Raw genomic sequence first — 60,948 nt, 5'->3', positions numbered from 1 at the left:
GAGGCCGGATTTGAACTCAGCTACTCCTGACTCCAGGGCCGGTGCTCTATCCACTGTACCACCTAGCTGCCCCTGCTATCACTTATTCTTAAAAAGTTAACATCCCAAAATAGTGGGGAGTAATTCCCTGGCTGTGTGTGGCCGGAGGAGTTTAGATAATTGAACCTTAGAAGAGCAAATGTTCTATTTCTAGCCTCCCTCACCCCCAACTATGGAAAGTATATCTTATCTTCCCAGGGAGAGTGTGTAATGTAATGTTTGTCTTTGAACTTAAGAAGAGTGTTTAAGAATAGAAGATTTGATGAAAATTGAAAAGAAGCAAACCTTTCACTTAGAGGATTCAGCTGTCCCTCACATCAGTGCTGATCACCTCCCCAAATTCTTCAGCAGCAAGTAGCATTGCAAACGATTTACAAAACAGGTTAGAAAAGAGAGCTTTTTAATATTAGATGAATCTTGCTTTACTAATAATAATCTTGCATCTCATGTTGTGGCTTCAAAAATGGCAAGGCAGCAAGTGGTGAAAACGTCTACCTAGTTTTTATGGCATGGTTTTTTTTCCATCTTGACAGATGTTTTTCTTTCTTTCATTATTTATATAAAATTTTTTTAAATTTACTTTAGACTTAAATACAAAATGATAAAAGAAAAAAGTTGTCATGTACACAGGATAACATAGGATTCAATATAAAACAATAAATTTCCATTTCAAGAAAACCTATGTAATAAATAGTACACACTGTCTTCAAATCTGCCCAGCTTTTCTTTGCTTCCTTCTTGTTTTTCTTTTGTTCTCTGCTGTGTACTTTTTACTTTATTATTTCCCCACACATACAACCTAAAGAAGGTTGAAATTGTGTGTGTACATATATATATATATACATATATACACTCATATATATATATATATATATATATATAAGACCGTACTATGCTTGTTTCTACTCATCATCTGTTTCTCTGAAAGTGGATACCATCTTCCTTCACAAGTACAAGTCTTTCCATCTTTTCCAATTCAACCAGTTCATCATCTCCTACACCAAAGCAATATTCCAGCCCAATCACATACTCTCTGAGAGATTGTCCATCAAAGTTTTTTCCCAATTTTCTGCATTCCTTCTATTCTTGGCTATTATATAGGTTTTATTTATACAAGAAAAATTTTATTTAAAATAATCTAAATTATCCATTTTACACTTCAGTAATGCTCTTACCTTATAGTTTAAGGTCTGATACTGCTGAAACTACTTCCTTTACATTTTTTTTCCTGGCTTCCTTGAAGTTCCTGACCTTTTAGTCTTCCAAATGAGCTTTGCTATTATTTTTTCTAACTTAGTAAAAAACTTTTTTAGTAATTTAATTGGGATGACATTGAGTCCATAGATTAGTTAGGTAAAATTGTCATTTAAAAAAAATAATACCAGCTTTACCTACCCATGAACAATAAATATTACTTCAGTTATTTGGATCTGAGTTTATTTGTATAAAAAGTGTTTTGTGTTTATGTGTCTGTTTTGGCAGGTGTACCATAGATGTTTTTTCAAAATAGAACTATACCTGAATCCAGGGGTTCCCCATGTTGTCCATTTCCCCACTTGGACTCACGTGATATCCCCTTGCTTAATTGCCCTTTAAACCATTTTATTACTTTACTGGGGCCTATAAAAAGTGCTTTCTAAATATGACAAGCCCTGAAAGGCTGAAGGAGAGAGTAATCCCTGGAGCTGTAATCAAGAAATCTGTAGCTGCTCCCACTGGGGCCCAGATCTTCCGGAGAATTGGAGAAGGAGCCAAGACAACATGGGGCGTTACACAGGGAGAAGCTGTCGCCTGGCTCTGATGTGCTTGGTGAGCCTGATTCTCTTTGTGATGGAACTAACCATTGCATACATTGGCAACTCCCTCTCCTTGGCCTCCGATGCCTTTGCCGTCCTCTCTCACCTCATTTCCATGATCATAGGTTTGTTTGGGGTCCGGGCCAGCACAATCAGACAGAACGAGAAGAGCACTTATGGTTTTCCACGGGCTGATGTGCTGGGAGCATTTGGCAACTCCATTTTTGCTGTGGCCCTGATGTTTAGCATCCTGGTCGAAGCCATCAAGAGATATATCAACCCACAGAAGACAGAAGCAGCCCTACTGGTCCTTACTGCTGGGATTATTGGGCTCTTCTTCAATGTGCTCAACTACATTGTCTTTCTAGACTGCTGTTACTGCACTGCCAGCAGGGCCCAGGGAGACACTGAAACAGGTAAATGGTGTAAGGGTGGCACCTCTTCATTTTGTTGCTGTGTGTCTGACCGAATTCATACCCAACTTCTTACCATCGTCCTCTCTGGAAAATTGTGCCCTGTGGATGTTAGGCTTTTTAAAAAAAAATTTAAATTAAGAAAAAAGTCTTATCTGGGAAGAAGAATTTTCATTCTCAACTTCCTAAAGAATTGAATAAGAGCAGGCTATTTCCACAGGATCAAGGAAGGGGCCTAGGAGATCATCTGATCCAGCCTCTTCATTTTACAGATTTTGTAGGAACTGGGTCCCAAAGAGGTTGTGACCTGACCAAGGTCATACAGGCTGAATTTGGGACAGGATTCAAACTCAAGTCCTCTAACTCCATATCCAGTATGTGTTCCACTATACTATGTAGTCAGTGCACGTTAGGCTCTTCTTTGAGCTGGAAGGGACTCCAGTTTTAATTTATTCCTACCCTTTCAGACAAAAAACAGGAGATTGAGACAGGTAGCAAGAAATGGAAGGATAACCTCAGAAGCAGTGTCAGCCATTTGAAAAACAAAAATGATCATAGATCAAAGAGCTATCTTTAAAAAAAAAACATTGTTTAACTAGATGTGAAATGATGACGGTTGAATTTTAGAGGAACAATCTCTGGAAATTGGGTTAAAAAGTATGAGACCAAAGGGGAAAAAAAATAAAGAAAAAAATAAAGCTCCCCTTGCTTTCCTCCAAACACTTGTAACCAAGTGGGGAAAAATTGTTAAGATTGACAGATGTCTAAGAATATTTTGTACAAATGAAGAGGAGAAATGAAGAGGCCTCTCATTTAGTAAGTCCTTTGTTTTTGAGCAGAAAACTTCACAACTATTTGAATGTATATCCATCATCCTGGGTCTGTTACATTCAAGGAAAATAAAAATATTATTTGAATGTGGATTTTCTGAAAAGACTCAAGTAGGGAAGAGAGTCCTACCTACCTCATTCTGTAAAAAAGAAGATTGCACTAAACCTTGGAATAAAGCAACGGATATAAGAGGCTTTTCATTCTGAACAGTGTATCTTATTTTTATTACCATGGGAGGTTTTTTATTAAAGCTATTTGCAGAAGAGAAAATTTCACAAAGCAAATCTACCAATAGCAGCCTTTGAATAACATGGTGATCCAGCCTGGGTTCTTTCTAAAGTATTCATCTGGATGTTGAGAATTGTAAGTTTGTTTGTTTTCTTCTTGCTTCATGCTTTTTAATCCTCTCTCACTTGTTGGGACTTTGCATACCAAGACTGATGTGGTAGAAATATTTACAGGACTTGAGAATAGGCATGGATACTGATAGATCATGTAAATGTAGGGGACTGGTGTCTTAGCCAATTTCTATCTCAACTTGCCTACTGATATTATCATACAGTGTGCTAGGCATTACAAATCAGTCAATCAATAAGTATTAAATGCTTAATAGGTGCTAGGCACTATGCTAAACATTACAAAGAAAGGCAAAAAAAAAAAATCCCTGATCTCAAGGAGTTCAAATTCTAATGGGGGAGACAACATGCAAACATACAAGCTACATACAGGATAAATTGGAGTTAGTCTAAGAGAGAATCTCTGTTTTTGCTGTGTGTCCTGTCCTAAAGTTGTGAACATTCTAAAGACACACTAACAGTATACCTTTGAGTGATATTTGACATAGAATGACATAGAATGACATAGAATGACATAGAATGTAGGATTTGCAAAACTTAGAGTAAAAAAAGTGTTAGAAGGATCCATTTGATTAGAATATGGGAAGAGAATATATAGACAGTGGACTAGGATTTCCTTGGGAGATGTTTGCAATCATGTATGCTAGGTTAAAGTTAGAATGAAGTATATTCTTCCCCTCACCAAAGGAAAGCATAATTAAATTAGACTGTAAACTCTTTGAGAGCAGAAATTGTCTCTTGTATATTTCTGTATCCCCCAAGAGCTTAACACAATGCTGTTTACATACTAGATACTCAATAAATTTTTAAGTGACTAAATCAATACATTAACAAATTAGAGTGGTGGCTGTGATTCTTTCATGAAGAATAACTACTGATTAACTGAAGATTTTATATCTGATTATGTAGGTCATTATGTGAAAATATAGCATATTTTCCTATGTTAGAATTAAAGCAAGGCGGTAATAGTTGGCTAATAAACAAGAGCCAATGTCAGAAGTGTCAAAAGGATTCTAATGAACACATTTTCTATTTATCTCAGCTGTTACACTGGTTCCAGTTTTATCTTTTTCTTAAAATATATTATAAATATCTATGTACCTATAAAATAACAAAAGAAAGTTACCAAAGTCCTCAGGTTGGAGAAGGTAAAACAGACATGGACTAATATGGAAAATAACATGGCAATGCTTAGACATCTGTGACTCATTTATTAGAAAAGGCCAAAATATTTGACTTGTTTCATCAAAGTGCTCATTTTTGAAGGAGTGTTTTGCCATTTTTATTCCCATATTAAGATAACAATAAAAGACACAAGGCCCATTTTTTTATCCTGGCCTTTGACCTTCTCATGCTGAGCAGACCATATGGGTCCCCCTGGCCTTAATTCTTCTAACTCTCCTAGGGTATAAGACAAAAGAAAATATTATTCATCTTCCTTTGATCCATTCCATGCTAAGTTAGTCTTTTTTGTCAAAACAATTAAGTACTGGGGTGATAAGAACTATCAAGCTAGACATTTAGTTTTCCCATATTTCATCGTCTCTTTTTATATTCTGAGCCATATTGGCATTGGTTTTATTAAACTAAATGACCTATATATGAATAATCCAGTGTCTGATGTAAACTCTTCACAAGTATTCCAAATTTTTTTAGAAGTGGATAGGGTTATTTTTATTAGAAATACCCCATCTGGATTCTTGTTATTCTTCTCTCTAGTCTCATGTTTGTGATGTTTTTAGTTATCTATTTTAATGTCAATCTCCTCCCTACAAAATAAGCTTCAAGTGAAGAGTAAACATCAAGGCCGGATGGATCTCTTAAATTGATAGAGTTGCGTCCACTTCACTTTCCTCATAAAAATAAAGGAATCAAATGCATCTTCTTCTTGATTTTAGTATTGATTGGTACTCACTGTTAAATGTGATTTTTAAAAAAAAATCAGAGACCTCATACTCTAGACTGAGGGGTGAGGAAAAATGTCTACATTGCTAGAACACTAGTATGGTATACTAGTTTTTAAAATGTTATTTTATTGGGACTTTTTGTTTTGACACTGCAGACACATCCCAACAAACATGTAGGCACAACCACCATGAGCACATTCCCCCCAAAACAGTTAAGCAAAACTGACACAAAGAATGATTACTATTGATAGCATATATTTCTTACCATTTTTGTAGTTCTTAACTTATAACTTATAACATAAAAGCAGACTATGTGTTTTGAACTTTAATATTCTCTACCAATTATTAAACATTTTATTTTACCTTTTCTTTGGCATAGATTTAAAAAAATAATTGATAGTATTTTTTAGTCTAGCATTCCATATCATGTAGAGTTGTCTGGAATTCTTTCTATTTAAAAATAAAATTTTTGGTTAGCATATCTTCAGTGGTTTTCATTCTATATTTGCATTCTTTTTTCTATGTGACTTTTCCCCATCCTACTGTACACATATGGCCAAGGGAACTGGAGTTAATTAAATTTGAATGAGAGAAAAAGAAAAAAGTTATTAGGCTCACCAAGGTTTCAAAAAAATCTGGAAACAAAGAAATTGCACATTCTATTCAGATATTAGAAATCCCTGGGTAATTGAGAGGGGTGAAATTGAGCAGCTAGAGCAAGGTGACATGAAAATGAATTGATGAGAGAGACCAGGAGGTTTGGATGGTACCTAGCTGAAGTGGACCTTCTGAATATCTATCTAGCTTTAATTAAAGAAACGATGGAAATGAATGAGTTTTAAATGGATCAACTGGATTTCTTTACAGTTTGAACAAAAGTGAAAGGTAGAGTTAAAAAAGAAAAAAAGAAAGAGTGGGAGGGGGAGCAGAATACACAACAGGTTCAAAGTCCAAAAGCAGAGGCAGTGAACACTATCCTCTAGGAGAGGTCTTACAAATTACAACCTTCTTCCGATTTCTAGGACCACAACACAATTTACTGACTCTGCTTAAGTTGTCTAGTTTTCATTAAGCTTGATTTATTTGGTTTTCAACATTTGCTTTTTCTTCTGTTTTGGGTAACTATTCACTTCTGGATTTGCTTCTCCTAAATTGATAGATGTGCTTCCTTAATTTGAGATTGGGCAGACATCCTAATGGAAATTGGCTTTTCTTTTCAACTGGAGGCAAATTTCTACTGTCTTTTGCTGCTTAAGTCCCCATTATTAGGGAATCTTTTTGCCCTATCTAGCAATATGACTGAGAACAGAGCAGGATCACAGAGCTGGCTTACTCCATCAATGGACTTTGAAATGTACTTCCAATAGGGAAAAACCCCTTTCTTTTAAACTTTGTAAAGCTTTGCATTTTTAAAAATTAATTTCCTTTTGTTACCTTTTTTTCCCTAAATATTTACTCTCCCACCTAGGGTGAAAGTACTTCCACAGACCAAGCAAGGCTGTCAGATGTAGAATGATCTGCAATCTCAGCAATGCATTTTTTTTCAACACTGTTTGACTTGTTGCTTTGGCAAACTCTGTTTGTGACATTTATCACACAAAATCAGAGAATTTCAGAACTGGAAGGGACCTCAGCAGTCATCTGGTCCAACCCAGATTTAGACAAAAATCCTCTCTCTAATATTTCTAACAAGTGATTATCCAGTCAGGTTGGAAAAACTCCACTCACAAGGACCCCCATTCCACTTTTGGACAGCTCTGATTGTTTTTTTTTTTTTTTAAATCTTATTTGTTGATTGATTACTTTTTTTTTAAGTGGGGCAATGAGGGTTAAGTGACTTGCCCAGGGTCACACAGCTAGTAAGTGTCAAGTGTCTGAGGCCGGATTTGAACTGAGGTCCTCCTGAATCCAAGGCCGGTGCTTTGTCCACTGCACCACCCAAGCACTGGCCCTGGATTCAGGAGGACCTCAGTTCAAATACAGCCTAGGCCAGCTCTGATTGTTAGTTAGGACAGCTAGATGGCTCAGTGGATAGAACACTGGGCATGGAGTCAGGAAGACCTGAGCTCAAAATCCAGCCTTAGTTACTCACTAGCTCTATGACCCTGGGCAAGTTTGTTTGCCTTAATTCACTAGAGAAGGAAATGGCAAATATCTCTAGTATCTTTACTGAGAAAACTCCTTACAGGGGCCTGAGGAGTTGGACACCACTGAACAACAACAACAACAACAACAACAATTGTTAGAAAAGCTAAATTGACCTCACCTCAACTTCCACATGCTACTCAGGGTTTTGCCCTCTGGGGTCAAGAGGACTGAACAAAATATGATGCCTCCTTTTAAAAGATTCGCTCCTGGGATATATGACACTGTTTTGTTATCGTTAAGTCATTTCTCAGTCTTGTCTGACTCTTTGTGACTCCATTTGGGGTTTTCTTGGTAGAGATACTAGAGTGGTTTGCCATTTCCTTCTTCAGCTCATTTTACAGATGATGAACTGAAGCAGCGTTAAGTGACTTGCCCAGGGTTACACAACTAGTAATTAAGTGTTGGAGGCCAGATTTGAACTCAGGAAGATGGGTCTTCCTGACTCCAAACCCAACACTCAAACATGTAACTTTCTTTTTTGGTTTATTTCCTACAGGAAATTTTATTGACAATTAGTTAAGCAAGGTTCAGAAAACTAAAGGTAAACCTTTTTGTATAAAAAGAGGAGGGTAAATGGAAACTAGCTTACAGCCTCTGGCTGTTGTTCCTTGAGCCTTAAAGGGCTCCTACATAAAGCACTATGGTAGGCACAAAGTCACTGAAACTGCCTATGAAATGTTGGGTTTTCTTATTTTTGTTGATTTCCTTTGGTTTTTTAATATATTCTTTTCATTTCTGAATATATCCCTTATTCTTTCCCTTGTCAGTAAGCTATTACTTATGAGGGGAAAAAAAAGAAACAAAAGAAAAGAGAGCAGTTTAGTAAAAGCAGTAAGAGAAATTGTGTGGTATATTTAATAGAGTTGCCCTTGCAGCTGGGTGGCAGCCCGGGATTCAGGAGGACCTGAGTTGAAATCTGGCCCCAGACACTTGACACTTACTGGCTGTGTGACCCTGGGCAAGTCACTTAACCCTCATTGTCCCACAAAAAAAATTTTTTTTAAATAGAGTTGTTCTTGGAGCCTTTGGATTACCTGTGCTCAAGCCCCATCTCTGATAAATACTGAGTATATGACCCTGGGTAATTCAGTGCTTATGAAATTCCCTAACATTCTAAATTTCAAAGAGGGTGCCAACCTGCATCAATAGAGAGAGTTTCCTCACAATGGAGTCCTCAATATTAAGGAAAATCACAGATCCAGTCCCTGTCCCTAGCCCTTAAGAAAATTAGTTAACATGTCATAATCCAGTATTTCATACTCATAATTTTCCACCTCTGCAAAGAGGGGAAGGGAGCTGTGTGAAATTGCTCCCTGAGGATTATCACTGACCTCCCTACCAAATCCAATGTCCTTTGCCCAGGCATTTGTTATGGTTCAGTCTTTTTGATCATGCTTGACCCTTCATGACCCTATTTGGGGTTTTCTTGGCAAAGATACTAGATCAATCTGCCATTTCCTTCTCTAGTGTATCCAGCCAATCCATTTTGTCAGAGGTTAGATGACTCACCCAGGGTCACACAGCTGGAAGTGAGTGAGGCTGGATTTGAACTCAGATCTTCCTGACTCCAGGCCCAGTGCTCTATCCACTGAACCATCAGCTGCTTCTCTTCTCAGTCATATAGAATCATATAATTTCGGAGTTGGAATGGACCTCGGTGACCATCTAGTCCAACTCATACCCTTAACATCATTCCCTCTATATTCACCAACCTCTCTGTTATTTGATGGTGACTATTTCTATTTGACATCCTCTATCTAAACATTGACTGTCTTCTTCTAGACCTAACTGATAACTTTCCCCAGCTTTTCTATTTCTGTTTGTTGTCTCAATATCTGGGAGTTGGGTTTGAATCCACACTGGTCCTCACCACTTACATCTAATCAATCCACGATTCCTTAATATGCCCTCTTAGATATGTCTGTTCCACTTAGCTTCTACTGTTAGTATATAAGAAACAAATTTACACACATACAAACACATGTGTACAAAATGTTACTGTCATGTTCATTGTTTCTTTGTATTTCTTTCCCCTCTAATTAGAGAGTAGGCCTGGCTTACATTGAATTTTAAATCTATATAGAATGTTTCCACTTGCATGTTCTATTATGAATTTGCTGAATTGTATCTTTGCCAAGAAAGCCCCAGATGGGGTCACAAAAAGTGGACACAAATGAAATGACCAAACAACGGCAAAAACTTCATTACATGACCCTTCTACTCCAATAAGACTAAACTAAATGCTATATACACTCTTGATGTTATTTAAATTAGAAAACATTTATTAATTCTTGGAAATTAATTACCCTTTCTTCAAAGGACCTTCCAGATAACAGCTAAGGACAATTACTATTTATTTTAGTGCCAGCAATATGCCAATTGTAGATCAAAGTCAAGTAAGTGTCAGATAAGACAGGAGGAAAGCCTGAGAAAACACTGGGAAATGTGCCCTATATAAATTATTCCCTCAGGAACTACCCAACACAGCAAACGTGCTTGGCCAAACAGTAAAAGCTATATAGAATTGAAAATATGTTACAGTCAACACACAGATCACTCAGAGCCTGAGGATTCAAACAAATAATCCATTTAATAATAATAATAATCCATATATACATATAGTGTGTATAGTACACATATATATACAATACAATACATATACACATATATAATACATGTATACATAAATTCCAATATATATATATACACATACACACATATATACAAATATTCGTGTGTGTGTGTGTGTGTGTGTGTGTGTGTGTGTGTGTATGTATTCTCAATGTGGTTAAGGAGCAGTTTTAGGAAGATAAAGGCAGATAAGAGCCTCCAGCAAACTGGTGAAAAGCAATTGGCAAGGAGGTTCCTGAGGTCTTAGGGGTTCCCCACCAAGTTCCAAAAACTACTCTCTCTCTTTTTTTTTTGGTCATTCATGCAGATATTTTATTGAATACAACTTGTAGGCTCAGCCTTGGATATATTAAACATACTAGTCATTCAGTGACTGAATTTTTTTACTTTTTAATAAGATGTTTGAAGTTGTATGGGCACAACTCAAAATAAATCTTCATTAAAAAACTTAACAGGATGAAAACAACTCAATGAATTTGTTTTCTGAATTCTGGGGGTGGGTTTAGTTGGTTTTTTTTTTTTTTGATGGAGGTTTCTGAAAAACCAGAGAATACTAGTTATTTGTTTTTTATTGATATTTTTATTTGTTTTTTTTTCTTTTGGCGGGGAAATGAGGGTTAAGTAACTTGCCCACGGTCACACAGCTCATAAGTGTCAAGTGTCTGAACTCAGGTCCTCCTGAATCCAGGGCTGGTGCTTTATCCACTGCGCCACCTAGCTGCCCCTTCTTGATTTTTTTTTTTTTTTTTGCGGGGCAATGGGGGTTAAGTGACTTGCCAGGGTCACACAGCCCAGTAAGTGTCAAGTGTCCTGAGGCCGGATTTGAACTCAGGATCTCCTGAATCCTGGGCCAGTGCTTTATCCACTGTGCCACCTAGCCGCCTCCCCCCGCCCTTGATATTTTTAAAGTTTTGAGTTCTAAATTCTATCCTTCCTTTCCTCCCTCTCCTTCCCACTCCCTGAGATGACAAGCAACCAGATCTAGGTTATACATGTGCAATTATGTAAAACATTTCATGTTAGTCATTTTATACAAGAAGACATGAATAAAAGAAAAAAGAGAGAGAAATAGTATGCTTCAGTCTGTATTCAATCAATATCAGTTCTTTCTCTTTTTCTGCTTCACCACGAGTCCTTTGGGATTGTCTTGGATCATTGTATTGCTGAGAATAGCTGTCATTCACAGTTCTTCATCAAACAAAATTGATGTTACTACTAAAAACTGTTTATACTCTTCTTGCCCAAAGGTACCACAGTTTGGTTCCAGATCAATCCATATTGGGGCAGAGTCAACTGAAACTACCCTTAGGTCCATACTAAAACTTCCTTACTTGCAATAATCTCAGTTAGCACACCTCCTCAGTTATACCAATATCCTGGCCTACAAGATGGTGATTCTTGTGGGGACAAATAATAACACTTAAAGTATCTCTATCAAATAATGAGCACCTAGGGGCAGCTAGGTGGCGAAGTGGATAGAGCACCGGCCCTGGAGTCAGGAGGACCTGAGTTCAAATCCGGCCTCAGACACTTAACACTTACTAGCTGTGTGACCCTGGGCAAGTCACTTAACCCCAATTGCCTCACTAAAAAAAAAAAAAAAGAAAAAAAAGAAAGAGAGATCCTTGAGAGTCAGGACTGTCTTACTTCTCTGTATGTATTATTAGTACCTAGCATAGTGTTTTGTATAATGTAAATGCTTAATAAACATGTCATTCATTTATTCACTAAGAAATTTGAAGACCTTACAGGTTTCAGTGATTTTAAAAAATTACTACTGTTAAATTAAGGTGTGTGGGGGGGGGCAGCTAGGTGGCACACTGGATAAAACACCAGCCTTGGATTCAGGAGGACCTGAGTTCAAATCTGTCCTCACTTACTAGTTGTGTGACCCTCAGCAAGTCACTTAACCCTCATTGCCCACCCCACCCCCAGGCAAATAAACAAACGAATGAACGATCGAACAAATTAATTAATTGATTAATTAATTAAGGTAGGGAATCAGAACAGAGTGATAGATCTGAGAAGCAAAGAGCTGGTTAAGAAGATGGAGTCCAGAGTTTGGAGCTCTGGACCAGAGGCATAGAGAGATTCAGCCAAGGAGGACACTCATTTTGAGGTTCTGATAAACATCTCAAACTCAACATGCCTAAAGTACAACTTCTTATCTTTTCCCAAAAACCCCTCTTCCAAACTGCCTTATCTCTGTTGAAGGCACCATGATTCTTACTTTCTCTGAGACTGGTATTATTGGCTTCACCTTCAACTCTTTTCTCTCATCCAACACAATCAATTGCCAAACATTGCTATTTCTACCTTCATTGTATCTTTCACATTCCAACCTTTCTCTTTACTTACGTAGCCAGTCCTTTAGTTCAGTCCTGATTTATCTATCACCTAGACTATTGAATGGCCCCCTACTTGGTCTCCCTGCCTCAAATCTCTCCCTGACTTCAGGTCTTCCTATACACTGTTGCCAAAGTGACTTTCTTATGTGTTGATGTGATATGATTGTGTTACTACTCTACTCAATAAATTCCAGTGACTTCCTATTGCTTCTAGAATCAAATGTAAAATCCTCTGTTTAGCTCTTAAAGTCCTTCACAATCTGTCCCCAACTTATCTTTCTGGACTCATTGTACATTATTATTCTCCCTTCTGTAGTCCAGCCAAAAGGAGCTTTTTTTCCTGTTCCTCACACATGGCATTGTCTCCATGCCTTTGGACTAATTGCCTCCTATCCTGGAATTCAATACTCCCTCACTTTTGCCTCATATTACTGAGCAACTGCCATTCAATGGCATATAAATTTAAGAACCATAGTAGTGGCAGTGCTCTCCCAGCCTCAGAAACCAGTCCTAGTTCTTTCACAGTGCCAGTAGGCAGCTATCATCCATGACAATAACCCTTGTAGCCCAGTGTGATGTTTAAAATCTAAATTGTGGTCGCCTTAAATTAGAGCTTTAGCACCAGTCCTTGGGCATTAAACATTATTAAAGCATATAGATATTCCCATGGAGTTCAGAAAGTTAAGAAAAAAGCCTATTTAGCTTAGAGTTCCAGCCTGGTCTGGTCTGGTTCTTCCTCAAGTCCTCTGCCACAAGCCTGCTTCAATCACGAACTCTCTCCAGCAACTAATTGTGGAAGCTTTTATAGGTCTGGAACAGAGGCGGTCCTTACACGCTGCTTCAAGCTGATTGGTTGGCATCATCCAAATCCATTGGTTCTGAAGGTATTCTCAAGGTGTGATTAGAATCCAGCTAACTTGAAGTAGGCTAATCAGCAGTTAATCACTCTCACTTGATTCAATCAGTCTAGATTAATCTCCAGGTGGGTCTTTGAGTATCTGCTGAATCTCATTATTTCATCACACCAGCACTACTTCTGCTGGTGTTGTAGCCTCCACCTCCTCAGCTTTCACAGCTACAGACAACCCAGAAAAGATATTTCTCTTTACCTGGTTGAATATCAGAAACAGATTTGGTCTATCAATGGAAATGACCCCAAGGAAGATATAGCCTTTGAGGACTCACAGTCACCTCTGTATTATGATAAGGCATTATAGTCAGAATTTAGTTAAGGAGGTAAATATCTGATAAGAAGACCGACTGGCCCTTGTTTAGTGAATGGCTAAATAAGCTGTGGAACATTTATGTTATGGATTTCTGTGCCATAATAAAATGACACCATTTGCTTTGCTGATGTACCCCTAAGGACCATGGGAAGGGGCCTTCTGACTTGTAGCAAATAGATCCTATTGTGTGCTATGCATCCCATTAGAATGTGAGCTCCTTAAAAACAGGGCCATTTCTTTGGTATTCTTAGAACTTAGTACAGTTATTTGCACATAGTAAACATATAATAAGAGCTTTTCATCCATCCAGTCATTCATTTGTTTCCTCCAACATTCATTCATAGAATCTCATTTCCTTCAAAACTCAGCTCATGTCTTCTATATAAAACTTTTCCTGATCTACCTAACTGCCGGTACTATTTTTCCCAGAGTACATTTTATTTGTTTGTATTTATTCCCTTATATTTTTTCTGAATATCCTTATACATATACTTGTTGACTTCTCTATAAGAATTATGATACATGAGGGTAAAGATTGTTCTATCCTTTTTGTAGTTGTATCTCCAATACCTAGCACATACTAGATGCTTAATAAATATTGATTGAATATAGATTTAATTTTTTAAAAGTTTTAAAATTGGAAATGCGACGGGAAGGGAAGAAATCCCAGATACAGTTACTAAGACTTATTCCACAGAGTATCATATATGACATAGGATGAAGCCTGCTAACTCAGAGAAAATATGCAAGGGACAGTAATAGTACTTATAGACTCATATATATAAATACACAGAATATGGGTATTAAAGTGAAAGGAGGCAAGTGACTTTCTGGAACATGATTGCCTGAGTGAAACATAACAATGTCATAGATTAATTAAGAGGGGCAATGAGGAGGCATTACAATAATTAAAAACCTATGGAATTTAACTTCCTTTACCAATACATATCACAACCCCTTCCATATCTAAAATCAATCAACAAATAGTTATTAAGCACTATGTGCAAGGCACTGGGAATATAAAACCATCAATCAATAAGCATTTATTAAGGATTTGCTTTGTGTCCTGCACTATGCTAGATGTTTGGGGATACAATTATAAAAGCTAAACAGTACACAGACCCAAGGAACTTACATGTCTGTGTGGTAAAATATGAAAGTTTTTAACAGTCGGTTAGGATAACTGAAAGACGCCAGTTTTTCAAGGACCACCCTTTTGGGGAGGAGATGAACAGTCCGCCTGCTGCGCATGTCAGACTGCCTGCCGGGCTCTTGACTTCTGGGGTGGAGAGAACGGGAGTAGGCCTTTTTGCCTGCTTGGCGGGACTCCTGACGGCGCAGCACAGATGGTCTCTCTCTCTCCAAAGGTGGCCTTTTCGGTTTGGTGAGTTTTTATAAGGAATATAGACTAAGCCTAGACTTAAGACGATTTGTATTGTATTCCTATTTTCCTATCCTTCTAATCAACATCACCTTGTGACTACCATACAATAAAGGCTCTATCTAGGAAACCAGAAGCTTCTTCCATTTACTAGTCTGGGAGATAATTAAGGGAAAGTTAAGTAGGGGAGATTTATGATCTAATATCCAATTTTATTCTCACATCTGAGTTGCAGTGATTCCAAAAATTCATTACTTGCTGACCAATTTCCCTGCATGAGGAACCTCCCAGGCATAGCCAGGCTGGTTTGATGTTGATGTTTGAAGACTCCCAATAAGATAGGACCTGACAGAGCTTGTGTTCATTGGTATATAGCCTTTGAGAACTCAGAGTCACCTCTGTATCATGATGAGGCATTATAGTCAGGATTTAGTTAGGGAGTAAATATCTGATAAGAAGACCCACTGGCCCATTGTTTAGTGAATTCTAAGTAAGTTGTGGAACATTTATGTTATGGATTTCTGTTCCATAATAAATGATATATGAAGAATTCAGAGAAGCTTGGGAAGACATAAAACCTATATAAGGTGAAGTAATTAAAACCAGAGAGAATGACATCTACAATGACTGTAACAATGTAAATGGACAAAACAGTAAAAATCAAGATTGAACAACATGTAATTATTATGACTGAGCATAGCTCTAAAGACGAAGTTAAGAAAATGCATCTCCCTCACTTCTTTGGAAAGGTGGGGGGGGGACTATGGAAATGGATCTCTTTGGGGTATAGTCCTAATAGTGGGTCAAAGTAGCTTGGTCAAAGAGAATGCACAATTTAGTAACTTTAGAGATATAGAAGTTTCAAATTGCTTTCCAAAAAAGACTAGGTCAATTCACATAACTTTACCAACAGTACATCAATGTTCTTATTTCCCACTTCCATTTGTTAATTTTCTGTTTTGTCAATATTGCAATCTTATCCATGTGAGGAGGAACCTCAGAGTTGCCTAAATCTGTATTTCTCTAATTTTAGTGATTTGGCTATACACCTTCTCACAATACTGTTTTTAAGTGTATAAAATAAAATATGTAGAATTACAAAAGAACCTCAATGTTAGTGAAAATAAAGAGGTATTTTTTTCCTAATCCAGTTCTTGGGCTTCATGTTAAGAATCCCTGGGCTAGTTGGCCTCTGTGATGCCTTTTCAACTCTAAGATTTAGTCATTCCTTAAGGAATGCACAAAATTTCCAATCAGAATTTCTCCTGGGAATATTATAAATTGACTCAAACTCCAAAGAGTTGTGAATACCATTCAAGCACATCATTTTTTTGGGTGGCCATATGGCATAGATGGAATTGAGAAGGGCATAATAAGAATAGTGGGTAGTAAATGGTCCAATTTGGCTGCACTGTACACTGCATGATGAGGAGTAGTGTAAAATATTGGGAAGGTCAATTAGACCCAGATAATGGAAGGCCCTGAATCCCTGGTTAAGGTGTTTGTAATTCACTTAGTTAGGAAATAGAGAGTCAATAAAAGTCTTTGAGCAGGAGAGTTTCAGTGATCTGAATAGTGAATTAGAAAAGTTTCTCAGGCATTGATTTGGAGGATGGATTCCTTTAAGTGGAATGGAGGAAGGCCATTTAATTATGTGGTTTTAACAGTAGCCCAAGTGAGAGGTGAGAGAGGACTAAATTAAGGAGGCAACTATGTGAAGCAAATAAGAAAATGGGTATAAAAGATGTTGAGTGGAGTTCAGCCTAGTGCAGGCTGAACTAGCACAGCCCCAGCCCCAGACCCATTCACAGAAAACCCGGAGCAGGCATTGGGAGCTTCTGAATCAGTAGTGGCAGCAACTGCTTCTGGAATTCAGCCCACAGATGGTAAAGGGGTCAAATATTTGGCCAGAAGGAGATGACAGGGCTCTCTTTACTAGCAGTGAGGCAGGATCCTGGTTTTTTGCCCATACTTAGATTCAGGTCACAGTCTTGGATGGCAGTCCCAGAAGGGGGAGGAGCACAAGCACACCAGAGTTTGCATCCACAGTGTAATGGGATTCTGTTCATAGCTCCAGTGAAGAAACGTAGGCCTGTGGTTGCTTGCCAACCTGAGCAAAAGCCAGGAGAGTAGTAAACATGCCTCTCCTTAAATAATACCACTTTGGAGGGACTAAAAACTTACAAATACCTAAAAAATATCTCTGAAAACAAACTACCTGAAGCTTGGGACAGTACACCCTTTCACCCTGGAAGTAGGTTCCCCACTTTAACAATATGTTAAAAGTCAAGAAAGGCTGGGAAAATGAGTAACCATAAAAAAATGCTGACCATAGAAAGTTTCTTTGGTGACAAGGAAGTTCAAAATACACCCTCAGAAGAAGATAAAAAAGTCAAAGCTCCTATATCCAAAGCTTCCAAGAAAAATATGAGTTGGTCTCAGGCCATAGAAGCATTCAAAAAGGACTTTGAAAAAATAAAGGAAGAGAGGTAGAGAAAAAATGAAAAAGAAATGAGAGTGATGCAAGAAAATTATGGAAAAAAAGTCAACTGTTGATAAAGGAGACACAAAAAATACTGCAGAAAAAAACACCTTGAAAAACAGACTAGGCCAAATGGTGAAAATGGTACAAAAAGCCAGTGAAGAATGCCATGAAAAGCTTAATTGGCCAAATAGAAAAGGATGTACAAAAAAAAAGCTTTTTGAAGAAAATAACTCCTTAAAAATTAGGATTGAGGGGCAGCTAGGTGGTACAGTGGATAAAGTACCAACCCTGGATTCAGGAGGACCTGAGTTCAAAGATGGCCTCAGACCCTTGACACTTACTAGTTGTGTGACCCTGGGAAACTCACTTAACCCCTATTGCCCTGAAAAAAAAAGGAAAGAAAAAAATAGGATTGAGCAAATGGAAGCTAATGACTTATGAGAAATCAAGAAACAATAAAGCAAAACCAAAAGAATGAAAACATAGGAGGCAATGTGAAATATCTCCTTTTAAAAACAACTGACCTAGAAAATAAAGCCAGGAGAGATAATTTGAAAATTTTTGGACTACCTGAAAGCCATGATCAAAAAAAGAGCTTAGACATCATCTTCTAAGAGATTGTCAGGGAAAATTGCCCTGATATTCTAGATGCAGAAGGTAAAGTAGAAATCAAAAGAATCCACCAATCACCTCCTAGAAGAGATCCTAAGATGAAAACTCCCAGGAATATTATAGCCAAATTCCAGAGCTCCTAGGTCAAGGAGAATTTACTGCAAGAAGTAAGAAAGAAACAATTCAAGGATTGTGGAGCCACAGTCAGGATAACACAAGATTTAACAGTTTATACATTAAGGGATTGGAGGGCTTGGAATATGATATTCTGGAGGGCAAAGAAACTGGGATTACAACCAAGAATCACCTACCCAACAAAACTGATTATGATCCTTCAGGGGAAAAAGTGAGAATTCAATGAAAGAGAGGACTTTCAGGCATTCTTGATAAAAAGACCTGAGCTGAATAGAAAATTTGACTTTCAAATATCAAATATGCTCTAGAGAAGCATAAAAATATAAATAGGAAAAAGAAATCCTAAGGGATATTAAAAGGTTAAACTGTTTACTTTCCTACATGGGAAGATAATACTTGTAACTCATAAAAACTTTCTCATTATTAGGGCAGTTGGAAGGAGTATATTTAGACAGAGGGCACAGGTGTGAGTTGAATATGAAGGGATGATATCTTTTAAAAAATGAAATTAAGGGGGAGAGAGGAATGTACTGGGAGAAAGGGAAAGGGAGAGGTGGGATGGGGTAAAATATCTCACATAAAAGAAGTAAGAAAAAACTTATACAGTGGAGGGAAAGATGGGGGAGGTGCTGGGGAGTGAGTGAGCCTTACTTTCATCAGAATTGTCTCAAAGATGGAATAACATACACACTCAATTGGGTATGGTAATCTATCTTAGCTTGCAGGAAAGTAAGAGGGGAAGGGAATAAGTGTGTGTGTGGGGGGGTGGATAGAAGGGAGGGCAAGATTGGGGGAGGGACAGTCAGAAGCAAAATACTTTTGAGGAGGGACAGGGTGAAAGGAGACAGAAAATAGAATAAATGTCATGGGGAGAAAGAACTGATGGTATCCAAATACAAATTGAAGTATAATTTTTTTTTTTTAGTTTTTCTTTCTTTCTTTCTTTTTTGGTTTGTTTTCTTTCTCAACCTAATATGGAAATGTTTTGCATGACTACACATGTATAATTTATATTGGATAGCTTGTGTTCTTAAGGGTGGGTGGGGAGGAAGGAAGGAAGAGAATTTGGAAGAAAAAGTTTTTAAAATGGATGTTAAAATTGTTTTTACATGTAATTGGGTTAAAAATTCTAAATAAATAAAAATAAAAATAGAAACATTGAATTAAAAAACAACAACCCATAACCTGTAAGATTGTCATAGGAAATTTTTGTTTCTTGAGTACTTGTGATCAAGGTCCTTACCAGTATTGCATTTATTGTACATTCATAGTGCCTTAATATAATATCAATCCTTATTTAAAATGGATCAATTACATCATTCTTGAGTATTTCTGATCAAGGTCTTGCCAGTACTGCATTTATTGTACACACATCGTGCCTTGATATAATGTAAATCCTTCAAAAATGGATCAATTACTTCTTTTTTTGCCTTTTAAAAAAGTGTTTAGGTTAGAGGTTTATTATTCTTGCCAACCACCATATTTTCCCTCAGAAAGCCAAAAACATTTACCACTACTTTTCTTTGCTTTTTTTTTGGTGAGGCAATTGGGGTTAAGTGACTTGCCCAAGGTCACACAGCCAGTAAGTGTTAAGTGTCTGAGGCTGGATTTGAACTCAAGTACTCCTAACTCCAGGGCTGGTGCACTATCCACTGTGCTATCTAGCTGTCCTTGCTTTTTTTTAAAAAAAATAAAGTATTTTAATATTTTCCAGTTACATGTAGAGATAGTTTTCAACATTTATTATATAAGATTTCCAATTTCAAATTTTTTCTCCCTCCCCCACTCCCCTAGACAGCATCTCTCTAATTAATAGTAATTTAGAGCATGTTTTTTCATATGGCAATAGATAGCTTTGATTTCTTCATCAGAAAACTGCCTGTTCATATCCTTTGACCATTTCTCATTGGGGGAATGACTTGGATTCTTATAAATTTGATTTAGTTCCCTATATATTTTAGAAATGAGGCCTTTATCAGAACTACTGGCCATAAAATTGTTTCCCAGTTTTCTGCGATCCCTTCTTAATTTTGGATGTATTGCTTCTGTTTGTACAAAACCTTTTTAGTTTTAATGTAATCAAAATCATCCATTTTGCATTTCATAATATTCTCTATCTCTTGTTTGGTCATAAACTGTTCTCCTTTCCAAAGATCTGAAAGGTAGACTATTCCTTCTTCTAATTTACCTATGGTATCACCTCTTATGTCTAAATCATGTACCCATTTTGACCTTATTTTAGTATAAGGTGTAAGATGTTGGTCTATGCCTAATTTCTGCCATACTATCTTCCAGTTTTCCCAGCAGTTTTTGTCAAATACTGAATTCCTATCCCAGAAGCTGGAGTCTTTGGGTTTATCAAACAGTGCATTACTAATGTCATTTACTACTGTGTCTCCTGTGCCTAGCCTATTCCACTGATCCTCCACTCTATTTCTTAGCCAATACCAGATAGTTTTGATGACTGCTGCTTTATAGTAGAGCTTCAGATTTGGTAGAGCTAACCCACCTTCCTGTGCATTTTTTCATTATTTCCCTTGATATTCTTGACTTTTTGTTTTTCCAGATGAATTTTGTTATTTTTTTTTCTAGCTCTATAAAATAATTTTTAGGTAGTCTAATTGGTATGGCACTGAATAAATAAATTAATTTAGATAGAATTGTCATTTTTATTATATTAGCTCAGCCAATTCATGAGCAATTGATATCTTTCCAATTATTTAGATCTGATTTGATTTGTGTGAAAAGGGTTTTGTAATTGTGTTCATAGAGTTCCTGGGTTTGTCTTGGCAAGTAGACTCCCAAGTATTTTATTTTACCACTACTTTTCAATATAAACCTTACTTCATGTGGACTGGTGTAGTCATAGTAGATTTCATGGAGGAGTCAGTATAAAAGCTAGATCTTGAAGGATGAATAGAATTTGGGTAGGCTTGAAGTAGGGGAAGATATTGTAGTATAAGGGACCAGCATGAGCAAAGATAGAAATAGGAATAAAGATGGCATGTTTAGGAGACAGTGACTATACATCATCTTTTTTCTCCATTTATGGTTTGACTCATTTTCTGAGAATGTCGCCTTGGGCTGTATCTTGAGCTCTTATGTCGTTTGGAACACATTATTCTAGCTCCTACTGTGGTTTTTGGTCGGAATAGAATAATCTTGTGTTATTTGAATTTACTTTCCTTAATATTTGAAGGACTTTCTCCTGATCACTTGTGGAATTTGTTATTTGTCCATAGAATTATTCAGTCTAACCACTAGGTGTCTTGTGGTTTGCAGTATATGGTTTCTTTCTGAAGGCAATTTATGAATTTTTAAAATCGGCCCTTTATTTTCTGTTCAGAAGTTCTGGAGAGTTTTTTTAAAATTATCATTTCTTGCTATATAGTGTTCAAGATATTTTAACTTGGCATTTCTTTTGGGAGACCTATAATCCCTAATTTGTCTCTACACATCCTATCTTCAAGATCAACATGTTTTATTTATATAGAGATCATACTTTCTTTGAATGTCTTGCTTTTTTACTTCTTTTCTTCCAAATTGCTCTTCAGTTCCATGTATTTGCCTTTTCACTTTTGCTCCTCTTTTTTCAGATTGTTCTTCATGTATCTGCATTCCAAAATCAATTATCTTCTCTCTCATTTCTTTGATGAGATTTGCCACTCTGTATTCAATTTTCCCCTATTCTTCCAATTATTTCTGTTATACAAGCTATACATTATGCTTTAACTATTCTGTAATAATTATTTTCTGAACCCCCCTCCCAATCTTCTGGTATGACACCCCCCCCCATTTTATTCTGTATACAGCTGGTTTTAACATAGTTGTTTGCAAGTTGTCTCCCCAATTAGACTGAACTCCTTGAGAACAGCAACTGTCTTGGAGGTGATGTGATGATTTGCAGTGAATTGCATTTAAGTGAGGGAGGGCTGTGCAAGGTCACCAAACTTATTCTCTCCAGAGACTTTAGAGCCATATAGGTCCAGTGGCAAGATATATATCAGGATGACTGGAGATGGACCTGGCTGTTTTTAAGGCAATTGGGGTTAAGTGACTTGCCCAAGGTCACATAGCTAGTCAGTATCTAAGGTGAGTTTTAAACTTAGGTTCTCCCAACTTCAGGGCAGTATGCTATCAACTGATCTACCTAGCTCCCAGAAGTCTTGTTAAGCCTAGGCTGGTTGACTACTTGTAGGGTATGCCCTGGTGGATATTCCTTTTCAGCTATGGGTAGAACTGGACAGTCACCCTGATAAAGTCCTTTCGAAGTCTGAAATACTGTGATTTTGTGCTTCTTATGTTTAATAGTCATGGAGTCCATTGCTCCCTCTACTATATCATATTCTCTCTTTCTCCTTTTCCACAGGAAATAAGAATAAAGTTGTATTTAAATACAAATCCTGTGTATTTATCTCAAAGAAACAATATGTTATAGTGTAAAGAGCAATAAGTAAACCTGACTTTGAATCCTAGGTCTGCCAATGAATAGTTTTGTGTCCTTGGGTCAGCAAGACAATAAACAATTATTAAGTGCCTACTACATAGGTACAATGTCAGGGACTGTGCCAAATGCTGCAGATATAAAGAAACTGTTCTCAAGGAACTCACAGGCTGATGGGGAGACCACATACATTGCAAACTATCATGCATAAACAAGATACATACAGGATAAATTGAGTTAATCAATAGACAAAAAATACTAGAATTAAGAATAAATTCTTCCTGTAGAAAATGAGATTTTAGTTGGGACTTGAGAGAAACAGGGGAAGCCCAGAGGTAGATGTGATGAGGGAGGGATTTCCAGAATGAAAGACAGGAAGTGAAAATGCCTGCAGTCAGGAGATAGAATGTCTAGTGGGAAGAAAAGCAATGAGGCCAGTTGTCACTGGATCACAGAGTGTGTGTTGAGGTCAGGGGTTGGTGTAAAGTGAAAGAAGACAGCAAAAGTAGGAAGGGACCTATTATATAAGGCTTTGAAAGTGATTTTATATTTGATCCTGGTGATGACAGAGATACTGGAGTTTATTGAATGGAGTGGGGCCAGATGAGGTATGTGACATAGTTAGATTTGTACTTTAGTTGCTTAGTGGAGGATGAACTAGAGTGAGGGAATTAGGCCAACCATCAGCATTAAAATATTTCAGATATGAGGTGATAAGGGCTTGCATCAGATTGGTGGCAGTATCAGAAGAGAACGGGGCATAATGCTACAGATGTTATGAAATAACAATATTTGGCAGGTGATTGGGTATGGGGGATGAGAGTGAGGAGTCAAGGGTGACACTTAGGCTGTGAGCCTTGGTGTCTGGGAGGATGGTGGTATCTTGATAGTAATACGAAAATTAGGAAAGAGGAAGGATTTGGACAGAAGGATGAGTTCCGTTTTGAATGTGCTGAGTTTCAAAATGTCCAATAAGCAGTTGAAGATGTGAAACTACAGGTTAGGAGAGAGGTTAGGGCTGGACAAATAAGGATGATGATCATCAGCATGGAGATGATAATTGAAATCATGGGAGGCAATGAGATTATGTCAAATAATATAGAGGGAGAAGAAAAGAGGGATGAGGACAGTGACTTGGGAGATATGTATTGTTAACAGGTGTGACCTAGATGAAGAGCCAGCAAAAGAGACTAAGAAGAAGTGGTCAGACAGGTAGGAGAGTCAGGAGAGAGCCATGTCATTAAAAACCTAGTCACTTAACATCCTTAAGCCTCAGTTCCTTACTTCATCTAACAGGGTTGTTGTGAGAATCAAATGAATTAATCACTGTGAAGTACTTTGCAGCTAGGTGGCGCAGTGGATAAAGCACCAGCCCTGGATTCAGGACAACCTGAGTTCAAATCTGGCCTCAGACATTTGACACTGACTAGCTGTGTGACCTTGGGCGAGTCACTTAACCCCAATTGCCTCACCAAAAAAAAAAAAAAGAAAGAAAACCTCTTAAGGGGCTTATATTATTATTATGTCAGCTATAATCCAAATTGGGTTCTACTTGCATTATTATGTAGTCAAACATGTACTTAGAATATATCCAGTGTCAAAGCATAGAGATGATTTTTTCAAGGCTCTATGACTGATTCCTGGTTATTGAAGTATTTTATTGGCATTAAGACAAGTGAGCTGTTGATCATCTGTACTAATGGGAAAGGCACATTTAAGATGATTTTAAAACAAAGATAATGTACTCCTCTTGGCTTCTTGTGGCAGGAAATACCCCCACAGAATAGGTGATCAGAAGTTAACTAACATTATGGAGATTGTGTATTTACTCTGTCCACTTGACAGAAAGTCATTCTTGAGCTGCTATTAAGTGAGGGGGAAATATTAACTGAATTTGTACTTATCTCTCCAACCCCTCCTCTACTCCCTCTTCCCTGCCATCTACTGGCTATATGACTCTGGGCCAATGCTTTCAATACTCTAAACAGCTTTCTAAGACTTAAGTTGCAGAAAAGGTGCCAACTTGTAATGGTGGAGAAAGTTTCTTCATCTGGAAGGTCTCTATACCAGTGGAATCACAGGTCCATTCCTCATCCCTGTCCCTATGTGTCGTCATCCCCTCAGTTCTTGAGTTAAAGCTTCCTTTTACTATGCTTTGCTGGGATGCTGTGAAGACAGAAAAAATGGAATGTAAGGACTTTGATCTCCCAGGAAGAAAGATTTTTTTGTAAATGAGAGCTATTTCTGTTGGAATCAGTGTTATTGTTTTTGGGAACCACACTATCAAAAGGGAGATTGTTTTTCTTGTGCAGCTTCTATGTGAACTGAAAATATTTCAAAAGCTGACTTGGGAAGGTGGACTTTTCACCATCTTATGGGGAACCAATCTCTAAATTAAAATGGTGACAATCCCTTATAGCACAGTAGACTAGAATCGGAAGACTTGGATTTGAGATCCGAATTTGCCACTTATTAAATGTATAGCCTTGGGAAAGTTATTTAAAATACATGTATCTGTATATTTGTGTGTTGTATCTGATCCTCCATTTTTTCATCTGTAAAATGGGAATATCAATATTAGCTCTATCTTTGTCATAGAGTCTTGAGGGAAATGCTTTGGTAAATTGAAGCTCTCTAGAAATGTATGCTAATAATTGTAACTACCCTCCTTCCACTATGCACATTACCACGTGATGGCACTGGCTTAATTGGATTTTTCTAATAGGGCCATAGCTACTTGCATCGAGGGGGACTGCAACCATAATGACCAAGTGCTTTTGGAAAATGACACCTTCTTATACGTCAAACATTCCATCCCCTTCATCCTCTTAGCAAAAATTCATGACATTTTCCATTGAGTTGCTTGAGAATTCCAAGTATATTTTATTCTGTTCTTCCTGGATCATGCATTTCATAGGCACTTAGGATCATAGATTTAGAGCTGCATGGAAGTCATGGATTCCAATCCCCTTCTTTTACAGATGAGGAAACTGAGGTTCAGACAAGTAACTTGTTTAGCATTGCCTAGCTGATAAGTGTTTGAGGGAGGATTTGAACTAAGGTCTTCCTGTCCAGCATTCCATCTATTACAACAGGATGCCTCTCATTTGCAGTAGTTCTTAACATTTTCACTTCATGGGATAATGAAGTGGAGAATCAAGGGACTTGGGTTTCAGTCATTATTTGCTAAAGCCAACTTGATTCTAAGTTCATTTATTTAGGAAAATGGGGAACAACAGCCCCTAGCCCTTGTTTGGAATGTATTTCCTCCCCACCTCTAAAAATTCCTCATGTTCCTTCAAGGGTCAGGCAATGCATGGGCTGTTCAAGGAGAACTAGAACCTCTGGTGTTAGGGCTTGCCAAGCCCTTTCAGGCCTGCTCATCCACCTTTGGTGTCTACCTGGCACTCAGCTTTCATCTATGGCTCCCAAGAAGTTATAGCGTGAGACTGCTAGTTGGCGCAGTGGATAAAACACCGGCTCTGGATTCAGGAGGACCTGAGTTCAAATCCAGCCTCAGACACTTGACACTAGCTGTGTGACCCTAGGCAAGTCCACTTAATCCTCATTGACACCGCCCCCCTCCAAAGAAGTTGTAACATGCACAGCAGCTGCTCCCTAGTAAATCATCTTGGCAAACAGGCTGAATCAAGTTGAGTGTTACCAATGGGCCTCAAACCTGTCAGTGAATTAGGGGGTGTTCTACCCCAAGCATGTGAAGACTTCCCCACAACAGAATGGGTGAATGAGAACAATTTGTTCCATGGTCATAAAGGTGGTTGAAGCAGGTGCTATGGAGTGCTTAGAGCTTGGTCAGATATCAAAGATGCCAAAGTCATCCACTGTATCCCGGGCCAGTTGTCTTGACTTTGTCTTGCCACTGGACTCTAATGACTCTGGAAGAGAGAGTGAGTTTGATGACTTTGTGCATCTCTAACTCACTTAAATTTAAATTATAGGGGCAGCTAGATGGCGCAGTGGATAGAGCACCGGCCCTGGAGTCAGGAGGACCTGAGTTCAAATCCGGCCTCAGACACTTAACACTTACTAGCTGTGTGACCCTGGGCAAGTCACTTAACCCCAAATTGCCTCACTAAAAAACAAAACAAAACAAAACCAATTTAAATTATATAAGAGTTAAGACATTACCCCTTGATTTTTATTGGTTTTCTTGAAAATGAAGGACAAACAATACCTCCTACATGAAACTTTTCATGATCTCCATCTTAGAGTGTTTTCCCAAATTACCTTGTATTCACTTTGTATCTATTTTTTAGAGACATCTCCACTCTAAATGCTCAATATGAACTATTTGTGTTTGACCTGTGGTAGAGCCTTTTAAGCTCATATTGGTCTAATCAATCATAGTTGGACATACTGCACCTTGACCCCAACATAGTGACATCATTTTGGACTTCTTTGAGAACAAAGGACAACTAACCAATCTATTTTGTGTGAATTTAAATGTGTGCATGTTGTATCCTTCCTACTAGAATGTAAACTCTTTGAGGACAAAGGACCATGATATTTTATCTTTGTAATTCTAGTGCTTCACATGGTGCCTAGCACATAGTAGGCATCTAACAAATGCTTGCTAATGGATTGATTCAGTATTTCAATTATTTCCTTAATATGAGTACTCCCCTCGACAGAGGCAAAATGCAACCCATGAATGTCTTTTCATATATAATTTTCATTCATATTTCCCTTTCATATAGGTTCTATCCAAAGGTATTGGAAGCCTTCTGTTTTTTTCTAGGATTTTGTGACTACCAGTGCAAACCCTCAACTCTCCATTGGTTATTCTTCATTCTTGTTCCAAAAATGACTCATCTCCCTTTCTATTTATACATGTGATTGTGATATCTGTCAGGCTCTTTCTCTCATGAGTCCTGCTTATAGCTACCATACATCTTTTTCATACATTAAGCAAACATTTATCCAGTGAATGTCTAGTGGATGTCTCAAATTGGATGCTGTATAGACATACCAAATACATGTATAAAACAGAACATTATATTTTTCCCAAAATACTATCCTCTCCCCAACTTTCTTATAATTGCCCAGGGTAGCACCATATCTTCCTGTCACCCAAGTTTAGAACCTGTATCATCCTCAACTCCTTACACTCACCCAAAATATACAATCGATTCCCAACTTTTCATATCTTCTTTCAACTCACCACCCTAATACAGGCATTAACCATACTTTGCTTATAATACACACACACACACACACACACACACACACACACACACACACACACACACACACACACGCACACACACACACACACACGCACACACACGCACACACACATTTTTTTTTTTTTTGCCTATACTATTGCAATAGCCTTTTAACTAGTCTTCCTATCTTAAGTCTTTCCTAATTCCCATCCATTTTCCACTCTGCTGGCAAGGTGATTTTTTTCTAAAGTATAGATTGGATCATGTTACTCTCCTGCTCAATGACCTTCAGTGGCTCTCCATTACTTCTAGGATCAAATATAGGCTACTTTTTTTGATCTTCATAACCCAATTCCTTCCTTTCCAGGTTTTTTATGACTTTACTTTCCTCTACACACTGTTTCAGCAACATTGGCCTTCTTGTATTTCCTTGAACACGACTCTCCATCTCCTGTCCCTATCCCTTTATACAAACTCTCCCCCATTACTGGAATATTCTTCCCTCTTCCCTTTGCCTCTTAATTTTCTTAACTTCCTTCCAGACTCACTTCAAATTCTACCTTCTCCAGTAAGCCTTTCCCAGTCTAGTTGCCTGCTAATGACTTCCCTTCTCTGAATGTCTTTCAACAACTTTGAATTTATCTTGTTTGCACACCTAATTATTTACATATTGTTCTCCCCATTAGAATGTAAGCTCCTTTATGACAGGGACTATTCCACACCCTCCCCCCCCCCAAATCTTGTAAAAATGAATGATAAACATATCTTTACATATAATTGTGGAAAAAATTTCAAATCCCTTTCAGGGGGCAGTTAGGTTGTGCAGTGGATAAAGCACCAGGACCTAGATTCAGGAGGACCTGAGTTAAAGTCTGGCTTCGGACACTTGACATTTACTAGCTGTGTGACCCTGTGCAAGTCACTTAACCCTCATTGCCCCATAAAGAAAAAAATCCCTTTCAAATCTCTTGTATCTCCAGCACTTAGCACAGTGCCTCCATCTAGTAAGCACTTAATAAATGCTTGTTGACTTATAAGATACTGTGCAAGTGGGGGCAGCTAGGTGGCACAGTGGATAAAGCACTGGCCCTGGATTCAGGAGTTCCTGAGTTCAAATCCGGCCCCAGACACTTGACACTTACTGGCTGTGTGACCCTAGGCAAGTCACTTAACCCCATTGCCCCATTAAAAAAAAAAAAAGATACTGTGCAAGTGCTGGGAATACAAAGATTAAATATGATGGTCCCTTCCTTCAAAGAAGTTAGATTTTCCTAGAGGGGATAAGCATGTACACAAATAAATATGATGAAAGCTATGAAGGAAGAGGAAGGAAAAGGAGAGGTTCAGACAAGAACTCCAGAAGAGGAGGAGGCAAAGACTACTTTCAGTTGTGAAAATAAGGACAGAGTATAGAGGAGTCGTCACCTGAGTTGAGGAAGAAAAGAGTATTGAGAGGCAAAGATCAGGAGGGAGTATATGCCAGCTATGTCAGGTTCAGGGAACAACTAGTCACAAAGTTTGGCTGGAATATAGAATTTGTGAAGGGAAATAATGTGAAGTAGGACTAGAATGGTAATGTGGAGCCAGATTGTAGAGAGCCTTATATGTTAAGTAGTTGGTATTTTTTTCCTTAGAGGAAATATGGAGCCATGGAAGGTTTTTGAACAAGAGGGGGATATCTGGAAGGCAAACCTACTGTCAGACCTGTGCTTAAGAAGATTATTTGGGGACAGCTAGGTGGCTTAGTGGATAAAGCACCAGCCCTGGATTCAGGAGGACCTGAGTTCAAATCTGACCTCAGCCACTTGACACTTACTAGCCATGTGACTTTGGGCAAGTCCCTTAACCCTCATTGCCCTGCAAAAAAAACAAAAACGAAAACGAAAAAAAGAAGATTATTGGGCAGCTGTGTGAAGGATGGATTAAAAAGGATAGAGGCTTGAGGTATGGAGGGGCCATTAGGCAGCTATTATAATAATCTGTTTTGGAGATAAACAGGGCTTGAACAAGATTCATCTAGCATCATTATGAAAATTGTGGGTTTCTTAAAACCACTAATTTTTTTTAAAAAAAAGTTAAGATTGGGGGGCAAAGCTAGGTAGCACAGTGGATAGAGCACTGGCCCTGGAGTAAGGAGGACCTGAGTTCAAATTTGACCTCTGACACTTGACACTTATTAGCTGTGTGACCCTGGGCAAGTCACTTAACCCCAATTGCTTCACCCCTCCCTCCCAAAAAGCTAAGATTTGGCTGTTTCTTTGTTAAAGTGAAAAATTATCCACTTCTCCCACCCTAGTTTACCTGTTTCAAAAATCTAGACTTTGAAATCGGTTTTTCTCAAAGTAGAAGAAAAATTTCAATTCAGTTCAAATACACAAACATGAAATATTTACAATACAGACACTGGGAGAATGTCTTCATGGAACTTATTGGTTATTGGGGGATATGATACATACAGGTCCTGTGCTAGGGTGGTGGCTGTTGAAAAAGAGGACTGTGAGAGATTTTCAGAGGTAGGATTAATAGGACGTGATAGCTGATTAGATCTGAGAAGTGATGGAGAAGAAAGAGTCAAAGATAACCCAAAGGTTTTGAACACAGGAGACGCTTGACTGATTGTGCTACTGATAGGAACAGTCAGTTGCAAAGGATGTTTAGAGGGAAAGATTATAAGCCTCAGTTTTGGTCATAGTGATTTAAAAGTGCCCATGGGGCAGCCAAAGAAAAAATAAATGTCTGTCCCATAGTTGGAGGTACAGGTCTGAACTTCTGTAATGTAAACATTTTCTTTATCCTACTTATACAAATGAATGCTCAATTAATGATAACTAATCTTATTGATAAGAATTAATTAAATCAATGAAACCATATTAAAACATTCAGGGATTCTAGGCAAATTACAAACTAATTCTGCCTTTTAGCATTCCCCTTCACTCTAGTGCCACTTACCCAGGCTTCTAAGAAGATATTAGACAACTTGTTGAGTTATATTTATTATTGATTGTTAGAAAAAATAAATGAGTGTCAAGGACGCAGAAGTCATGATCTCTCTTCTCCTAGGGGGAAACTGTACTGTACAATCCTAGCCTAAAGGCACCTAAGAAACCTGGAGACCCCTTTTTCTTTGCATATGGCTTTCCTGTGATCCCAGCCCTAGTCTCTGACACAAGTCTTGCCATCTGCACCTAGGGTGAGTGACTAAGCAATGTTCACGTGATCTAGGTCTGCTGATCTTGTGCTTTTCTTCTAGTGCTTAGTCACACAGAAGTCCAATTAGCAATGATAAATGTCAGTTGTATCAAGTAAGCTACAAAAAGCATCCCATCTCTTGCTGCTATTGACTTGATTATTAAAATGTTAATCATATACTAAATATTTTGAGTTGGTGAGGAATGAACAAATAGGAGGTGGGAGGCAGGGAGGGTGTGCTGTTTCTGATATAATCCTCTTCTTTACATTTGGTGGTCAACTGTTCAATGGCAGTTTTTGTACACACATATTCTATCTTTTCTCTAAGCCTATTATCAACCTCTGAGACATTTTTTATTTCAAAGAGTTCATAGAATCTCAGAGGTGGAAAGAACTCAAAACTCATTTATTCTAAAAAAAACCCCATCATTTATTCTAACCCATACCCTGCAGTAGTTCCCTTAAAAATATTCTAACATAATTGGTCACCAGCCTCCAATTAATGACTTTCATGATGGAAAATTCACTGTCCCAGGAGGAAGTTCATTAATTCTTACATGTAATGGTGTAATGTGTCATTGTGTTAGGGACACATCTTTAAAGAAATTTTATTTCTAAACTGAACTACCAAGTCAAATGAGCACTTCTACATACAAAGTAGAATATAAAAGAGGATTGTACATGAATCTATTAACATCTATTATAATGCAGCTTGCTTTTCCTTTAACATACAACAATAATAATAAATTCAAGATATAACTTTCAGAGCTGTCCCACTTGTTTGCTTTTCCTTCTCTGCCTCTCTCTGTGTCTCTCTGCTCCCCCCCCCCCTCCCTCCTTTTCTTTCTCTTTCTTCTGTTCTTCCTGTCATGGCTTAAGAGGCACAGCAGTGCAGTAGAAAGAGTAAGGAGTTGGAGCCCTTAGTGGATTTCAGGGTTCATATTCTGCCTCTAACACTAACTATTTGGATCATGGGCCAGGTATAGTTAGGCATAACTGCTCTGAGCTTCAGTTTCCTCATCACTGTCACGTTAAAAGGGCTAAAGGGTAGAGGGAGGGCGGTGTTCTGATTACAGCAGGCGCTGTTGCCACTCCTTGAAACTCTGCACGTTTGGAGGCTAGGGGCGCTCTTCTCTGCCTTATAAAAAAGCCAAAGGGCCCAAGAGCTGGGTATCCAAGGCTGTTTCATAGACAGTCTAGGTCCGCGGTCACACTTGTTGCAGAGGCCCTCCGCGCACCCCACTCGCCACCCCGGCTGGTGCACACTCAGCGCGCCCCTCTCCAAAAGGCTGCGCTGCGCTGTGCGCCGCAGGAGTCCCCAGCTGCTGTGGGCATGCCGAACACAATTGAGGGCCAGCTGCTGCTAGAAGGTCAACGATCATCCTCCGCTCCCCAGGGCTTCAGCGGAGATGGGGCGCTACTCAGGCAAGACGTGCAGGTTATTCTTCATGCTGGTGCCTCACCACTGGTTCTTCTTCGTGGCCGAGCTGCTGTGTCTGGCTACCTGGGCAATTCCATCGCCCTGGTCTCCGACTCTTTCAAACATGCTGTCCGATCTGATCTCGCTCTGCGTGGATCAGCGCCGGATTTATCGCTCGCCGCCCCCACCCGAGGTGCCCGGGCCACTTACGGCTACAGGCGAGCCGAGGTGGTGGGGGCGTTGAGCAACGCGGTCTTCATCACCGCCCTCTGCTTCACCATTTTCGTGGAGGCCATCCTGCGCCTGGCTCGGACCGGAGCGTATAGATGATCCAAAGCTGGTGCTCATCGTTGGGGCCCTGGGGCTGGCGGTCAACGTGGTGGGCTTGCTCATCTTCCAGGATTGTTCCTCCTGGTTCTTCTGCCGTGGCCGCCCGCCGGCGACGGTCTGAGTAGCAGCAAAAGAGATCCTTCAGCACCCCTGGTCCGCAGTTAGCACGTCCGTGCCATCCGCCGTAGTACCGGGTTCGGATTCGGCCTAACTCTCAGGGTGGGCTCTAGCCCCTCCTAAGGAGGAGAAAGCCGCGACTCTGCAGCCCAGTGAAGCAGGTGCCTTTCAGTTGCATCCTCCGGATAGCTTACCTTTCTTTTCTCCTTCCCATTCAGCCCTTCTTTCTTTACTCCTCATTCATTTCTTGGCTCTTCCATATGCCCTCAAGTCAATTTGGGGGGGCTTTATTTCACATTTTTGTCATTGGTTTTATTCTCCTTCTCTATCGCTCACCACACTCAAAATTTGAAACAATAGCTCTCCGTTATATTTTCATGTACTTTATCAGAATGATCTTTTCTTCCCTCCTTCCTCAGGGGTTGGGGCAAGGGAGGAGGTGGCTCTTTTATGGCCAGTGCTTTATTTGAATTGGTTTGAACTTGAATGGAAGAAGTGACCAAAGTCCACAGCCCGGCTTATTCAAGGCGACCAGCACTGTTCTGTTTGTAGTGAAGGGAGGCTTTTTGTGCCTACGTGGGTGCATCTGTGTATAGAGGATAAGGAGGACCTGCTGATCTGATAAGGGTTTAAAAATTGTTTTGAGTCCCTTGGTTTCTTTTGTTTGTAGAATCTATACACACTACAAGGTTTCTTCTTTGAATGCAGGTGATTCAGCGAATACCCAGAATGAACCTCAAGAGGTTACTATAAAAAAAGAGAAAAAATCTGAAGCCCTGAATATCAGAGGTATGTTCTCTTAAGATCCTTAATGGGAAAAAATAATCCAAAATACAGTCTTTTTGGCAATGCATACTTATACCATTGTTCTTAATTTCCGTTTGTTTTCATGAGCAGAGAAGTTTGAAAGTATTCAAATTATATTCCTTAATTTCTTTACTACTCATTGCATTTCTAGAGGGAAAGACTGGTTGCTAATGACTTTTATTGGTCTATATTAGAGTGATACTGATGATATTCCATAGATGAACACATTTGCTAATTAATTACTCTTCTTAATTTTTGCTCCCTCCCAATTTTCCCTAATCCTATCCCTATAGAGTTTATTTTTGGTAGAATCATAGAAGCATTGTGGTTTACGTGGAAAGACTACTGGATTAGAGTCAGAGGACCTGGGTTATAATTCTGCTTCTGTCACTTACTACCTGTATTGATCTTGTGCAAGGTCACTTAATCATTCTGTGCCTCTGATTCCTCATCTCTAAAGTGTGTGTGTGTGTGTGTGTGTGTGTGTAGGGGCTGGACTAACTCTATTGATATATTGGAAGCGAATATCTTTCAACAACTTAGCAATCTCAGGTTAATCCTTTGAAGTGAATGAGACAGACCCCTACCCAGGGTAGTTTCTATAGTATGTGACTCCCAGGATTTTTTTTTTTTTGGTAGGGGAGGAGCACAAGGCTTCCTTCCTAGGGGGTGGTGAACCAGCCCAAGTTGGAAATGGATCAGGTCAAAGTTTTCATGCTGATTAGTACTGGCCCATGAGTGGCTGCTGCCTGGATAAGATAGGGAGATCCAGTCTTTAAAAAAAAAAACACAACAACAAAAGGAAAAGAAAAAAGATAAAACTTTCGATGGTTTGAAAAACACTGGAGTAAAACCTTCATGAGCTACTATGAAAGAAAACCTTCCCCCAACTCCTTTCCTGTAGCATTGATAATTTCCCCCGATTATTTTCCCCTATGCAATAATTATTTATTAGTGCCTACTATGTGCAAAGTTCTGGGTCTTGGTATAAAAAGATAAAAGATACATCCCTCTCCTCATGGACTTTGTGTGCTACTAGTTGGGGAATGGAAAGGAATAACATTAACTGCCTACCATGTGCCAGGCACTGTGCTAAAAGTGCTCAACAAATCTTTTCTCATTTGATCCTGGACACTGGAGCCTACAAACATATGAGCAGATAACTATATTACATGATTTTTGAAAAAGAAAACCATTTATTCAGTATGGTTAGGGAACTCACTATTAGAAAGAGTCTTGTGGAGAATCCTTCTGTGATATAAATTATCCCCCTTTCCTTCCCCCCTCACCCCTCCAATTAATTAGACTTGCATTTATTTAAGTAGCTTCACACTGAGACCAGGAACACAGTACTTAAACCTTTTCTGGTTATTTTCCTTCAGCGACTTCATTTTCTTTTCCATCATAAAATCAGTAGGAGGATCTATTATAATCCCTAAAGTTACAGATGTGGGGAAAGGAGCTTGGAGGTGATAATGATGCACTTGATACAATTCCAGTTGGATACAAGAATACCAGCGGAATGGAAAGGTTTCATTTTATCTTTGTATTCCTAGTAAGGCCTCTAGGTGGTGTAGTGGATAGAGTGCTGGGCCTGGAGTCAGGAAGACTCTTCCTTGTGTTCAAATCTGCCCTCAGACATATTAGCCGGTAACCCTGGGCAAATCACTTAACCCTGTTTACCTCATGTTCCCTCATCTGTAATACCAGCTGGAGAAGAAAATGTCAAGCCATTCCAGTATCTTTGGCCAAGAAAACCTCAAACAGGGTCATGAAGAGTTGGACACAACTGAAAAATGACTGAACAACAATTCCCAATAATGAGATAGTATGTATAGTGGATAGGGAGCTGGCCCCAGAGGCAGATAGAATTGGGTTCAAATCCCACCACTGACACTGTGTGTCTCTGAGTAAGTCATTTAACCTCTCGTACCCCAGGCAACACTAAGACTTCTGCAGATGTATACTGGTTGAGGAAGTTTTCTTCTTGGGAATTCCCTGCATCAATGAAATCATGGATCCAGATGCTTCACTTACAAACCACACATCCTATCACCTGGCCTTCTTTCTTTTTGTTCCTTCATCTCCTTACTTGCAGGCATTTTCACTTACTATCCTTCATATCCTGCTTCCACTTTCCCTCCTAATCTCCACCCTCCTTGGCTCCAAGACTCATCTCAAGTCCTGCTAACTTCAGCTGGCCTTCCCAAGCTCTCTCTGCCAATAATGCCTTCACTTGGAAGTTACCTTCAATTGCCCCTGTACATATCTTTTATATACATGCTTGCTTTCTCCGTTGTCTTCCTCCATTAGAGTGTGAGCCCTTAGAGGGCAGGGATCATGTCTGGTATCCCCTAGAATTTAGGACAGCCCCTGACACATAGTAAACAGTTAATAAATATTTATTGAGGGGCAGCTAGGTGGCACAGTGGATGAAACACCATCCCTAGATTCGGGAGGACCTGAGTTCAAATCCAGCCTCAGACACTTGACACTTACTACCTGTGTGACCCTGGGCAGGTCATTTAACCCTCATTGCCCACCCCCCCCAATATTTATCAACTGCCTATCAGCTAACAGTCTTTTACACATAACAGCTAGCATTTCTATGTTTTAAAGGGTACAAAACACTCTGCACATTTTATATCATTTGATATATCATTTGTATGTCATTACAACAACCCTAGGAGATAGGTGCTATGATTATTTCTATTATACAGCTGAGAAAACTGAAACAGATTAAATTACTTAACCAAGGTCACCCAGCCAATAAAAGTCTGAGGCAGGATTCAAACTTATCTTCCTGACATGAGATCCATCATTCTACCCATTATACCACTGATGCTTTCAAACACCAATAAGTGTTTAATCAATGCCTATTGAACGGAATAAAGTTGGTAAATCAAGGAAAAAAATAGGGAAACTTAAGAGAACTTGATAATATTTAGTCAAAAATTCAATTAAGCAATTACCTGAGACTATGGGATGGGGTTGTACCTATGATGACTTGTCTGTTTTTTGGGGGTTTTTGTGGTGAGGCAGTTGGGGTTTAAGTGACTTGCCTAGAGTCACACAGCTAAGTAAGTGTAACGTGTCTGAGGTCGGATTTGAACTCAGGTCCTCCCGAATCCAGGGCTGGTGCTTTATCCACTGCACCACCTAGCTGCCCCAGTTTGATGACTTGTTAGTAAAACAAGCAATGCAAGCCTTTTTTTTTTTCTGTATTGTCAGTGACCTTCGTACTGAACATGTTGAATTAAAGAGCACAGCTATTGTTGTTTGTACCTTGCCAATACTGTTGCATGTGAGCATCTCTTCAGCCTTTCTTAGGGACATGTTAAAGGATAGAGCCTAGACAAACACATGGAATTCATTAGATTTGAAATGAATTTTAGAGATGATCTAATCCAGCCCCCTCATTTTCCAGAGGAGTAAACTGAGGCCTAAAAGAGCTTGATTGACTTCCCAAAGGTTGCACAGTTAGATAAGTGGTAGAGACAGAATCAGAGCCAGTCTGATGCTGTTTCTGTAAGAGTACACCTGTATGCTGTAGGCTCATGCCTGAGGTGCCTACTTTTCCTTCCCTCCCTCCCTTTTCCCACACTGCACACAGTCTGTAGTACTGTTAAGTTTTCATCATGTAAGCAGCTATTTTAAAGACAACATTGTGACCCCAGAGCTGTGGAAGTGTCTCACAGAGCATCCTGTTTATAAAATGCTGTTTCTTCTCTCATTTTCACTGCTGTCTCCATAATCCTAATTCTAATTGAAATCAGAGATTGTTGTTGGAGCAAATCCCACATCTCTCAGACTCCATCTTCTTCTCTAACTTGAGTCTACAGGGAAATCGAAATCCCAAGATTTGTGACAGGGGACCTAGGTCGTGATTCATGGGATCTTAGTTTTAGAGCTGGAAGAGACCTTATACTTCAAAGGTCTCTATTTATAGATGAGAAAACAGGGCAAGAAGTTAAATAACTTACTAAATAGCACACAGGTAGCAAGGAGCAGAGCTGGGATTTGAACCTAGGTCCTTTGACTCCAAATCCAGTACTTTTTGTACTGCACCATTCTGTTATTTGATTTGTAGGGTCAGTCAGGGTAAGAGGTAGGAAGTTGAGTCTGAAGAAGACAATGAATATTTTTATCGGAAATAAATATTTGCCATCTTCTAGTCTGTGACCAGATGGAACTTAAACACATTTCATGTCTTTTGGAAAATCATTTCCTCTCTTTCTCTCTCTTTTTCTTTCTCTCTCTCTCTCTCTCTCTCTCTCTATATATATGTATATATATATATATATATATATATATATATATATATATATATATTTTTTTTGGCAGGGCAATGAGGGTTAAGTGACTTGCCAGGGTCACGCAAGCTAGTGTCAAGTGTCTGAGGCCGGATTTGAACTCAGGTTCTCCTGAATCCAGGGCCAGTGCTTTATCCACTGTGCCACCCTAGCTGTCCCCTCCTCTTTATCTTAATGTTTCTCCTTCTTCTTTGCTTTATTCTGACCCCAGGAGTACTTTTTGAACTCCATAAAATGCACCAAGTGATAGGTTTGCCTTGCTGACCTGAAAGACTCTCCTATTTCATCAACAAGTTCAACAAAATGCATGAATTTCTCAAATGCTAGAAAACCAATCAGAGCAGAGAATCATATCAAAGTTCAGGAGTATTACCTGATGGTAATTCATGATTCATGATGGCTATTCCTTTTTTTTCATTGATAGCAACTGGGATAATAAAAAGAATTCTGAAGATTCCATCTTTGAAATACTTAGCAGCATTGTGACTAACCATGTGGCTTATGTCATCTTCCAAATGATGGATTTTTATTGAACTCTACCAACGAATCCGACTCTATAAAACAGTTTGTCATTGAGTTTGTTGCTATAGACATTACAAACCTCCCAACTATACAGGGGTCAAACAGTACAGCATAGCAGTGTTCCAGATATAACAAGTGTTCAGTGAGTTTAGTTTAAAAATTAAGTGGTTGGGGAAAAAAGCAATGGGGAAAGGAAGTTTCTGAGAGTCAAATTTAGGTTTTATGACAATAGTAGATAGGTATCTATAAATTTAATCTGCCTTAGGAGATAGTAGATTTCCTCTCATAGTAAGAAGAGGTTAGATGACTATTCGTTTGGGGTATCTTGTAGTAGGGTTTCTTTTTCAGATATGGATTGGATGAGGTGGCCTTAAAAGTCCCTTACAAATCTAAATTCTGTAACTCATGGAAATCTCATTCTCTCCATCAGCCTTAGTTTCCTTATTGCAAAAATAAGGGTTTGGAATGGCTAATTTCCTGTTAGGCATGTTGTAAAGGGGAACACTTTATCAGGGATAGGTTGGACTTCATGGTCTCTGAGGTCCCTTCATCTCTGAAATTCTACGATTCTAAGATCCCTTTTAGCTCTAAGTCCCTGAGCTGTGAATGATCTAGGGGAGATGGAATGGTATCTCAGAAGTTTTACACAAAAACTGAATACAGGACTTTTATAGGCTGTAGATATAAGGACTTTTAAGATTATATAGTCCGTGGGTCCCTGGAGTCAGGAGGACCTGAGTTCAATTTGGCCCTCAGACACTTGACACTTACTAGCTGTGTGACCCTGGGTAAGTCAACCCCAATTGCCCTCACCAAAAAAAAAAAAAGCTTTATAGTCCAACCACCTCATTTTACTGATAAAGAAAATGAGGCCCAGAGAAATTAATTGCATCTTACCAAAGGTCAGACAGGTAGTAAGTGTCAGCACTAGGGTTGAATTGAATCTTTGGATTTCAATCTGATCTCTATACTCATGATGTAGAGACAAGAGTAGTCCTCATTGGAGGATTCTTTTTTTTTTTGCAAGGCAGTGGGGGTTTAAGTGACTTGCCCAGGGTCACACAGCTAGTAAGTGTCAAGTGTCTGAGGCCGGATTTGAACTCAGGTACTCCTGAATCCAGGGGTCGGTACTTTATCCACTGAGCCACCCTAGCTGCCCCCTAAAATGTTTTCTTAATTTTTTTTTAAGTGAGGCAATTGGGGTTAGGTGACTTGCCCAGGGTCACACAGCTAGTAAGTGTCAAGTGTCTGAGGTCAGATTTGAACTCAGGTACTCTTGACTCTAGGGCCGGATGCTCTATCTAAACACTGGAGGGATTCTAATGCAAATCAAGCAAAAATATTTATTGAGCATCTTCCACATGTTTAACACTGTGTTGGCCACAGTGATTGGAAAGAAGTAAAATGATTATAAGACATTGTCCCTGCCCCCAAGGAGCTTGCAGTCTAATTGAAAAGAACAATGCCAACACTTAGGAAGCAATTAGGAAAAAAATACAAACATGGCTAAGGTAACATGAAGAGTGTCAGATGAATACAAGGAGATGTGATCCTACACAAAGTGGGTCCTTTTTCTTTTTGAAAAAGTTTTATTGGCGGTTTTTTATATTACATTTACAGATTATTCCCACTTCGAGATAGTTCTCCTTGTAACATGAATTAAGAATTAAGGGAAAGCCAATATGACAGTGACCCTCTTCTGTAAGAGCAGGCAATATTTCATATCTGCTATATTCTACCCCTCTCCCCCCCCCCACCCCCACCTTGCACCCATGCATACCTTTCTATTAAAAAACACAGAAATGAATTTTTCCCTCCCCCTGCTTGTTGACTATGTCTATTTGTTATAAGCATCTGCTTTCTTATAAAATTGCTTTGGCCTGTCTTGTGGAGGGAGCATCAAGATTAGGTCTTCAGTTTGTTTTTGTTTTTGTTTTTGTATGTTGTGAGATAGTCGATGATTCTAGAGTAAAGGTCTATGTTATCTTTTTGGACTCAAGACAGGAACTGATGAGCTACAAAGCTCTTTTAGAAGTGAAGAAGTCACTAATGGAAAATGTGACAGTTATTCTTTGAATTTTGGGTAAATTACCTTCTGATGCCTATCAGTGCTTTTAAGTCCTTGCCCTCATTCCTCAAGATAGAGCTGGGATTATTTTTATTCTTAAAAGCTATACAGAGAGATTATCAATCCTCTCCATGTAGTACAACAGATAAGTTACTTTTGCATGTTTGCTCATGGCTTTACCCACATTTTGGGGAAGATTTGGGATCTGTTGTCCAAAGGAAATAATTTATTAATTTCATCACTAAAGCACCTATTATGAGAAGTCTTAATAACCAAATAGTTGGCATCACTTATAATTCTACGATCGTGAACTATAGGAAACCACGAAGAAAATATGCACCAGGGTAAGAGGTTTAGAGCCCCCTTACTTTATAGGTGAAGTAACTGAGGCAATTAAGTCACTTTCCCAAGAACAAAAAGATAGTAAATAGCAGAATTCACTTATCCGCTTAGGTTACTTATAATGAATTCTAGAAAAGGTGGTTTGAGGAGACAGGATGGCGTGATAGAATAGAGATCTCATGCTTTTTCTAGGTTTATCAGCTAGCTAGCTTTTTTTTTTTGACCATCCTTCTCTTCTCCAAACTTCTGGAGTTCTAGGCTGGTCACTTGGTTATTTCTTTATTTCTTTACTTCCTTTAACACTAGCCTCCTTGCTGTTCCTTGCACTAGGCATTCCATCATTTGACTCCAGGCATTTTCAGTAGTGGGACCCCATGCATGGAATTTTCTCTTTCCTTATTTCTGCCTTTTGGCTTCTCTGGCTTCTTTCATATCCCAGCTAAAATCCATAGGAGAAACCTTTCCCAATTCCCCCTTAATTCTAATGCTTTCCCTCTATTGTTGTTGATTATTTTCAACTTATTCTGTATATAGCATGTTTGTACATAGTTGTTTGCATGTTGTCTCCCCCATTAGACTGTATACTCTGTGAAGGCAAGGGTAATTTTTTTTTTTTTTTGCTTTGCTTTTTATCCCAAGAGCTTAGTATGGTGAAATGCATAGTAAATGCTTGTTCACTTGACAAGTCTCTGAAGAATAATGACACTGTTAGTTGTATTATCTTTCTGAGCCATCATACTCTTCTCACAAAGTAATGTGTACAGAAATCTTGATGGGCTTGTATAGGCTTGATGTCACCTTTGTGATTTTCACATTTTTTTTTTCCTGATAGGTGTTCTTTTGCATGTAATGGGAGATGCACTGGGGTCTGTGGTTGTGGTAATTGCTGCTATCATATTCTATGTGCTTCCTCTGGAGGGAGATGTTCCATGTAACTGGCAGTGCTACATTGACCCAAGCCTCACTATTATCATGGTCATCATCATTTTGTCATCTGCCTTTCCACTTATCAAAGAGACAGCATCCATTTTGCTACAGATGGTTCCCAAAGGCATCAATTTGGACGAATTGGGTAAGTTGAGTTTAGTTTTAATCTGTGTTGTCTTTATCAATGTAATTTTTTTTGGGGGGTGAGGCAATTGGGGTTAAGTGACTTGCCCAGGGTCACACAGCCAGTAAATGTTAAGTGAGGCTGGATTTGAACTCAGGTCCTCCTGAATCTAGGGCTGATGCTCTATCCACTGTGCCACCTAGCTGCCCCATATCAATGTAATTTCAATGACAGAGACAGACATGTGAACTAGACTTACAATTTCATTGATATCTCAGATCAGGAAATTCCTGATACCAATGCAGATTGGCATCTTTCCTACTAATGTATGGTCCTAGCTGCCTAAAGCCTTTCAATGTTAAGTATTTTGCCCAGGATCACATAGCCAGTGTGAGGTGAGACATGAACCCAAGTCTTCCTGGCTTTAAGGCCAACTTTCTATCCACTCTGCTACACTCTCAATTTTAATGACATAAATAATAATAAATGTGTTATTTCTGGAGAAACTTTTTATTTATGTCCTCAATACTTTAGGGTTATAGAAAGTCAATCATGTGTTTGTATTCTAGCTATGTGACCCTCATATGTAAGAATTTAAAGTTTTTTTCTGTTATGTATGAATTTTGAGAATGTGGAACTCCAAGAGCCGACACTCGGACCATTCTCCCTTTTGAGATAGACCAAATGGCTTCTTTTAATTTGCTATGCCATTTTTGTCAAGAACCTTTGCTCTCTTGCTGCTCATAGTCTAAAAAGCTCTAGCTACTGCATGTTTGCTAGTTGAATTTTTATGTATGGCAAAGGTACCCAGTCTATTACAGCAAGTGAGAATAGCTGGATTAAAATTCAGATCATTCCTGACCTCTTTTTGGATTGATGGGTGTTTCTTTGCTTAGCCTACTCCATAGATTTAAATTCTGTCTTTGGTATAGACTGTGTAAATCTAAGTTCAAAATATGAGTATATTATTGTTTTAAAATGTTAATGAAATGACTATGTGGGAATAATCCAAATGTTGGCCAAGGAAAGTAATTATGCCATTTTCTACACTGTAACAGCCAGAGAATAAGAAAATGGAATATATCCTATATAGATTTATTATTTTCTAAATAAATTTTAAAGGTTTGCCTTTTTTATATCACAAAAAATTTTCCCCAGTATCTCTCACCTTCCTTTTCCCAGAGAGCCATTCCACATAAAAATGTTATTTTAAAGAACAAAAGGAAAAAGTAAGCAAAACTGATTAATACATTAAAAAAATCTGAAAATATATGAAATATACCCCACTCATGGACCTTGCAGTTCTTCAAATGGGTGGGATGAGAATGTCTTCTCATATCTTCTTCGGAATCAGGCTTGTTTGTGAATTTTCAGCATTCACTATTGATTGTTTTGTGGTTATTCTTTCCATTTACATTGTTGTAGTAATTGTGTATGTTGTCTGTTTGGCTTATGAAGATTTATTATTGCTTTGTTTACCAATACAGTTTCTAATGTTGAGTTGGTCAGGTAACCAACATTTATTAAGCCCTAGTTTGCACAGCAGATAGGATAATAGGTCTGGAATCAGAAAGATTGGAGGAGTCCAAATCTGTCCTCAGATACTTACTAGCTGTGTGACCCTGGGCAAGTCACTTAACCTTTGTCTGGGGATAATAATACTACCTACCTGTATAAGGTGTTAATGAGAAAATATTTGTGACAAGTGCTTGGTATATAGTAAGCATTATATAAATCCTTATTCCCTTTCCTTCCCCATTTCCTTACTATGTATCAGGCACTATGCTAGGCAGGAGGGATTTAAAAACACAAACAGTTTCTGCCCTCAAGGAGCTTATATTCCTTTGGGGAGACAACATGGGCACATATCTATATACAAAATGTATGCCCATAGAAAAGATGGAGATAGTATTAATAACAATAATATTTGACTGGTAGCCCAACTGATGAAACTCGTGAGTCCCACTATGAGACTCTGAGCTTATAAAGGCTAGTCTGCTTTCTTGGTTAGGAGGTCTGAGGACTCTCCATCTTTAGATTCGAGGCATTTCCTCCTTTTCTCCACCTCCTGGCTTCCCAGACTTCCTATAAGTCCCAGATAAAATCCCACCTTCTGTGGGAACACCCCCCCCTTAATTCTAGGGCATGACTTCTGTCAATTATTTCCAATTTTTCCTGTATATAGCTTATGTGTGTGTGTATCTATTTGTATGTAGTTTCACCCATTAGATTGTGGGGTCCTTGAGGGAAGGGATGGTCTTTTGCCTTCCTTTGTATTCCTAGTTCTTACCACAGTGCTTGGAACATGGTAGACACTTCATACATTTTTATTGACTGATGTCCTTTCCAAGATAGATATTTGCCCTGTATGTAGGCACTGCCATTGTAATGCATAAAGCACTTTACTAAATTGTATGTCTTTATCCCAAGAATTTAACTAAGTAACACTTTTCATCCCTTTAGAAAGGTTATTGCAATAACAATAACAGCTTATGTTTGAATAGAGCTTTACAACTTTCAAACTTCTTGCCAGTTCTTTGTTTAATTTCATCCTCACAACAACCGGTGTAGGCAGGGCAGGGATTAGAAAATTGAGGCTTAAAATTTGTGGCAAGGGGCAGCTAAGTGGCACCATAGATAAACCACTGGCCCTGGATTCAGGAGGACCTGAGTTCAAATCCAGCCTCAGACACTTGACATGTACTAGCTGTGTGACCTTGGGCAAGTCACTTAACCCTCATTGCCCCCCCCAAAAATTGGGGGGACAACTAGGTGACGCACTGGTTAAAGCACAGGCCCTGGATTCAGGAGAACCTGAATTCAAATTTGTCCTCAGACACTTTGACAATTACTACCTGTACGACCCTGGGCAGGTCACTTAACCCTCATTGCCCTACCCCCCAAAAATTGTGGCAAGTGACAAAGCTGGGACAAGTACCTAGGTCTTTTGACCCTGTCCAAAACTCTTATCCCTCTGCATAGATGCTTCCAGAACCATTGGTGCCTCCTATTCTGGTGGAACTGATTAATTTTCTACCTTAATCCTTGCTATGATACTTCTTAGGAAAGGGATTTTATTATAAGCTCTAGCTGTTGGGGTCTAAAAACCCTAGGGTTACTTTACTTCACAGACTAGCAGTCAATCAGATACAGCTATTTTATTACTACTATGCATGGCCACAACTATGCCCTAGTGTTGTGGGAGTGATCCACATACTGCTGCACAGATTGTCCCCCATGCCTGAAATGTACCCCCACCCCACCGTCACCCCATTGAACTTCTGGTTTCCCTTTAAGGCTTAGTTTAAGTGCTGCCTTCTACAGGAAATCTATCCTGAGCTCCCCACTTGCTGATATCCTCCCAGAAAATCATTTTGTATCTACATTGTATATACTTTGCATTTAGTCATCTGTGTACTTGCTGTTTCCCCGCAATAGAATGTAAATCCCTAGCGGGCAAGGACTGTTTCATTTTTTTGCAATTGTATTTCTATCACCTAGCAGAGTACCTGACACATAGCAGTCACTTAATAAATGCTTTTGGGTGAATGAATGAATGAATGGTTCTGCCCTTTGAGGGCTTACAATCTAGTTAGGCAAAAGAAAGCGCATAAGAACAGTTAACAGCATACAGCAAGGTATCACGACATCCAAAAATTGGTGTTAACATCGTTAAGTGTTATGGGAGTTCAGAGAAAAAGAGAGGTCACTTGAGCACAGCTCTAGCACCACCTTACATAAAGCCTTTCTCTGTCATCTTGTATTTAAACACTTTGTATTTATTTGCCCTTATTGTCTTTATGTTTATTCCATAATACTTATATGAGTATTGTCTCCTCATTGGAATATAAGCTTTCCTGTGAGTAGGGATAATTTTATTAATTGTATTAGTATCTTTAGTACCTAACACAATAGCTAGAACATAGTAGATTATTTAATACTTGCTAAGGGGTGCTATAGAGGAAGGAACACTAGACTTAGAGGCAGAAGAGAGAGACCTGGGTTTGGATTCAAATTCCAAGCTGCGATGCCTAATGACTGATCCAGAGCAAAGTTGGGCCACCAGTCAAGAAATTCTCTGAGCTTCAGTTTTTCATCTATATTAATGGGTACACTAATACTTATATAATGTATTTCTTGGCATTATTATGAACTAAGTACTTTATAAACCTTAAAATATTATGGAAATAAGAGGGGGGAGATATTTGTTTGGAGCACAATAAATTTTCTTGTAGTAAGAGTTTTCTTACCTGGTAAGGGCTGATTTAAACTGAGAAAGTTGTATAAGATAGGAATATTTAAATGGGCCCTATGTGTGTTTTAGTTTTGTTGGTCAGAATTCTTTGCTATCTTTATAAAATTCTCAGATTCTTGGTACTCATCTGTATACTATCTGCTCTTCTCTCTTTTAGTGGGCAAGTTATCCAATGTGCCTGGAGTTAGCAGCATACATGAAGTGCACATCTGGGAACTTGTAAGTGGGAAGAACATTGCCACTCTCCACATCAAGTACCAAAAGGGCAAAGATTACCAAGATGCCAATTTCAAAATGCGAGAAAATTTTCCATAATGCAGGGGATCCACAATGTAACCATCCAGCCAGAATATGTGGACCAGAAGGAATCCTTGGAGCAGGACTGGATGCTCCTCTGTAGCTCACCCTGCATCTCCAAAGCCTGTGCGAATCAGCTCTGCTGCCCTCTAGAGATGCAGTCACTTACCCACATCAATGGCTGTACGGAGCCCAATGGTTGCCCTCCAACTGCAACATACAGAAGCGATGGCTTAAGTCGAAATGACACAGCTGCAATCATCATTGAAGCAGATTGTCAGAGTAACAGTGGCCCAGCTTCTAAACAGACACAAGGAGATCTGATCTTTGTCAATAACACTCATTTATAATTTGGTCTCAGCATTGAAATTCAACTAATGGAGAAAAGCAGCTTAGTCATCCAGCTCCAGCTGATCCTTGTGGAAAGGGCTCCCTGAGCTGTGATCACTGACCAAAATTAGTAATGTATTTTTGTGTTAAAATAAGGGGTTAAGTCCTTTTAAGTCCTCGGCAATTTTAAGATTCACAAACCCTTTCCACCCCCACCATCCACCCCCATTCTGTGCAGGTGAATATTGTGGACCTGTTCACATATTTACCTGAGCATCTCCTCTTTAATCATTTTAGTTTGAACATTTATTTCCTGAGGTAAATTGAAAAGTATAGAGACAATGTAAACTGGAGACTAGAATTCAATGCTTTTGAAGGACTGGGATTCGAATTTTCTTCCCCTACCCCTACCCACTTTTGGGTCATTTTTGACTGAATTCTACTTCTAGTCCACTCTGAGATGAGCTGATGGATAACAGCCTATGTACTTTGTCTATGTGTGTGTATATGTATTTATGTATATGTGTGTATATACACACATATATGTATATGTATATGAAGGCCCATAATATTTGTGTTGTTCCAAACCCTAAATAATGAATTTCCAGTGGTGTTCCACCCTACCCCACTGTTTCTCCAACACCTTGGTTCCTCTCTGAAAAGAGAATAAAATGGGACTCATAAAGCCAAAAAAGACTCTCAGGAACATCAGAAGGGGTCATTGAGGTCAACAGAAAAAAAAATTCCCCCCCTTGATAACGTGTTTGCTTTCAGAGATGGAGAAAAAAGTGATTCTTTCTTGCCTTTTTTTTTTTAAGGGACACAACCACAGATATAGGATCAAGAAGTATTGAGTAAGTTTTTTTTTCTCTCTTAAAATTCCAGGAAAATAAACCCTTACTTAGGGTAGCATACATTTTTTGTTTTCAGCAGTCAGTCTATTTGGGGCTGCTCCCATTTATTGCTTTGGCCCAAGACCTAGTTGTTTATCTGAAATGAGCAGGAGAAGATGAACATTATACAGATTTTTAATACGGAACATTTTAGTTTTCATTCCTACCAAATAAACAAGCTAGTTTGTAGTTTCATGCCCAGTTCAGGGTGATTGGTTTTCCCTAAATTACATATATTTTCATGTATTTATTTTAACTTTCCTTTTTAGCAATTTGATAGGAAAAATTATGTTAGAAGGCAGAAAATGCAGATTTATTTAAATACAACTTTGAATGTATTCTGAGGGATTTGAAAAATTTCTTTTGTTTCTGACCCCACTCATCAGATCAAATAGACACAATTAAAATATGGTTCTAATTTTGTTATGTTGAAGAACACACCATCTTTTTAATCATTGTTCAAATATCAGTATTTTAATGGGATATAAAGATAAGGACAGTGCCTCACTGGAGTTTTAGAAATTGGATCAGGTTAGGTGAAGATGGAACTTCAGGCAGTTTAGATTTGAGTCTCTTAATGTGCACAAGAAATCTCCTATAGTGCAAAGTTCGTAATGGCAATAGATTTCCCAATGTAATATAAATTATTTCCTATTCTCTTAGTGAGTTTTAGAGGCAGGAACAATTATACTAGTACAGATGAAAATGGAATTGGCCCATTTGTTACTTCTGAAAATGTATCCCTATTTTCTTTTTTTTGGTGTTTTGTTTTTTTTTTTTAGTGAGGCAATTGGGGTTAAGTGACTTGCCCAGGGTCACACAGCTAGTAAGTGTTAAGTGTCTGAGGCTGGATTTGAACTCAGGTACTCCTGACTCCAGGGCTGGTGCTCTATCCACTGCACCATCTAGCTGCCCCCCCTATTTTCTTATCCAAGTCTCTCTGCCATGAGAGAAGTAAATTGAAAACTGTGTACATGGGTTTTTATCACCCAAAGAGTATTTCTACCCTCCTGGTAGATATGGTAATGTGCACTTATAGCTTTTCAGAAAGTTTCTAGAGCAAAGTTGAACTTTTTTTTTTTTTAAAGTAAGGGTATGGCACAAATGGATACAAATCAGGAGACTATGTGAAGTTTATAGTGCTAATATTTTACATTCTACTATTTTAAATATTAATGAGGGGTCGGCGAGGTCTGCAAACCAAAGAAACAATTGGGCTTTTCTTGTCAGTTTCTTTCTTTTTTTCTTGTCAGTTTCAATGAGAATTTAATTTTTCTAACATTCTGAAAACACCGAGGTGGGATAGTTTTATGTGAAGACTGTATTAATAGACTGTATATTGGCTTGCACCCAAATAGTTTTTTAATATGATGTATATACATATACACATGTATGTGTATATGTGCATATATACACACATACATATATATAATATAAGATTCTGTGAGGTGCCTATTTTGAAATGTGTGAAAAAACCCCATTTCCAATATAGTTAAGTAGAACTTAAGAAAAAGCCTCCCATTCCTACTGCTAAAAGTACCTAAGCAGTTTAGTAATCAAATAATAATGCATTTTTTCAATTCAGTTTGACAAACATTTACTAAGTGTCCACTCTGTACAAGGTACTGTGCTAGACACCACACTGGTTGGACACCATCAAGAATGCTGAATAGTTGGATATCTGTGAAATACATTTTAAAAAATTTCTGATTAACATAGATTTTTTTTATGATGTAGAAAAGCATCGCAATTATAATTTCTCTATTTGGCTGATTTTTCCCTTCATTTTTTTGTCTGTTTGTTTTGTGGGGCAATGAGGGTTAAGTGACTTGCCCAGGGTCACACAGCTAGTAGGTGTCAGTGTCTGAGGCTGGATTTGAATTCAGGTCCTCCTGAATCCTGGGCTGGTGCTCTATCCACTGCATCACCTAGCTGTCCCTCTTCTTCATTTTGTACCCCTGCCTTAATATATGGGAGTATTTCCCCCTAATCTCTGTGCCTCCCCACCCCACTCCCATCTGCTAAGGTATCTTTGGTGGGCAGCAACAAAGCATTTCCCTGAAGCCAGGCAAATGTCTCTCACTTTGATGTTTCTTTTTGTCTAGGGGAACACCTGAAAATGATTTTCTTTTTCAAAGGAAAATAATTTTCAAAATTCTCCAAGAATCTTTGATGTAGGATAATTTGAGTTAAACTGCTATTATCACAGTATTCTGCAGTAAGAGAGTATAGCATTGTTTCATACCTACAACTATCTGGTAGGTTACATCCAGCCCTTTGCATATTGCCTAGCACATAGTAGGTGCTTATTAAATGCTTGTTGGATTGACTTGACTTAGTCAAGTATAATCAATATTACAAATCAGGAGGTGCAATAATTAGGAAAATCTCTGGAGCTAGGACCAATAATGAGGGAATATATGGACAGATTTTGGTTTAATATGAGAAATAGAGATGTTTACAAATGGAATGGACTGCCTCATGAGCTCTGTATCACTGAGAGTGTTCAACAAAAACCCAATAATCGTGTATCAGACAACATTTATATACATATATATATATATTTTTTTGGTGAGGCAATTGGGGTTAAGTGACTTGCCCAGGGTCACACAGCTAGTAAGTGTCAAGTGTCTGAGGCTGGACCTGAACTCAGGTACTCCTGACTCCAGGGCCGGTGCTCTATCCACTGTGCCCCCTAGCTGCCCCCCAGACAACATCTAAAGAGAAAATGTTCTTTACATTACTTTGGAATCAGTTCAAGGAAACATGAAATCTACTTTTATTTTCAGCAACCCCATCATCTTATAGTCTAGGAAACCAAAGTTCTGTGACTTTCCTTTTTATGCTCAAAATCACACAGGTACTTATCAAAGGCAGATTAAATGTAGGTAATCTGATTATAGGGCCTTGGGGGTATTCCTGTACCCTGTGCTGCTTGTGGACATAAGACAAAATCTTTAATGATAGGTGGTTTATTTTATAATCAATTCTCTATTAAATAAATATTGAAAATGGTGCCACCAAGCTTCAAAAAGGAGAGAAATTATTGAAGTGTTAGGAAAGAGATGGCTTGCATTGCATCCAGTTCTAGAAAATAATTAATTCAAACAGGTAACTATGTAAAAGCTGCATGGTGCAGTGGAAAGAGAACTGGGTTTGGAGCCAGAAGGGCTAGGATTGACCTTGAACAAATTGCTTAATCTCTGGGTCCTTATTCTTCTCATCTGTAAAATGGGAGGAGGATGGAAAGCTTTTGACTTAATGATCCTGAAGGTGTCTTCCAACTAAAAGTCTATATAGTAGATGTCTTCTCATATTTACTATCACATTTTGTTCACTGGCTTCTGAATAAATCAGGAGACACAGGGATTAGGAGAGCTAGGACCAGTAATAAGGGAATACATGAGTCAGTTTTTGGTCTAATATGACAAAAATATTATGACAATTAAATATGTCCATGAATGGGATGGGATACCTTATAATAGTGTTTCTGTCACTGAGTGTGTTTGAGCAGAGACTTGGTAATGTATCAAAAATATCTCCATTAAATCATTGGGACTAAATGACATACAGAGTCCCTTCAGTTCTCTGAATCTGACATTCTATGAAATGAACAGATTCTTTTAAAAAAATCATTGTTCTGGAGAATTGTATTTTTTTTTAAGTGAGGCAATTGGGGTTAAGTGACTTGCCCAGGGTCACACAGCTAGTAAGTGTTGTCTGTGGGCGGATTTGAATTCAGGTACTCCTGACTCCAGGGCCGGTGCTCTATCCACTGTGCCACCTAGCCGCCCCGAGAACTGTATTTTTAAAAATTGTGTTATTGTGAGGTAAGCTTTTGATTTTGATTATGATCTTATCTATATTTTACTTAAAGTACTGGGACTTAAATAAAAATCTAGAAATTGAAAAAGCACATAGATCTATTGCAGAGACAGACAGTGAAGCAGAAGTTGAAGAATTGATCCACTTACCATACTATTTCAATAGTATCAGTCTGGTCAATTCAGTCCAACATCTAGTAAAGACAGTGAAAAAAAATGTCTAATTGCCTATTTTGATCGGCAATTTGATTGGCAATTTGAAGGCAAACTGGCAATTGACTATTTTTATTTATTGAAGATACATCCAGTTTTTCTATTTTTAAAAACAAACCCTCTCATGTTGGGTTAACTAGCTACAAATCATTATTGCTCATAGCTCCCGGTAAACAGTTCATCCCAATCATAACTACTGATAGCTAAGAATTTACTCTAAAAACTTCCCAGTCATTTATGCCTAACCTTAGCCTTTTCCCATTCCCTTTATATTTATTTTGAGATGTTAAGTATCTATATACTACCTTTATTTCTGTAGAATCAAAATTTCAAGATTAAAGTTTCACTTTTACCATCTTTATAATGGGAAAGATTTGTTTTAGAGTGGGGGAAAACTATTTGGCTAGAATTTCATGTGATCAGTTAAGTTGATCACTGTGTACCTTGTTCTACAGCTCCATGGTTCCTTTGTACCTTCTATCTGAACTTCTCAGTGTATTGGTAGCCTTCAGGTAGAACAGGATGGTAGAACTACTGCCAAACCAAACCGTTCTCAAATTGTAAGCATTTCTGTGGCATTTACACATTTTGATGATGCTAAAGTCCCACTATTGCAGGATATAATGTGTTTGGTGTCTGTCAGTTCAGGTATTTTATTCTGGGACAGTTTGTTGAAATAGAATTTTATGTTCTATGGGAGAGGAATCAGAAGCCTTCTTTTTCTGCTTCCCAGAAATTGTTCTGGGCTATGATTTGCAATGGGCACCAAGGTGGGTTGTGGTGGGAGTGGTGAGGGTGGAGGAACCTTAGTGGAGTTGTGAGCTTTTGTTACAGTATTGTGGAGTTTTGTTGCCTAAAATCTTTCCTTCATCCTCATGGACAGGTTTTTTGTTTTTTGTTTTTTTTGCCAAAATGTAACTGTAACATTAGGGAGGAATCCTTTATAAATCTCTCCAATGTTAACTTGTTATTAACTTGCATGTGAAATTCCCCGATAATTTATGTGCATTAATGTGTATTTTTTAAAGTGAAGAAAGTTCAATGGTGCTATAAATAAAAATGTATTTTTTAAATAAAAAAACAGGACTGATTTGTTTGTGGCTGCAAGCATTTGAGATGGCTGAGCTGGTACTATCAGTGTTAGTTACCATAGTAATCCAATTGCTCAACTCCTCCTCAGGATTATCAATTATGTCAGGGCTATTTTATATTCTTTCTTTCAAGTGCAGTTCATGTATGTCCACATAAGCTCATGTGCGCGCGCGCGCGCGCACGCACGCACACACGCACACACACACGAGCACGTGCATATACACTGCAGGATATCTAGGATTAGGCAAAGACCAGAGTTTAAAAGCTCTTTAAAAATTATTTTGTGTTGCTAATCATCATTGTCACCATCCCTCATGCTTTATAGTGCTTCAGATGAATTTCAAAGCACTTTTTTTTTTTTTTTTTGCAGGGCAATGATTGTTAAGTGACTTGCACAACGTCACACAGCTAGTAAGTGTCAAGTGTCTGAAGCCGCATTTGAACTCAGGTCCTCCTGAATCCAGGGCCGGTGCTTTATCCACTGCGCCACCTAGCCTCCCCCTCCTCAGAGCACTTTTACAGTGTGTTGGACTTAGAAAGACCTGGGCTCTGACAAACTGCAGGATTTGAATATCATTAGTTCTTTGATACTCTCCTGAGAAGTCCATGGTTTACTGGTTGGGAAAGTACAGCATGTGGAGATCACTAAGAGGCAGGGTTCATCAGGTAATAAGAAATGTCAGATCGATCTCATTTTCCTTTCTGACAATGTAGTATATTGTAAAAAGGACAACATTGAAGTTGGGAAGACATGGGTTCAAATCCTGCCTCTGACACATGATACCCTGAATGGGTAAGTCATTTAACTTCTCAGTGATTCAGACAACTCTCTATGTCTGTGAGTTACAGGTGAGTTGTTTATCTGTGTTGGGTGGAGGAATTTCTTTACTGATGAAATAAAAAAGGATCAAAGGATACAAGATTTAGCTTCAGATTTAGAGCTAGATCTTAGACATCATCTGTTCCAACCTCTTCATTTTATAGTTGAGGAAATGACCCAGAAATGTTAATCACTTGGTCCAAAATCATAATTAGAAAGTAAGAAGAGGTCCAGCAGCATTATTTCCATTAATATCTGGACCAAAACCAAAGCAAAGCAAAACAGCAAAAACTTTCATACTATTTTTGTGATGAAGATGGAGAGCGGTCAGCTAAATAAAGGAAGTGTGGACAGTGAGGAGTGGAACTGGGTGCCAGTTCTGGTCCCTTTCTTCTGAGACTCAGTGAGTCCCATTTGCAGACAATGGGAGTCAGGAGCTAAGGAACAACCTTCTTGCCACTCCTTGCCTAATGTAGTGTACATTGTGGATTACAGAGCAGCCAGAGGGAATTTGGGTTTCCCTTTCTTTTTACTAGGTAAAGAGGGATTCGCTCCAAATTTGTACCTCTATTAATCTGATAGATGAGTTCTTTCATTTGGGTAAGGGCTAAATTTGGAAAACTGATTTACTTCAGCACCTGGCAATGGAATTACCAATTTCTTCCAATCTTAATAGATTGCTTAATAGATCCACTTCTTCAAGTGGCACAGTGGATAGAGCACCCAAACCTGGAGTCAGAAGGACCTGAATTCAAATCCAACCAAGATAGAATTATAACATTGAAACAACAGGGAGAAATGGAGAAGAGTCTATTAAGATTGGAAGAAATTGGTAATTCCATTCCTAGGCAAATATAAATTTTCACAAACAGGAGAGCTTGTAGAAGAGAGAGAATAATAATTCATATCTGCCTATGATTTTATTATTTCTTACTGTCTCTGTCTCTCTTTTTGTCTGTCTTTTAACTCTCATGGTCTCTATCTCTGTCTCTCTGTCCACCCCTACCTTTCCCCCCTTTATACCTAGCTAGAAATAAACTCTTGAGGGAAAAGTGAGTTGTCAAGCAACAGGGCATCTGTGCTACCTGTAGGGTGCCCATCCACTAAACTTCCTGCTACAAGACAAATATTCCTTGAATTTCTTATATGCCTTGCTGGTGATGGGGGCCTACAGGGAGAGGCAGTCCTCTGGAATCACAACCTTACATTAACCTGCCACCCTCTTTCAGGTTACTTGTGGGACATCCTTTAAAGGGCATTTATCCCCACCCCCACCCCCTTCATGCTATAAGGAGCAACTAACTACTCCTTTGCATTCCTAGCAATGCAAAACTCTGAGCTGTTCACTTACCACCCCCCACCCAGAAGAAATATTATAATATCATTACTGCTATTGCCAGTATGATTATTATCTTCAAATAAGAAGGAATAGAAAGATCTTATCTAATAGGTCAATTACCTCAGTGGCTTGCAACTCAAATACATCGTTGTTTCAGCCAAATATTCAGTCACATTCTATAGCAATAATGTAGGGAAAACAGGAGATCTGAGGTCTTGTGCTTTTTAAAAAAAAATTAATTAGATATATGGCCTCATGTAAGTAATTTCTTTTCTCTGAGAGTTTCCTAATCTGTAAAATGAGTGTTGAAGTAGATAATCACTAAGCTTGCTTCTAGCCTTAACATTCTATAATTTTATTTGTGTAATCTAATTCTGCCTATAATACTAGAAGTCTATAAAAATAGGCATTATACATACTCCTGTTGACACCAACGTCATAATGAGGCTGCAATAGATTTGTTACAGGGTTCTGGCTCACCACACTATTGAGAAGAAAGTTTTGATAGTTCAGTCTATGATTCCCCAACTGTAAAACTGCCATCTGGGTGTATAAACTTCCTATCTCTCCTCTCCAGCTGCAGTGGGCTTGGCTCATCATATCCAAATCTATTCCATATTTTCAAGCTTTAAGCTGATACTTGTACCTCCTTGTTAACTTGATAAGCCATTATCCTTTGTGCTGCTTTGGCTCCCTCTGACTTCTCCACCCCCTGCCTTTTGTGTAGCACATAGGCTGCAATCTAAAAACTGCAGGCAATAACACCAAAGTTAGCTGAGAATATCTTTGTGAGACTATCAGTTTGCCAACTCTGACTAGTGTATATATGTATTTGAAATTAGAAAAATATATTATTAACCCCTACAAGATTCTTTCTTTTTTTTCTGACTGCCTATGGACAGACCTAATTCTGTCTCACACAAACTAACATAATTATATTTATTCTCCACCTGTTCTATGTATTTATAAAGCTCATAATCACTCTAGGGCACTTAAGGAATTGCTTAATATGACAACTCTTAAGATAAAAAAAATCCTGAATGGGATCTGAAGTCATCTTTTCTCTTCATCCAAATTGCAAGTTCTTTAAGGATGCAGACCAGTGTGTGTGTGTGTGTGTGTGTGTGTGTGTGTGTGTGTGCGCGCGCGTGTGTGTGTTTGTGTGTATTTGTGTGTCACAACTAGCAAAGTGATGGATATGCCAGTAGATGCTTAATAAATACTTGTTAACTTTAAGATAGATAAGAATGTATTTTTTTCTGCAAAGATATAGCACAGATGATACACCCTAGCTTTAGCTTTCCTAAGGCCATTGAGGTTAAATGATCAAGATACAAACTCTCTTTCTCTCCCTCTCTCTCTTGCTCTCTTCATTGCCCATAACCATACGACTGAGGATTCAGACTGAGAGTTCTAGAGATGAAAGGGTTGGACTTGGTGCCAAGGCAGAGTGGGTAAGAAGTTAGCTAAGAAGTTGTGATGGTTAAGGGGAGGAGCCAAGATGGCAGAGTAAAGGCAGAAGTTTGCCTGATAAAGGCAGAGATTCACTTGAGCTTTTTAAAATTCCCCTCCAAAAACATTAAAATAATTACTCAAAATGAATTCTGGAGTGGTAGCACCAAAAAGAGATGGAGTGGAACAATTTTCTAGTCCAAGATAACTTAGGTCAGCAAGAATATCTGTGGCATTGGGGTGAGAGTGGAGTATAGTCCAGCACAGACAATTTCCTGCAAGAGAACAGCAAGCCTTAAGGGCAACTGAATTAGCAGCAGTGGCTTCTGGAGCTCTCATTTTACAGATGTTAAGGAGGTCAGTCAACTGGTCAGAAGGAAATTACAGGGGGCAGCTAGGTGGCACAGTGGATAAAGCACTGGCCCTGGATTCAGGAGGACCTGAGTTCAAATCTGGCCTCAGACACTTGACACTTACTAGCTGTATGACCCTGGGCAAGTCACTTAACCCTTATTGCCCCGCAAAAAAGAAAGAAGAAAAAAGAAAGTACAAAAAAAAAAAAAGGGAAATTACAGGGGTCACTTTACTAGCACAGGTTCAGGAGTCTGTTGCATTGCCAGTATGCAGATCCTGCCCACAGTCTTGGTTTTCAGTCCCAGTGTGAGAAAGAGCACTAGCATACCACAGCTTGCAGCCACAGGGGAGCAGGAATTGTGGTCACAGTTCCAAGGCAGAAAAGACTGTTTGTGGTAACATACAGACTAGAGCACAGGCCAAGAAAGTAGTAAACACATATCTCTTTAGATCATATAACCTTAGAAGAACTGAAAACTTACTGACCCCCAGAACTAACTCTGAAAATAGCTACACAAAAAACTTGAAGCTTGGTACAGTGTTCCCTTCACCCTGGGAAGAGTCCAATTTTAACATAAAGTTAAAAGTAAAGAAATACATTAGAAAATGAGTAAATATAAAAAGAACCTGACCATAGATAGCTACTATGTTGGCAGGGAAGATCAAAACACAAACTTAGAAGACAACAAAGTCAAATCAAACCATTCCCCAATTGAGAAATGGTTAAAGGACATGAACAGGAAGTTTTTAGCTGAAATAATCAAAGCTATCTATGGTCACATGAAAATTATTGATTAGATAAATGAAAATTAAAACAATTCCAAGGCACCATCTCACACCTATCAGATTGGCTAATATGACAGAAAATGACAAATGTTGGAGGGGATGTGGGAAAATTGGAACTCTAATGTACTGTGGGTAGAGTTGTGAACTGATCCAACCATTCTGGAGAGCAATTTGGAGCTATCCCCAAAGGCCTATAAAACTATGCATACCCTTTGACCCAGCCATACCACTACTAGGTTTATATCCCAAAGAGATTAAAAAAATAGGGAAAAGGACTTTTTTTTTTTTTTTTTGCAGGGCAATGAGGGTTAAGTGACTTGCCCAGTGTCACACAGCTAATAAGTGTCAAGTGTCTGAGGCTGGGTTTGAACTCAGATCCTCCTGAATCCAGAACTGTTGCTTTATCCACTGTGCCACCTAGCTGCCCCCCAAAATGACCTATTTGTACAAAAAATATTTATAGTGGCTCTTTTTGTGCTGGCAAAGAATTGGAAATTGAGGGGATACCCATCAAAAGGGGAATGGATGAATGAGTTGTAGCAATGGAAAACTATTGTGCTATAAAAAATGATGAGCAGAATGCTTTCAGAAAAACCTGGAAAGATTACATGAACTGGTGCAAAGTGAAGCAAGCAGAACCAGGAGAACATTGTAACAGTAACAGCAATAGTGTACAATGATCAGCTATGAATGACCTAGCAATATGATCAGCAATATGATACAAGACAATTCCAAGGGACTTAACGATGAAAAATGTTATCCACTTCCAGAGAAAGAACTGAGGGAGTCTGAATGCAGATTGAAGAAAACTTTTTTAAACTTTATTTTTCATGGTTTTTTTTTGGGGGGGGTCTATGTTTTCTTTTAAAACATGACTAATATGGAAGTATATCTTGTATGATTCCACACATATAACATATCAAATTGCTTGCCTTCTCAATGAGGTGGAGGGAAGGGAAGAAAGGAGAGAATTTAGAACTCAAATTTTTTAAAAACGAGTGTTAAAAGTGTTTTTACATGTAATTGGGAAAAATAAAATATTTAACAAAAGACAGCAGTGATGGTTGGGAGGATTCTTGATGATCCTGGGTTCATAAAGGTTATATATAAGTACTAGTGTGTCCTATTAAGTTGGAAAGACTGTAAGTACTGACCCAGAGGTGGCTGATATGTTTGCTGCCTGAAGAAAGCCTAGCTAACAACACTAGGGAGGCTCATCATAATTTTTTTCAATCACAATAACTTTTAAAAACCATATGCAAAATCCTGGTAAGAAACCCAAGTTGTTTAGCTTGGAAAGAGTCTTAGGTGAGGACATGACAACTGTCTTTAATTATTTGAAGAGCTGACATGTGGAAGTAGAATTAAGCTTGTTCTGTTGGCCCTAGAGGGCAGAACCAAGAGGTCCCTGCTTTCAGTAAACTCACAGTCATTGTAATAGAAGAGACAACACATCTTCCAACAGAGACTGAGTGCTCTTTTTGTCAGGGTTATTGTAGAAAAAGTACCAGCAATTGGACTAATGCTCACCAAATAAATAAATGAACAAAACAGAAGGGAATAGAAGGAAAGCCAGAAGGAAATACAGCCAAGTAGACCAGCTTTGAATATTGCATATTGAATTCATTATATATATATATATATATATATACACACATATATCTATACATATATCTATATATCTATATATATATATATACACACACACATATATATGAAAGGAAAAGCTAGCAGTATGTAATAGAGATTTGCAGTTTCATGCACAATTCTTTTTCCCCTGTTCTACCTTATATATGAAAATGAACATTTTATTTAGTATTTTTATATTCGAAATGAGAAAATTAAATGAAAAAATGTTAATAAATACATTTTCATGCATTCATGTATGCACTTGGGCAGAAAGTTGATCTAGATCAGAGGTGTCAAATGTGATCAGCAATAATCTTGAATAAGGCCAAATCGGATTAAAATGTAATTGGGAGGGGCGGCTAGGTGGTGCAGTGGATAAAGCATGGGCCCTGGATTCAGGAGGACCTGAGTTCAAATCCGGCCTCAGACACTTGACACTTACTAGCTGTGTGACCCTGGGCAAGTCACTTAACCCCCATTGCCCCGCAAAAAAAAAATGTAATTGGGAAACATTTAATAAAATAAATAAAAATATAACAGAACATAGGTAATGTTAATATAAGGTTTTCTAAGTAAGTATGTGGCCCTCAGGGATCCTTAATTATAGCTTTAGTGGCTCCCATTTCTATTGGAGCTTAACATGACTGATTTAGATGACCTTTGAGGTCCCTTCCAACTCTGCGTTGAAAGCTCACTGGATCATAGGGGAAGGACTCTGAAGCCATAGCTGTTGATCTCTGGTGGCACGTTTCATGTTGGAAGATAAAAAATATGGTGGCTATTAATTGGTTTGCTTATCTTTTAATTTTAAGTTCTAGAAAATCAGTCATTAGTATTCATAATAGCTCTGTTATAAATGATGGATTGTATTGGGAATTGCCAAAGAAGCAAAAGTTCACAGATGTAATCTTGGGAGAGGTTGAATTGTCTTCCTTTTTAGAACAATAAATTCTTTATGATGTAGTAGAATTGGGAGCCAGATCTGGAGTCTGGAAGACCAGGGTTCAAATTCAGCCTCAGACATTTACTAGTAGTGCAGTTCTGGGTAAATCACTTAACATCTGTCTGTGTCACTCAGTTTCCTCATCTATAAAATAGGAAGAATAATAGCACTGACCTCCCTTGGTTGTGGTGAGGATAAAATGAAATACTATTTGAAAAATGCTTTGCAAACCTTAATGTGTTATATAAATACTCTGGCTCACATCATTATAGGATCTCTGGCTATCATTTAAAAAACATGGAAGTACTAATTGATGGGGATGAACTAGATGTCTTCTGAAGTCCCTTCTACATGTAAATCTATGATTCTATATCTCAACAACAGCCTGACTTGTTGGACTATGTTACGACACAACTTAAAAGTCTTTAATGGTTTCCTTTTGCTTATTGAGAATCAGCTAGGTAGGACAGTGGATAATGTGCTGGTCCTGGAGTTAGGAGTTAAAATCCTGCCTCAGACACTTAGTAACTGTGTGGGAATAAACCTATCTGGTCCATACTTGGTTTCTGTTTCTATTCTGGGCACTTCTTTTACTCCCCTTCTATCCCCTTACTGGGGAGGACT

General features: G+C 38.5%; 2 protein-coding genes across 2 annotated transcripts; both read left to right on the top strand.

The window, feature by feature from the left end:
* Positions 1–1,800: 1,800 nt before the first annotated feature.
* On the top strand, positions 1,801–49,674 carry LOC122725612 (zinc transporter 10-like). The gene is given in 5 exon segments (XM_043962812.1): positions 1,801–2,251; positions 33,703–33,783; positions 41,879–42,118; positions 46,510–46,664; positions 46,667–49,674. Coding segments are annotated over 5 exon segments (1,260 nt in total). The 3' UTR covers positions 47,000–49,674.
* On the top strand, positions 32,237–32,997 carry LOC122725613 (zinc transporter 10-like). Its single transcript, XM_043962813.1, has one exon. It carries the CDS (start codon positions 32,537–32,539, stop codon positions 32,789–32,791), a length of 255 nt encoding a protein of 84 aa, XP_043818748.1. The 5' UTR covers positions 32,237–32,536; the 3' UTR covers positions 32,792–32,997.
* Positions 49,675–60,948: the final 11,274 nt, after the last annotated feature.

Source organism: Dromiciops gliroides, chromosome 4 (assembly GCF_019393635.1).
Source record: "Dromiciops gliroides isolate mDroGli1 chromosome 4, mDroGli1.pri, whole genome shotgun sequence".
NCBI lineage: Eukaryota > Metazoa > Chordata > Mammalia > Microbiotheria > Microbiotheriidae > Dromiciops > Dromiciops gliroides.
The sequence above is the reverse complement of the archived record's forward strand: the minus strand, read 5'-3'. Positions and strand labels throughout refer to the sequence as shown.

What these genes read in the sequence shown, in the direction of transcription:
- LOC122725613 (XM_043962813.1), top strand. Translation starts at nt 32,537, where the DNA reads ATGGGGCGCTACTCAGGCAAGACGTGCAGGTTATTCTTCATGCTGGTG.